The sequence below is a fragment of the Nelumbo lutea genome, chromosome 8, assembly GCF_056320005.1.
Source record: "Nelumbo lutea isolate HS-2025 chromosome 8, American lotus-T2T, whole genome shotgun sequence".
Taxonomy (NCBI): domain Eukaryota; kingdom Viridiplantae; phylum Streptophyta; class Magnoliopsida; order Proteales; family Nelumbonaceae; genus Nelumbo; species Nelumbo lutea.
In genome coordinates this window covers 4,874,908-4,936,670 of record NC_142691.1, presented here as the reverse complement: position 1 = coordinate 4,936,670, position 61,763 = coordinate 4,874,908, and the positions used below count along the sequence as shown (strand labels likewise).

At 40.9% G+C, this 61,763-nt stretch overlaps 3 protein-coding genes and 1 long non-coding RNA gene across 6 annotated transcripts; 2 read left to right on the top strand and 2 right to left on the bottom strand.

Moving 5' to 3' along the window:
- Nucleotides 1–2,407: 2,407 nt before the first annotated feature.
- On the bottom strand, nucleotides 2,408–5,965 carry LOC148842307 (uncharacterized). The gene is made up of 2 exons (XR_016103419.1): nucleotides 5,381–5,965; nucleotides 2,408–2,662 (listed from the first exon to the last, which is right to left on the bottom strand). It is a non-coding gene; the product is annotated as an uncharacterized LOC148842307 (long non-coding RNA).
- An 11,201-nt stretch (nucleotides 5,966–17,166) lies between these two features.
- LOC148842306 (uncharacterized) lies at nucleotides 17,167–24,010 on the top strand. Its single transcript, XM_088958267.1, has 10 exons — nucleotides 17,167–17,893; nucleotides 17,989–18,083; nucleotides 18,338–18,405; nucleotides 18,506–18,549; nucleotides 18,794–18,871; nucleotides 18,960–19,113; nucleotides 22,939–23,091; nucleotides 23,192–23,302; nucleotides 23,476–23,541; nucleotides 23,647–24,010. The coding sequence occupies exons 1-10, from the start codon at nucleotides 17,577–17,579 to the stop codon at nucleotides 23,743–23,745; spliced, it is 1,185 nt and encodes a 394-aa protein (XP_088814393.1). The 5' UTR covers nucleotides 17,167–17,576; the 3' UTR covers nucleotides 23,746–24,010.
- A 22,073-nt stretch (nucleotides 24,011–46,083) lies between these two features.
- On the top strand, nucleotides 46,084–48,517 carry HSFA2 (heat shock transcription factor A2). Of its 3 annotated transcripts, none has more exons than XR_016103473.1 (3): nucleotides 46,084–46,647; nucleotides 46,831–47,775; nucleotides 48,034–48,517. XR_016103473.1 is itself a non-coding variant. In XM_088958713.1 (3 exons), the coding sequence occupies exons 1-2, from the start codon at nucleotides 46,354–46,356 to the stop codon at nucleotides 47,686–47,688; spliced, it is 1,152 nt and encodes a 383-aa protein (XP_088814839.1). In that variant the 5' UTR covers nucleotides 46,166–46,353; the 3' UTR covers nucleotides 47,689–47,726; nucleotides 48,034–48,517. The 3 variants fall into 3 exon arrangements, 2 of the variants coding, with proteins under 2 accessions (XP_088814839.1, XP_088814838.1); XM_088958713.1 differs by having other exon boundaries at nucleotides 46,166–46,647; nucleotides 46,831–47,726; XM_088958712.1 differs by having other exon boundaries at nucleotides 46,172–46,647; nucleotides 46,831–48,092.
- Nucleotides 48,518–48,541: 24 nt separating this feature from the next.
- LOC148842304 (BTB/POZ domain and ankyrin repeat-containing protein NPR1-like) lies at nucleotides 48,542–60,440 on the bottom strand. The gene is made up of 4 exons (XM_088958711.1): nucleotides 59,413–60,440; nucleotides 57,716–58,463; nucleotides 49,259–49,456; nucleotides 48,542–49,004 (listed from the first exon to the last, which is right to left on the bottom strand). Exons 1-4 carry the CDS (start codon nucleotides 59,944–59,946, stop codon nucleotides 48,733–48,735), a joined length of 1,752 nt encoding a protein of 583 aa, XP_088814837.1. The 5' UTR covers nucleotides 59,947–60,440; the 3' UTR covers nucleotides 48,542–48,732.
- Nucleotides 60,441–61,763: the final 1,323 nt, after the last annotated feature.

Here is a 61,763-nt window from a genome sequence, read left to right as displayed (position 1 = left end):
CATCTCCTTCCCAGGCAAGGCAACCCTATATGGATAGACTAGAGTAGGGAGTAGGGATCCGATCAGATTCTTCAGAACTGTCAAAAAGCTTATGCTTATACTTTTCCTTTTCCGTCCTTGTCAAAAAGTTGGGCTGATTCTTTCCCCAAAGCCTCATCTCAACAGTCTGTCTCAGGCTCCGTTCTCTGCCTTCCCCACTATTAGCCCTCTCCCTTTTTCTACTTCTCAAAGGAATTAAAAATCTCTCTCTCTCTCTCTCTCGCCCCCCCTCTTCCCCCCTTATCATGTCTTATTCTATATCCAACACTTTTAGCTTCACGAGAAAATGATAGTCATTGATCACCTTTTTCCACCTCACGCTTGAATGGGAGTTGCTTATCAGCTCGCACTCTCTACAGCATTCAACTAGCACCGAATCAATTATCTCTGGTGGGATCATCTTAACTCTAATTGAACATCCTCAAGATACTGTAATGGAGTAGAACTTTTACAAACAATATGAAAGTGGCCACCACTTTTACTGTTCAAATATTTCAACTCACTCAATTTCGATGTGTTTACATCTCCTTGACTATAACCAAAAATTTGTTTGCTATGTTCAATCAACTCTTGAATCCTAAATTATTTACTAGCTATTTGTTTTTTGAAGTTTTTTTGAGAAAAGGCAAATTATTTACTAGCTATAGTGGACAAGGATGTCACCTCTATCACTTAGTTTAGTTTTGTCATGCTCAGTCATTTACTTGTGCTTGGGACTAGCTAGAGCTTCTGCATTCTAGAATTCCCTATCATTTGCCTCAGTACTCCTTAAACCAAACAACATCTATCATGGCATATATATTGACACCAACTAGACCAGAAAATGCACTTCAACAGCCAGTAAAGGGGGCCATCGGAACAGAAATGCACAAGAATGGAATCTTGGCCTGGATGTCATTTTTCTATTTGGTTTTAAAACCATCTTTAGGTTGTTTCTTTCAGCTAGTATTGCATTTCACACTTGGTTGCAGAATTGTAAACCTATACATGTTATGTGGACTTGAAAGGATGTTCATCTGATGATACACTGAAAATCAAGTAGGCAGATTTTTGCTGAATTGCTTGGGTGGAACTTAAGAAACAGAGCAATGAGATCATAGAACAAGTCTTCAAGTTACTAGAACATGTCACCGATTGTTCTAGATCAATTTAATGCATCTAATGTTTTTACGATCATTACTGCAAGTGAATACCCCATTCAAATGAGTTCAAGGTTTAGCTATCCTTTTTGCTGATTGTCTAGCTAGAGTGAGGAAATCGCTTTTCTTCTTCTTTCTTTCTTTTGGTCCAAAGGAAGGGATGTATTAGATGCTAGTATGCCACCCAAAGTGGGCTAGTCATTGAGTGTTTCTAAAAGTGATTGGTCTCTAAACAGGTATTAATAACTAAAGCCTAGGTTTTAGGATAGCCCACCCAAAAGGCCAAAAGGTTCTCCAGATTAAAAAGGGAAAGATATGACCAACTCAAATCTATGTACACTGGTTATCTTCCAGTTGCAGGTTAGTACCAATTATGTACCTCTATGGATGTCTTACAGTTGATAGCAGCACCAAATCAATGGCTTCCAAGGTTTAAATCAACATCACCCAAGCAAGGAATTGTTTATCATACATTATTCACATCAATTGGATATGAAAATGGAATAATTTATACAACTATATCAAATAATAGGCATGTGGAAATGTGCGTGGAGTAAAGGTCTAAGTTTTTATTTTTAAATGATTTAGGACCACTCAACACTCTCTTTTTAATTCTCTTAAATACTTCCTAAGCTAAAAAGCTTCCTAAGTAAATCAATAGAGGAATCGAGAATTGTAAGATAACCATTAAAACTAAAGCTCAGAAGCCAAGTACAACTAAACTATGCAAAATGTACTAAGAATTTAAGAGGTCAGCTTGAACAGTGAGCCCTTGGAATTTGAAATGCACATAGAAAAGATTCATCACCAATTTGTAAGTTGACCGTAATTTAACATAATATAATTTTACAATCATGTGCTTGTTTCATCGCTAACAGAATCATCTCTAGAAAGACTATAGCACTCTAGCAGCATGTGTAAGTGAATTTGGCTTTGTAGCTGTAAATGAAATATATAATTTGGATATGAGGGTCTGTGTCAGTGTTTGACCCATATAGGAAGTCTGAGACACATAGATCTCAACAATGTTTATGTTGCATGTATTGCTGAGACCAATATAATTATAAAGGCCATTATTCAATGTTAGTGTCACAATCCAGGGTCTTGGGTGGGTGGACACGACGTGGGCCTAACTTATAGCACTTTTAGCATAAAGTGCCCACTCTAACTTATAGTTTGTATAATTTTGTAATACAAAAATGAAAAGAATGTCCTTAAGCTGGATTTAGAAAAAAGAAAACATAAATTTTTACATCATAAGCTAAAACTTGTTTTGAGTATCTTAGAGAGAATAATAGAGGGGTTATTACAATCCAACTCATTAAAGTTTTTAGTAGTAGTGGTACCCTCAAATTTAATTTGTTTATGTGTGAGACACCACTTTGAAATGGGGCCATGTAATGTCTGGCACATTCAGACAAGAGGAATATCCTTCACATTTCAAGGGAAGGGGACCATTAGAGCATAAAGTGATGCTATACAATCTGCAATCACATGCAAGGTTCAAAGTATCAATAAGTGCAAGATGCAAAAATGCATTTAAACTGTACAATGCTCCTTTTTATTAACTTTTTCGGTACAAGATTCCGGGATTAGGTAAATAGGGAAGGATTCTAATCATTAAACATAGAATCCCCCCCCCCCAAAAAAAAAACCTCCATATTTGTTGTACCAATGGATTTAAAAACTGGTATGTATCATAAAATACACACCGATACATTGTGATTTTGAGCCTTGATCACATTTCAGATACCATCTCTATCAACAGACAATACCTGATGCCTATGGAGAATTGGTTTCTATTTTCTACTCATAAACAATTACCTTGTTATGTAGCAAAGATGCCGAGTATCAGGGAATGCAAATTGCTACAGTTCTATATATAAACCAAAGCACATCAACTCCATACATGTTGGTCTCACATATCAGGCTGACAACTGACATGTCATATCAATATTGGCCCAGAATCTTCTGGTTCTCATTTGGGTAAGGTTTTGAAACTTTGAGGCGTCCATAGGTGTTTGACAAGTAAACCTCTAGAAGCCATGGCACTAGGACAAGGGCAAAAATAAATACTGATACACCTAAAAATATAATAGAAATAGAACTATAAAGTATTAACTGTTGGCACCTTATTAGATAATGATGCATTGTCTGAGATTGGTATGAATCAACAATAGTTTTACTATAAAAAGTTCTCCTTGGAGCCGCATCAGCATGTTGTAATAAGTGTCAATCTAAGTGCCTAATGTCGCCATGGCTAGACCCATTAGTTTTGACTATTGAGTTGTCTAGGCAATACCTCTCATAAATATGGTTGTCTTAACTTCTAGTAGATGGTCTGGAATTTCTAAAAGGAAATGGACATGAAGACTATTTTTCAATCTAAAATCTAAATAAGCATTGTTTTGCAGAAAGGCCCGTGAGGCAATTTTGATGCAAGTAAAAGACATGGTCACATGTCAGATACCTATACCAGCACATTGCAGGTCGCAGGAGCTTTTGTAGAACCTTGATGGAAAACTTGTCCATACTATATTGCTTTCATGTGCTTTTTTGAGTATCAGAAACTGTGTTAGGAACTGATTAAGACCCTTTTAGTGAAAGCATATCAGGTAAAATTTCCAAAATCACATCTATATGGAATACCCACATCCACATTCAACATAATAAAGATCAAAACAAATAGCTCTGATTATTTTAGCCAGAAAAGGGTGCATTGAAAATATGGGAACAATACCACCCTATGGAAGAGATGAGTTAAGATGAAAATGGCATATATTACAAGATTGTTCGACCCATACTATCATACAAGGTTTAGTTCATGATGAAAATGTTTACTCTCTGCATCTTATGCATTAGTTTCAAAACTCTATCTCCTTCTTCATCACCAATCACCAAAACCCTAAAGCTATTTATAAAGATTTGTGGCCTACAAAATATTGTAGGTGAGTATTTACCCTATCTAATGTATTAGCTTCACTACTATCTCTAATTCTCTATTCCTCACAATCGTCATCATTTGAATCTTCTTCCAGTTCATCATCAACAATGAAGTAATCCAGGGTATCATCATTTTGATATTTTATTCTTCCTTAACAAAGGATTTTTTTTTCTTGTTACCCAACCTTTACTAGTCACCACATATGTAGAGGGTTGTTAATTTTCCTTTTTCAACTAGCATTGCTCATCTTCACTTTCACCAATCCAGTCTTCATTAGCATTCTCCTGATCTTTCTTCTTCTTTCTTCATAGTGCTATTCCTCCTCAACCTGTCTCTCTCTCTCTCTCTCTCTCTCTCTCTGAAGGATCACCTCATCCTGACTCTTCTTTTCTTCCCTTAAGGAAAAAGGAACGGGTCCTAGTTATTGTTATTTGGTAAACCAGTCCTAAACCTTGATATCACAGATCCTTTGCTTTGGGTAACATTCAAAAAACAAATTCTCTGTTACACAGAACATTTAGGGTTGCATTGTTGCATATAGACTGACGCACTAAAACTGCTAATTCAGTCCTACAGTGTAACATGCATGTACTTGTATATATGTGCATGCATTATGTATGTGTGCATGTCTCTTTGATATTTAAACTTCTAACTAGTACATTTTAGCAGCTAATAGCTTGTTGGCTCTGTCAGAACAATACTAAAAAGGTCTTGGTAGAGTTAGATATACGATCTTAACTCTTGGCATATTTTTGCACAAAGTGGCTGCTCTCAGACTCAAACCTGCGTTCTCAGGTTTGCCAGCTTGAGATTTTACCATTAAAGTAATGAATCCTCTCTATCAGAACAATACTGAAACCGATGTTTAAGAAATACACCAAATGTGAATCTACCTACCACTCGGTCGGAAGTCCTATTAACTTTCTGGCTTGGACCTAATCTGCATTTTATGTAAATTATTGATCAAATAAGAATCGTTTAATTTCCTCTAATAGAAAGGTCCTGACTGAGCTTCACCGTTTTTAAGTCGAGGGAGTAACTAACTATGCCATGGGAAATGATCACACTTGAGCGAGCATGGCCAAATTGGCCGAATTTGAGAATGGCTGGAGTTTAACTGCTTACTTTTAACAAGGTCATTCACCTTTTTTTTCTAATCTAAGTCAGCTTTAATAGCCGCCATAGATAGCGCATATGATAGTGGAAAATCAAGTGACGGGTTGATTAAAGAAATGGGAAAATAATCCAGAAAGCAAACCTTTAACTGGTCGATCTATATCTGCAACATCAAGATGCTAGAGCCGAAATTTTCTCTGGAATTCAATTTCCCGCTCGACCGATATTGAAACCCTCTTCGGCTCTTCTCTTTTCTGTCTTTCCTTCTTTGAACGTCCTGCAAACCCACTTCTCTTAAAAGTGAATACAATGGGTTTCTTTGCAGAAACGCAAAAACCACCAACTCTCGTGTTCCCTTTGTCGAACCTCCTAAAAGGCCCAACTTTCCGTCTACTATGGCTGAACACGCAAATGGGATTCTTCCCACAAATTCCGTACGAAACCCTAGATTTAGAATTTTGGCTGACATCCTTTTCAGCAGTGCTGGCAAATTGAAATGAATTATGGCGATGAGCAACAGTTCTAACGTCGGAAGAAAACATAAAACCTCTTCCAAACTCTTCCTTGAGAGTTGAGATCATTTCTAACTAGAAGTTTGGAACCCTCCTCCCCTTCGATCCTCATTGGCCTTCCTGTAAGTGTAAGAGACTAAGACCACCCAATCTCCAAACTTTTATCAGAAATTGAGACATGGATGGAGTACTTTCGTTTTTTGGTCGAGAAACATGGATGAAGTTAGAATGCGGCGGGTATATATTTGAATGTGGGTTCAAAATGACTAAAATACCCTTAATTTGGCGGAAATGTATTTGAAGTGATGTTTGGCGGTTCAAGGTTTTCCATGGCGCGAAAAGATGAAGGGAGAACGACAGATCAGCCCAAAGTCATAATTTATAGGCTCAAAGTATTATCGGGATAGGTGTCATTTCGGAATTGATGCCAATTCATAGGCGGGCATTAGAGCGTGGGTTGTGGTCCTTTTGAATGTTTATAGCTTTTTCTCCGAATAATGAATATAGTGGTAGCTGATGAGGTTTGCGAAGTTAGGGTTTCAAAACCCTGAGCATGAAATGCAACAGAAATAGGCAGAATTATGTAGTAGTAGGTGTATGACTTTCTCATAAAAATGGTGCTGGCATGTTTGGTTTATAAGCACCATTTTTTTTTGTAAAAACGGTGCTTATTTTTTTATTGGAATTGGTGCTGCATTATAGGCTATTTTATGAGAAAACAATACTGGTTTTATTTGATAGCGGTGCTATAGAACCGTTTTCAGCATTGGTCATATTACCCAACGTCCGAGGTGATGCCACATCATTGCACCACTGGCATCAACCGACTGCTTTACGAGAAAACATTGAATTTGACATTGCTTCAGACCATATTTTCCCAACTATCAAGGCACGGGGCAACATTTTTTATGGGAAAGCGATGCTAAATAAAATGTCATTTTCTAAAAGCATCACTTTTTTTATGTGATGCCTACATTGCACCGTTTTCCCATAAGAGAAATTGAAGATGGGGAAATACTTAATGTTTTAGAAGTTTATGATCAATGATTTATTCATTTTTTAAGATAATAAGCGTGTAAAAGCAATGATAGATGATGGTAATGACAATAATAATGTATCAAAAAAATTCATATTTTTTTTTGTTTTTTATTATTAATTGGATGCAAATTATAAAATTCAAATCCGATTGCATAGACACCTCATCCAAATATGTAATAATTGTATCGAGTTGTGAAGTTTCAAGTATCATTGACAAGTCTACTTGCTTGACTAGATTCTTCTTTTTGTAATGTTTTATCTTTTTTGTTCATTTATCAAAAAATAAGATTTAAATTGAGGGAATTAAATGGGATGAAAAGTAGTAATTAGTTTACAATTTAAAAGTTGCAATTAAATATGGATTAAATTCATAATTGAATATTTTAGTCAAAAGAAAGATCCACAATCTTATCCATATTTTTAATACTAGTGTAAATATAAAATTATAGATGTATTCAAATTTTTATATATTTTTTTTTGTATTTCTATGTATAAAAATAATTCTAATATGCCATAGTTAATTTTTGTTTAATATGATAGTTACATGATATTATACACATGCCTTAATGTTTTTTGGAAAAAAATATGTATTTTTTTATGTTTTAATTTGTATATTTTATTAATTTTTATCATTTATCTATGACATTAAATGTTAATACAATTGACCCAAAAGTTGAACTATTGATATCTACCAAATAATAAAATAATTTCATTTTTTGTTGGTTCTAAATTATGTAATTTATTTTTATTATCAATAAAAATAATTATTGTTTATTATACTTATTTTTTAATTTGATTAATAAAAATATCATAAATGCGTATACTTTTTCTATATTTTTGTAAATTTTTAATTTATTTCTAATTTAAATTTTTTATTAGCTAACTATGACTTCATAGGTTGATCGATTTCATTTGGATGGTTAAGCCACCACTTGGATAAAGAATGATTTTATTTTTGAGTTATTTTTTAAATATATGGGTTTATATTAATAAAAATATTGACATAAATCTAATTATTATCATTTATTAGTGGAAAAAAAGTTAAATACAGGATTTAATAAAGAAAATGGGGGTTAATACATTAAACGAGGTGGAAAGTAATAATTTATGTTACAATTTCAATCCTTAAAATTATTGATGGACTAAATACACAAATATGGCCATTTTAATAGTCATTAAAACTGTAATAAAATGATTTTTATACCCTTTATCAAACAAAGAAATAAGATGATAATTTTAGTCTAAAAAAACTTCCAATCTAAATCTACACTTTTATATATAGTATAAATTTTGTGTTGGAGTGCAGGGGAAAAGAAATTCTGCATATGGCAAACCCAAATAGGTGATTGTAAACGAAGTTGTCTTGATTTGATGGAGGTAAAAAACATGTTACATTCAAGCTCAGTCCTAAAGAAGACCGATACAACATTCTCATCATCCATCTGTACGGTGCCTATGATAATTGATAATTAACCCTACTTATAAAACATTTTCAAGAAGGTTGACTCTCAGAAATTTTGATTATCAAATCTCATAAGAACAGCACCCTCATTGTCATTTGCATTCTTTGAACCTATAGCCCTCTTCTTGATTATTACTCTTATTGGAGGGGGTACTGGAACCAATTTTATTCTGTATTTCTATTACATTTGATTTATTGCAGTAATGCTGTTATTCTGCACCCACTCATTCTTGAAAGGGGATTTCTGTCCTTATCATAATCTCTTCAAGTATCGTTATGGCAATTGGGCCCTATTTGCTTCGCATCGCATGAATAGGGGTCCAGAATTAGAATTGGAATGGGCTATTCTGATTCTAACTGTTTGGTTATACGGACTCGGAATCCCATTTGAGCCCTGCCCCTCCTTGGGAATGAAATCTCATTCCAATTCTGTGGAACCAAACAGACTATGGGAATAGACCATTCCGATTCTGATTCCGAAGGTTCTTGCATCAATGGAGATAAATGCATGTTTTCAGATGAGGTGCCTGCTGTACTGAATAAATCATTACCAGTTTTGTATAGATAGTTGTTATCCTTAAGCAACTTCACAGCTGTCTTCCTCCTCCAACTGAACTTCCTCTCAACAAAAAACACTGCAAAAACATAGTGGATATGAATCCAAAACCACATACATTGAATAAGCTTTTTATCAATTGGAAAAACAGAGAAATGATTCCATTAAGCAGCAAGAAGGTGGTTCACATTCGAGAGAGAGGATGATGGTGTGGAAATATCAAATACAGAATCAGGAGAACCATGTTCACAGAAGCAACAAAGCTTGAACAAGATGCATAGGAGGGAAATGAAACCACTTGCAGTGACACCAAAAGGAATAGGCTTTCTGTCAATTGGAATTGCGGCATCAAGTGATTCTAGTAAGGAGTCAGAATTTTCCATTGGGAGATTTGAAGTGCATCAGACAAGCTTCCAAGCTCTAATGGCATTCTGATTAAGGCAGCAGCAACGCTATTTTCTGTATTCCAATCATGGAACTCCTTAGCAAGTGGGAATAATAAGAATCTTCAGTTCAGACTCTGCTCCAAAAAGCATTTGCAGTAAAATATGAGTCTGAAATGCTGACCCCACTACTTTGAGTGCTGAGACTGATAAGACATCAAATCGCTTAGTAATTTCAACAGTGGAAGTTCTCATGGTGAGCCAATGAAAGCTTTAAAGATTTTGGAGGAATGGTGGTGTTAATGGTGTATGAATGCCTTAAATATAGGAATTAATGACCTGCAGAGGATGAGAGACCTCAACAACTCTGCCTTCATATGAAAGAAAAGCATTAGAACCTGCCGTTCAGTTTATATATGCCACTGAAAGCATGGGTATCCTCCTTAGCTGGATCACCTCCACGGATAAATGGATTGATAGCCATTACTTAATTACATGTCTAGACATTTTCATATTGAAATAGTATTCACTCCTAATAAGTTTATAGATTTCCTATTTAACTGTCAACCTCCAGACTAAAAGATTCAATGATTCTACCTCAAGCAAGATGGATCTTGATGCCGACTTAACAAGGAAAACAGCTATCTCATTAGTCTGGGTGTACCACAGATCAGCTTGAGTGGATGAACACAGCAACCATGGTTAGTTACATATACCTGAATACTAGTGCCTGCTTCAAAGAAAGTGCCATGAAAAACATGGAATTTATTAATTTGTTATAAATGTATAATATGAGACCAATACAAGTTTTTAGAGATATGGGGTACTTAAAGATGTAGAATATTTTGTTTTTCAGCCTAAAAAACTATAATTTCTCTGTGCAAATGCATACATCTATCTATTAAAGAAACTATCTACCCACCCCCTCTCAAACTTTACTGGTAATGTCTAAAACTTTCCCCAAGTTTTAGATCCCTTAAAAGATAACCCTGTCATAAGGTTTTATGAATCACATTTCTCTCTTCCGTTAAGCCTTTGATCTCATTATAGAAGCATTTTAGCTTACCTTGAAATATTTTGCAAATAACAAAAATGACCTTGACATGCAGATTAGTATGGTTGCCGACTCCATATATAGTTGGGATAAGGTTTGGATGGTGATGATAGGTAAGTATGGTAGCTTAGTTTTGTGTCTCACAGGTCGCTTTTGAGTTTTGATGTATGTGTCCAAATATCCAAAACTCGGAAATTTAAACATTGTACGAAGTCAAAGGAGTTTTTATGACCTATAGAACCCAAGGCAAATATCCTCCTTAATATAGATATATTAAAAATTTACATTAGTTGATTTATATTTTTACCTATTTACAGTGAAAACTATGTATACATCAAAAAAAAAGAAAAAGAAAGGTGCAGAACACAGATTTTGATGTAAAATGTGCAGAACTTACAGCAGAAATATTTCACTTGAAAAGTTTGTTTCCGATTTAAAAACCTACTAAAACACCCAAGAGAGAGGAATGTTGGAGTTGATAGTTATTTAAAAGAACTTGATAGGGAGTGATCCCAACAAAATGGGAAGTGGCGGTAACTGCTTCATAAATATAATCATCTTTAGTCAATATTACCATAGCTAACGTTATGTCCGATACATCGGTAGGGGTGTATTGAGCAGCATTGATATTTTTTTTTTTCAAATCCGATTTAGAGGGGCTGGTCTAAGATTCATTCACTCCCTAAACTGGTCAAAACTCTGATACACCCTCTGTAGGGGCATATCGAGATGCTCCTGATACGAAAGTACTTTGAACCTTAACCATAGCACATATATTCAAATGGTGTCTTTAAGCATCCAAAAATGGTATGTAAATGAGGGTGAACATTCAGATTCTTTGATCAAAGGCAGATTCTTCAGTGGAAAACAGTGGTGCATGTGAATCCATGAGTGTGTCTTGAGGTGATACCCTAGAGCCTGAAATAAGTCAAATGGGAGACAACAATTTGGACAAAGCATGTTCATTATAAAGACATGCATCATGATTCCTCCTTTGATTGAGGAGATGTAAAATAAATAAATAAATAAATAAATAGATAATGGAGGGATGATTAAAGGGACCTACAACCCAATTTGATCCGACTGTAAAGAACTGGTTTGACTTATCTCCTTTTGATTCCACTAGAAATAGATGGGCCCCGCATATGCAGGGCATGTGCAGAGAACAATTGCTTTAGCTTTATGATTACAAAAGATGAAATTCAAATGCACTAAATTGATTTGTTGTGTTTGATAGCCTAGCACCATAGTATGTTGTTGTAATTAAGTAAACATCAAATATGTAAAACGTTTGAAGACTGAATGTGATATGAAAGGAACATAATAAAGAATGAGGCCGAGGAAAATGATTTTTTTATTGATTTTTGGTTCCTATTATAGAGGGGTTACAGTTAATATTAAGGGGGCATTTTTTTTTTTTTCCGGATTTTGAGAGGGGGAAAGTTGGTCAATGGGATTTTGGTTTTCATTAGTCAAAACCCCATGTTCTTTTTTCAGATTTATGTGGGGAATATGGAAAGCTTATTTTTCTGGGTACCATTTACCCGGGTAAGTGATACCCACCTCCTAGATGGATAAATAACATTTTCACGTAGGGGAAAGTTGACAACACTTGAATGGAACAAAAATGCCCCTTTTAATAATGAATTTTTATGGCTAAAATGGTCATTGTCTTATATACATGAGAAATAAAAGAACATGGGTAAATATACTTGCTAGGGTAAGTGTTTCCCAAGAAAAATTTACCCAAATAAATACATTTACCCGAATAAATAACTTACCGAAAAGCAAATAGGGCCTAAATGAATTCATTAGACAAAAAAGGCCATACAATTTAACAAAAAAGGGTTAAAAACATGAATTTGTTATTCATTCTTTCTTTGCATATGGACAATGGACAATGAAAAATTGCACCTTTTTTTGGATAAAGCCTTTGCCTATAGCCCTTTTAAAACCATAATAATGGGAGATTGGACTTTGATCTAATGAGGGCCTAGGGTCACCTTTTAGGATGTTAGGTTGGAACCTACTTTACACATCACAGGCCATCTTCCTCTCTATCCCATTATCCATTCCAATTGTGAATTCATTAAGCCTTGCTTGAAGATTTTACACTCCGAAAATCAGTTGAACCCATTCATCCGCAGTGGTCATCTGACAGATCCCATTTTCAATCATCACTTTCAAAATCAGAACCACCCTTTTACAAATTTTTTTGGCATTTTCCAATCAAGAAATCGATTCCACTCTCTTTATTGGCCATACTGTCACTATCTTTTTACTAACCTTTTGCTCATTTAATTACGTTGGACCCACTTGAGATGATAAATTGAGAGTTGGTAAGCATTGAAGAGTTCATAACTGATTTCATCTTTTCTTGGAAATCATTGAAATCAAAATCACTTATGTGGGGCCTAGATTTATGGGAATCATATTGAAAATTTGGTACAGTGAATGAACGCCCACTTAGTAGTTAGTGGGGGTCTAACAACCAGTCCTTTGAGAATTGTTTACTAGACTTGAATGTTCATCCAATACCATCCCGGACGAGGTCCGGTATGTGTATAATTTCCCCATCAAAATTGCTTTAGATAACCACAATTTTATGATTTCTGTTTTTCTCTTATAAAAAAATAAACACTTATATCACAGGTTATACATTTATCAGGCATACAAGAAAATACATGTGCTCTTAGCATTTTTCCCGGGAAAAAGCAAAGGAGGAAAAAAAAAAAGAGAGTAAAGAATGAGCGATTGCTTTTTTAAGATATTGAATTATATCCTTCTCTTTGCCCCAAGGAATCTATTATGATGAGATTGTGGTAATCAACTACTGTTTGCTTTGAAACTTTCATTTCCAAGTATTTCTTTTAGGAGATTGTTTGGCCATATGGAGCTTAACATGGAAGATCCAGGCAATATAAGCTGTATTGTCAATAATCATGTGCTAAAACTACTCATGGCTCGTTTGCAAGCTGAACTGAAATCAATGTTTTGAATAACCACCCAGGACTGGAACCGGAATCATTCTGGTCACCAGTTTCTGGGTCAATGGTTTGACCAAACAGCCTGTTTTGATAAAAAATAAAAAACGTCCAAAACCATTGAACGGATTGAACGGGTCAATGATTTGCTCGCTCGGGTTAATGGGTCATTGACCAATTCAATAATTTTTGGTCAGGGGCAGAGTTTGAGGTAAAATGGAATCGGTTGCCTGAACGATTTTCAGGCCGAACAGTCCAACCATCAAAGTCAACAGCGATTCAAAAACCATGGCTGAAATACTGCATGAAAAATGGTTTACTTGTAAAGCAACAAAAAACCCATTTTAGGGTTTGTGGATTGTGGGCCTAGCATATATATATATATATGTGTATAATTTAGCTTGTAAATAAAATGTACTGATAGATTCTCATTTTCTGGAATAGAAGAACATGGGTGTTCTAAAATTTAACAAGTACTAAATCTCTTATGTAAGATATATTATATCCCTTTCATGGTTTTTAAAATCGGACCAGACTGGATGATTGGATTGGAAAAACCGGGAACCAGTGAGTTGACTGGTTCTGTTTTACCCTATAACTGTTATTTCACAAAAAACCATTGTTCTGATCAACAAACCATTTACAAAAAAACCCCAAAATGGGGGGTCAAACCATTCAAACTGTTCAGGTTTTGGCCAATTTTTATTTTTATCAAAACGGGCCATCAATTCGGTTCAAACGGTCACACCATTTGACCTGGGAACTGGACCTGACCGATTCATTGTCCGCTTAGATTTTAAAAACCTTGTCCCTTTTATATTGTCCTTCACCTTTAATTTTTATTTATGTTTAATTTTAATACGCAGTTCATGATTTTCATTAGAAATAAACAAATATTTATTTATAAAAAGACTAATCTATGTAGAGATGCCTTCCATTGTCAAATTGCATGTGATAAAAGGGATATTTTCCTGTTCTTTTACGTCTCTGAAGTCTGAATCAACAACATTGAAGGAAGGAACCATTTGGGGAATTCATGAAAATGACTGTGAAAGCATTGACTCCCCCACCCCACCTCCACACACAGATTAAAAAAAATAAAAAATAAAAAAAAAAGGTCTTTGCATATATGCACTTGAAAATATTTTTAAGTTGTGTCCCAAATTAATTGACATGATGGGTGAGTGATGACAGCATAGGGAGACATGAAAACTTCCCTAATATTATTCATTTTTGCTGGTCATTTGCAGTTTTACAACTTACATGGATCTCCATTTGTGTCCTCAACCTCAAGCCTCTTTCTCTCTCTCTCTCTTATATATATAAGACTATTCCACAAGGTTCGAACTTGATTCGAGCTAGAACCTTGAATTTAAGTTCGAGTTTGATTTTGAGAAAAAATGTTTTATAAAAATAAAAATTATATATAAAAATATTTTTTATTTGATATTTAAAAATTAAGAATTATAATATTTTTATTATATATATATACTCGAGCCAGCTCGTGAGTCTCATGAGCCATTTTCTATTAGGCTCGAGCTCGGCTTGAAGCTCGGTTGAAACCAAATTGAGCCGAGCTTAAGTGGCTTACGAAGAACTCAGCTCGTTGTCACCCTTAGTAGTTCATCCCACAAACTCCCCAATGCAAGTACAGAGAGGATTTGATCCCAAGTCTCTGCTACAATTAGCAAGAGATCTTACCAGTTGCCGAGTTCGCACCTTGCTGTTTTTACTCTTATTTTCCACAAGATATACGCCACATAACGTTACACTCCTCATGTTCACGAGAAAATAAAATCATAAATTATTTGTTATTTGTTTTTGTGATGCTTGGGGACTTACCATCCCCCGACTTGTGGAGTCCCTTTCGATCTATCAAAAAAAAAAAAAAGAAATGATAATATCTGCTTCCGTTCACATAAAAAAAAACAAAACAAATTAGTTTACATTCTTCCCCTCTTTCAATTAGAGGACATATACGATTTTCAAGTCGTTCAATCTTCTTGGATAGAAACTAGACTGAGGGGGAGATAGTGACAACACTTGATATTGATTCTTGAGGTGGATTTTGTTCACATAATACTACCAGACATGTATGCCTACATATCCAATCTTGATCGATCCAACAATTCACATCCCCTTTCTCTCCTCTTCAACCATATACCATATGGATTATTATTATTGTTCTGATTTTGTTTTTTCTTTATTTTGAGATATTTATTTATACTTTATGGTAACCACTAAAACTTATCCTGTTAACCACTATAGAGCTTCACCCAAAACAAGTAATGATAATAATAATAAAAAAGAATGGTAGTTTGGAATCACCAGATGGGTTAATTAGCAATTCTAACTTTTAATATTATTTATTGGTAGATGATGAGTTGGTTGAACAAAAATAAAAAAAAAAAAAGAAGAAGAAAAGAAAAAAGTCCATAATAGAGGGTGACCCGATTTGGGAATCACTTGTTAATATTTAATTAGTAGTTTAAAGGATAAAGGAAAATAAAGGAAAGGGCTCACAATAACAAATATGAATCTGATGTGAACTTAAAGACAAATTGACAGAAATTGAATGCATTGCCTGCCACGAGCTTAACTTGGGTAATGTTGGTGGTAGAAGGTATGGTTCAATGTAAATCCCATAATGGTCAAAGTGGTGGACAACACTACTACTGAGTACTGATTGCCCCCTAACCAAAATACAATTACAATTACTCTCACTCTCTCAGTGACAGTGACAGTGGTAGTGGTGCTTTTGAAATTTCAATTGCCAACCCATCTATTCTAATCTATTATCATTTATGCACTCTCTAAGCTTCTCTATCTTTTCATTTCCCCTAGTCCCTACCACTGTTCACAACAAACAAAACATACTACCCATTGCCATTAGTAATGTCAGAGGCCATACCCTCTTTCTCTTTCCTTTTTCTCTCTGAGCCCATTAATTTCCCATATTCATGATTCACCAGCAGAGCAGAGTATAGTAGTTATATGGATCATACTATTTTCTTTATTATTATTTAGAGTCAGTATTTCCAAACCATTGTTGACTTGGACGGTTGGATCATTCAGTTTAAGAATTGTTTAAGCAATCGGTTCTATTTTACTTTTAATCTATTTTTTAACTAAAAAATCGTTGATTTGGTCAATGGCCAATTGATCTGAGGCTCTGAATGGTTCAACTGATGACCTATTTGATCCGAACAATAATTTTTTATCTTCTGTTTTTTTTTTTTTAATTTAAAACTGGGCCCATCTATTCAAACTGGACGATCGAACTGCTGGCGAGTGGCCAAAGAGGTTCCGGTTCCTAATCAGTTTTTAAAACATTGCTCAGAATCAGAGATGGATACCAATTTCCATAATATTTTTTACCACTACTGCTCTATCCTCCCTCTATGTTTTGTTTTTTAGGGGGGGGTTTATTATTCAGTCTACCATAGAAATCCCGACTCTACTGTACAGTTGAGGATAAGTGCTAGAAATTGATGCCAATTTACAGGTGGATATAAGTATTATCGGTGGTGGAGGTATTTATAATTTTAAATTATTATACATGTGCAATTCAAACCAGAATTATGAGATGGAATGCAGTCAAAAAATATTATTTTTTTCTTTTTTTTATTTACTTCTCCCCAGGTTCAAAAATATGATACATCTAATGTGCCTCAACATGCATATCGGGTGTTTTTAGGTGAGTATTACACCGTTTTTTTTTTTAAATTTTTTTTCGTTTCACATTTTTCAAAGGGGAGCATAATTGTATTATTAAAAATAAAAATTCCCTGCAACCTTTAAAACAGGCGTTTCGGGAACTTACAAATACCGTGTATGTATTGTATCAAAGTTTTGAATCTCGAACCCAAACACCGTTTAACTTAATCTAATCTGGTGATTTATATTATAACTTTTTCTAAAATGAAATTATCTGGGCCTAATTTGGCGAAATTAAAATTAATCTAATCAAGTAATGAACTTTTCCCCTTTCAAGTTTCAACTGGAACAACTGAACAAGCAATTGAATTCCTTCCCCTATTTTCTATCTACCAGTAGTATCTCTACTCTCTGTAAGTCTCAAATTGCTTCATAAATCTCTAAATAACGCCATTAGACCCGGTCTGTCCCGGGCAGGACGCCCTTTGTATCCCCGCTTTATTACCATCCTTTACGGAACTATCTTTTCTTTTCTGCGTTCTAGGGTTTTTCATTCTCTTCTTGCCTTCCCAACACAAAACCAACCTTCACTTCCTTCGTCTTCTTCTCTCATCATCAGTTTTATCACATCCCCTTCTCTGCCCATCTGTTTCTGTGATAGAATTTCTGATAACAAAAGAATTTGCTCTTCGATGACGACTTCTGTTAAGAACAACTTCTTACCCCCTTCTCTAGTCTCTAATCTACAAGAGGTTCTAATTAGCAGGAAAGGTGGCGAAGACGAGCAGTCCAAGAAGACGGATGAATCCTCCGAACCTTCTTCTTCTTCTTCTTCTCCTCCTCCTCCTTCCTCTTCGGCTGCTGTTGGCGTAAATTCCGACCAAGATTGCTCAAAACCTGTTGTATTAATCACTAATGCGGACGGAATCGAGGCACCGGGCCTTACTTTCCTGGTCGACGCTCTGGTCCGAGAAGGTCGATGCAATGTTCATGTCTGCGCTCCCCAATCGTGGGTGCTCTCTCTGATTTTATTGTCTTTTCCTTTCCATTTGGGTGTATTGGGATTTTATCCAATTTCATTCCTTTGATTGCTGGGTGGCATAGGGATAAATCTGTTTCGGGTCACTCGGTGACTCTTCGTGAGACACTTGCTGTGACTTCTGCTCAAATTCCCGGGGCTACAGCTTATGAAGTTTGTGGTAATGCCATATTTTCTGCTTTCTCCCTTTGGAGTTTATTTTAGCATATTGTTTACTTGAATTGGGGGTTTGGGAATTTCGTTTTAAAATTACAGTGTTATGATAAAATTGAACCACTTTCTGGATACTGTCTTTAGGACTTCTGAACCTCATGTGGTTATTGCTTTGTTTATGCTCGTAAACTTTTGGTGACTTTTATGTTGTTTCACTACCTCTTTTATCTACTAACCTCTTGTTGTCGTTTATTTAATCAGGAACACCTGCAGATTGTGTCTCCTTAGCCCTGTCAGGGGTATTATTTTCGTGGTCTAAGCCTGCTTTGGTATGGGTTTACATGTTCTTGCCGTAGAGATTTTATATATTTTGCAATCCATCTAGTCTTAATGTTAAGGCCATATGTAAGTTTCTGATTTGATGTTCAGGTGATCAGCGGAATCAACAGAGGATCAAGTTGTGGGCATCAAATGTATGTACTGTGCCGGTACCTTTGCATTATCATTATTTAGTTTTTCTACATCTTACCTTCCTTACGGTATTGCCAATTGAAAGTGGGAAAAGTCTATGAACGCTGCTGATTTATTTATATCTAACTTCTGGATGCCATTATATGGTAATATATTATATGGGTTGTTTTTTTTTATATTTAGTGTGTATGATATCTTCTTCTTATTCATTGAAAGAAATGATTCTCTTATTTGGAGATCCTACAGATACTACTCGGGTGCTGTTGCTGGGGCTAGAGAAGCTTTACTCTGCGGCATACCATCTCTATCAATATCACTAAACTGGTCAGTCGAAGCTCTTTTTCTTGTTATGATGTGTGCTTGTTCTCACTGAACACATCTATAATGTGGTTTCCTTATACTCTCTTGGTAGGAAGAAGAACGAAAACCGTGAAGGTGATTTTAAAGATGCAGTAGAGGTCTGTTTGCCCTTAATACATGCTGCCATAAGAGATACTGAGAAGGGACTTTTCCCCAAAAGTTGTTCACTGAATATAGAAATTCCTACTTCTCCTTTGACAAATAAGGTTAGTCTCTCTCAAGCATGGTGTAAACTTTGCTGGAAGTATTGCAAATCATGTCATATCATCATCATCTCCATCTAAGCCTTGTCCCAACCATATGAGGTTAATCCAGCTCTGCCGTCCCATCCTGTTCAGTACCATATCCATTGTTAAATTGCAGGCCTTGATTAATTTCCCATTGCTTCAACCTATGTCCCATTTTGCCTGCCCTTGGCTCTTCTAGCCCCTTCCACTTATAACAGATAACTTCTTACTAGCTTGTGGATGGCCTTCTCTGCACATGTCCAAACCATCTATTAAAACCGTTGTTCATGGGGAGCTGATCTTTCTTAGATAGGGATATGATGCTCTGTTAATTTAACCATCTCTTTTATATAAAAGCCTATTGGATTTAGCCTTCTTAAACTGTGATTGTATTGATATTTATCTCTGGGTTACAAAGATTATGTGTAATAAGGTGGTTGACTGAATTAATAGTAGACCCTTGAGTTCTTAATTTCTTATGTTGTCTGACTTCTGGCATCTAGAGAGTTCAATGTTGAGTTCAACACATTGACCTTGGGCCAGGATCTATCGTAAAGTTCGTGAGATTCTTCTGGAGCTTACAGGAAGCTGCTTTTAACTTGTATGTCTTTAACCTCAGAAATGGTTGAAACCCTAAAGTTTTAGGCATAGAAGGATAGTGTACTTGTATTTCTCCAGGACTCCATTGCAACCACTTCCCAGCCCTCCTTTTATGTATGATGTTAATTTCTTCAGTCAGTGCATGATCTTATTCTTTGATGCCAAAGGATGAAGCTTTAGGTTTGATTTTCTAGCAAGCTTTTCCTTCATTTTTCTTCAAAAAGAGTAGCAGATTTAGGGGGCATTTGGCAACAGATGAACTGGCTGAATCAAAAGGCATATTGCTTTGTCTTTTAGTGAATAAGTTTTTAGGGAGGTTGTGGGCTCCTTAATGGCTGAGGCTGTTTTGACTAAAAGAGTAGCAGATTTTTGGCCCTTAAATATTTTATTATTTTTTTGATCAAAAAGTGGCTAAGATTTTATTAAAAAAAGAGAGGTACATGAGAAGATGTACACCAGAGAGAGAAAAAAAGAAAGGACTACAAAGGAAGAGCACTATCACATAACTTGAGCTGTTATCAAACAAACCCTTAGACATACTTTATTTTTTTTTTCTGATTTTTTTTCATTTAGATTTTATTCAATGATTAAGTGTCAACTTGACATTGCAACCTCATGAGCTTTCCTCTGTACCTACTGTATTGGAGCAAATCCATTGAGAGACCTTAATGATCGTTGAATAGTACTATGTACTGTATCTAGTCTCAAACCTTGGTATCAGATTATTAGATTATTAAACCATGGTTCTCTTTTATTTTCAGTATTGTTGTTGATAGTGCCCAGACAATATTGCTTTTTTGAACTGTATTTAATCTTTTTTGGTCCCTATAGCCCTATGGAGATGAGAAATTGTTCTCAATGATTGTTAAGGAAAGTAAGAAGTTGATGAAATGGTCATCTCTTCACAGTCCTGAAGTTTCTTTTTATATTGGAATTACACTGCTACTCCCTGAAAAATGAACTAAAAGAATTTTGATTGTTGAGTTTCAACTTTGGGTTTTGTTAATGAGAACCCTTTTCTATAAACAGATTGAGTTCTGGCTATAATTTTCTTGGTCAGTTTCAACTCTGGGGAGCCTGTTATCCCTTTAACATTGTGATGTGGCTTGGGACATCTTATCCTGCTATTTTTTCACCTGCTAGAGATGGCATGAGTTTTTCCCTCCTTTCAAATCAGTTTTTTAAATCCTTTATATAATTGGTCAACTGAAAGTTGTTTAATAGAATGTGGAACACTGGTCTTGATGCTATTTGTATGGAGCATTGACCAGAGAGAGGTACTCAGATCTTCAAGGATTAGCATCCTGAAATCAACATCATTGTGGAAATCATAAACTTCAGCACTGACCACTGTGTCCTGGCTACAAGGAACTGGGACTTTTGATTGGATAACACTGTAAGGAACTAGAGAAAGTTTTATTTTTTATTTATTTTTCATAGTCACCTGTTTAAAGGTTTTTATCTGTTGGAATTCCTCATCAAGGTAAGCTCAAAGCTCATTTTGATTGCTACTTCTTGGATAAGGTTGTATGGGATTGAATACTCTCTGTTGCTCACCTTTTCAGTTCCTTTCCCTAGGGTTTTATGCTCCAATGTACACTGAAACTTGACCTCTTCTTGATTGGTTGAGGGATTAAAACTAGTTATGCCAGGGGCATGATGGTGATAGGTGAACCTCAGATGTATTTCACTAGTATCTTGCACTGAATGAAAGTCGTTGTTGGTTGGTGGTTTTGTTAGATCTTAGAAAAATCTGATTTTAGGCATCTAGGATAGATATCATTGAGCAGAGTGCGGAATTCCTAGATCAGCTAATGAGTTGGCCAAAGGTGGGGCAGTTCTATTATGTCTTTGAAAAATTTGATTCTGCATTTGTGTTGTTGAGGTTATGATTCATAGGGCATAACATCAAGGGCAAACAAATGATGGATATTGCCTCTGGTCACCGTAACCTTGTGGTTGGAGTAAACATGCAACCTTCTAGTGGTCAACTTGGAGTTAAATTGTCTGTTGGAAATTATTATTATGAATTTATGATCTAATGATGGTTCTGTGTTTGTCTTTAATTTGTACAAGGGTTTGCACGATGGGTGCAGAAACATTATGCATTTCTCTCCATTGAGGTCATCGTGTTCACCTTTTGATTGGAGTTAAGTTTTTCCCCCAGTGATAAAGCTTACTGGAGTGTTTCTTCTTTGCTCTGATTGACCACTGAAAATGGTAGATAATTTAAGTCCAATCAGGTGGCCCTTGTGATTTGTGAAGGTTTTTCCTTCCCAATAGCAAGTTGTGTATGAAGAAGTTTCCTTGTAAATTTAGAAAAACAAGGGAGAGGGAGTAGGCACCAAAGTATCAGAGCAAAGAAGACTTTGAATAAGTGATAATAACTTATGTAGAAACCACAATGCTCTCCTACATGGTATGAATCTCAAGTGATAATGACTTTGAATAAGTGTGAAAATGCAATTTTGAGTCTGAAAGCAGCCAGTTAGTGCCCAAAAAAAATGCCAGAGGTTAGGTCCATATCCAACCTACCTCTCTCAAGGCCCCAGGTATCTGGAACCAAAACTGGTTAATGGCCCTAATGTTTTGGGACGATTAACTTAAATAATCTCACTTGCAACTGAGACAGTGAGAAAAACCCAAGGACAGAACAATCTTATCTACTTTTTTGGCTTTATCTTTCCATGTCATAAGATATCCTCAAGGAATTGAATACTATCTGTGCTTCATCGGATATTATTCCTTTGGAACTCTCATGAACTTGTTCCATGGGATTGACACGGATAGGGCTTGAAAATTAGATTTTCTGTAATTGATCAGGATGAGAAAAAGGAGATCTGTAATAGTTTCCCAGGTGATGCTATTTATTGGATTTATCATCAAATGGGGAGGAAATTTGATCTTCCTGGCAATCTAGGTGCCTTTTTGTACTAATGTTACTCTTTGTCAATTATTAGAAAGATTCTTATACTTTCAATATTGTAGTTACTTTCTCTTCTCTGTTTTTTTTGTTCTCTTTCCTTGCTTCTTATTCAATTTTCTTCTACAATTTATTTTGGACATTGAAACCTTGTCGGGAATTGCTTTCTTCACTCTGGACTTAGCAGTTAGCTACATGATAACTTTAGTATAATTTTTTTTGCAATTGTTGGTCCGTTGCTATCACTGTTTTATATTTATGTTATGCTTGTATTTTCGTAGGGTTTTAAAGTCACGAGACAGAGTTTGTGGAGGTCTGTCCTAAGCTGGCAAGCTGTCTCATCAAACAGGCACCCTTCTGCTGGGCATTTCATGTCCAACCAACAAAGCCTTGGCTTGCAGCTGGCACAGCTCGGCCGAGATGCATCTGCAGCTGTGAGTGTATTTTGTTGAGTAATCTATGGGTCATGGTGCCTTTGCACGAATGAGATGCATTCTTCTTTTCGAAGCTCATCCTTGTTTCTTGTTTTCATAGGGAGCGGCACGTCGTCTTAACACGCAAAGGAAGAATGTGGAGATAGAATCAGTTGGGGTTGCAGGAAAGCCTGATTCACAGCGAGCAGTGAAGAAGTATTTCCGCCTAGAGGTATGTGATGGTACCTTGAACATGATAGAATGTGGGCTACAGTAATGGTTTATGCTGTTTGCTGTTGGCATGGATTAAAATATTCGTACTGTTCATTTGCTTGATTTTTGTTTTTTGTTGAGAGTAACTAGTATTTGAGTGGAGTTGCTAAGTCGGTCTTTTTGCAAGTGTAGTTTTTAGACAAGGAGCCTGAAGATAAGGATGAAGATCTTGATTTCAGAGCACTTGAAAATGGATTCGTGAGTAAAAACATTCGTTCTCGTTGAACATGATTGTTACTTTGTTTCTGAACTTTCCATCTCGTGGCTAATTGTTTACTTTTTGTTCATTTTGTGGTATGATAGATTGCAATTACGCCCCTAACTTTATCTTCACAAGTGGAGTTGGAGACTCAAACATCTGCGTCTGAATGGATTGCTGCTGCTCTTGTGGGAGAACAATGAAACATCCTGGGACCAACGTTGTCAGTAATTTGTGTACATTTCGAGGCCAATGATACGGTTATTCTGTTGCCAGTTCAAAGTGTCGAGTTGATTCTGGTTTTTTTGTGCTTCCTTGTTTCCTTTTTTGTATCTTATAAAGCGGAAGCTTCCCCTTTTTAACTTATGTTGGCATGCTATGATATGCCTGGTCAGTCGTCCTGTTTACTGAGATGCTGACATATTTGTGGTTCAGTTTCAAAGAAATGTCTATCCTTTTTATTTTTTAGGGTTCTTTTTTGGGTGTGTTTGGGTGGGAATTTTGATTTTCTTGTTATACTTGATGCATGGTGTAATTAAAAGATGACCGGGTCAGTGTTTTTTTTTTTTATGAAGATTTGAGCTTTGCCAGAAGTCTCTGTCTGCTTTGCGCTTTGCGCGTTGGCTTGCTTGTTTATCGCACCCTCCTTCCCTTCTGCAAGTGTTGTCGGAACATGCAAATATTTTGATAGCCTGACGTAGGCTTGGGTATGCATGCATCATTGCATCTGCCACTGACAAAACGATATGAACTCCAGATTATGGGAATTGGGAACTATCCAACAAAAAGGCGTTTGGTAGATTCTAATTTCGACTGCATCTCTCTTATAATTATTACTTCGCGGAATCCTCCAATTTGTTTTTGTTGATCATCAAACCAAAAAATAAAAATAAACAAGTTTCAAAGCAATGATATGCCCAATAGTCAAAAGAAAGGCGATTATAGGATATATGCTTAGGAAATGCTTGTTGGATAGGAAGTGTAGTAATTTCGTTGCAGGGGAAACTTGCGCTGTATTTGGATGCGATGTAAATGTAAAATGTACTGTGTTTAGTAAAAAAGTGTAATCATTATCAACGTGAAACTATATTCGAATTCAGTCCTGTGTACGTTTGGATGGAGTTTAGTTTGTAAAATCTCATCACATTTAAAGTTTAAAATCGATAATTGATATAAAAACTACATTGATTTTATTGATGTAAAATTTAAACAACTTTTTACATCGATTTTAAAATATAATGGTCATGCATATTTAAGGCTCAGTGTATTTTTACACTGATGACGTTTTACACCTCTTCCATGAAATGCATCTTAAGCTATTGGATGCATTAAAACATCTTTAAAAAATGGCGAAAAAATCACCATATGAATTTATGTATGGATAAATTTAAATCGGGTTTATACATGAAGGCAAAATTTCATTCATTAATTCAGAAGATTACATCTTACGTCTGATCCATGCCATGTGTTGGTTGTTTGAAACTCTAATTTGATGCATTTTTGAACCTCAAATACATTGATTCATAAAGCTGTAAAGGGAAGGCATTCGGATGAAGAGTGGATCGGTCTGATAAGTGATAAAGTGAGAGAAAGTAGACTAGGAAGGTTTGGTGTGGTCATATACTCGTATGCATAGATGATATGGTATAAAGAAATAATCGTATATGGGTTTCAACAGGGGGGCAACCTATTTAATTACAGAGAAGTGCAAAATCCAAACCTACAGCTTTGAATCTGTTAGCATTGAAGTCAATATAAACCATCTGGCTATAAATTTTCTTCGTAAAAGTCTGAATATGAGACCGATTTTTACCAGCTCCCCTCCATCAGGATTCAGGAAGGACTGGTAATAAAGGATATTTTTCCATAAGAAGGCCGCTACTGGGTTGGGCATAATAACGTCTGGACTGGAAAATAAAGCCCAAGCCCGTTCCTTATACAAATTGCACCCAGGTCCATTGTCCTCACCGAGTTTTGTGAACCTAGGAGTCTAGGACCCAGCCATGACCCATCTCTTGCTCTTGTCTCGGGGTCGGGGGAAACCGAAACAACCCAATCAAGCATTTATGTACGGTTCAAAGTATCGATATAATAAGTATTGGGCGTATATTTCTGATTTATTTCAATAAAAAAATTATTAAAAAACGTCTTTAAAAACCAAAATTTGAAAAACAATAAAAAAATAAAAACAACCCTGTTTCCGTGTTAATCTAAGTACCGATACTTTGAACCTGTTACCAGTGTGGGCAGAGAGGCGGCCGAAGGTGCTGCCGATACCCATACGGGATACGGCCATGTGGAGCAAAACCCTAGCGCGGACTGGCACTTCTCTCGTTGGTCGGTTGTTCAGTCAAGTGCTTCATGGGAAACCAAGTTAAACTCAAAGCCTCTTCTTGCAGAGCTTTCAAATACCTCCCCAGCTTTGTCCTTCGTCTTCCAACTTCGATACCTCTTTCCATTTGCTGGAATGCAGTGGTGGGGCCTCAAGTAGCTTCTGAGGCTTTTCTGTATCTGATAAAAGAAGATTTGGCCTGACCTCGTAACCATTCAACACGTGGAAAGGCAGCAACTTGGCATGACAGTACGCTTGGGGCGCAAGCTCCGAAAGGAGGAACCTGCAGTCCGAACTCCCCACAAGGAGCCCGAGCTCTTCCTTGGACCCCGACCCTTACAAACACAAAGGGCAACAACCTGAACTGGTCCGCCCCATGGCAGTTCGGGCCACACCTCTATCCAAACTCAAGACCTCACCTCGCACACCACTCCAGCACTTCGCCTTCAGGACACCAAATTGAACAACCGCACCGTACCTGACACCGAAGGAGTCCGTATCCAGGGGCGACACACCTAACTGACTTGAGATCTAACGCTTGACAGCTGCACTTCAACGACCACCTGCCACCGCCATCTCCAGTTACAAAGACGGCTCCGGCAAAGAGACCACCTGCCCCAACAGAGGTGATGACACCCGAACTGGCAGAAGCGCAGAGGTAATCATACCCGACCTGGCAGATGCTTAGGAGTGAGTGCGCGAAGTGGTTATAAAAGGCTCTCTACCCCCCAAGAACGAGGTATGTGATAACTTTGCGCCATCTGATTTTATCTTGCCTTTGAGGAAATACTAATTTAAGCTTCAGAGCATTCTCACCGGGTTCTTCCCCGGAGATTATTCGCTTCCTTCCCCGTTTCAGGCACCTTTTGCTCCAGTCAGAGGCAAGATCGTTGACAGATAGGACCGACCGGATTGCGTACATCATTTGGCGCCGTCTGTGGGAAAACACTTCTAAAAGCCTCCCTCTAAAACTCTCATAACCCCCTTTTTTCCAAGAAACCCCAACACCCATGGCTTCTTCCAGCAATGTCGGACGTAGCACGAAGATGAACGCCACCGGGGAACAACTTCAAGTCCCTGTGGTGTGCATCAAACAGTTCACCATCCCCCTTCCGGTGGATGGGATCCCCAGCCTGAGTATGCCACGAATGGTGGCGCCTATGAATCTTCCCTCCGTGAACGTTCCCTTTCCTCCTGTTGGAATCACCTTTGCTGAACCTACTATTGTTCCCCCGACAACTAGCTAGAACCAATTCGATGACATGATGCATGGCATGCGGGTCATCCAAGCCCAGGTGCAGCAGCTTCAACAATAGAAAATCCACCATCAGCAGATGCTGCACCATGTCTCCCAGTACCACTACCAGCAGCAGTTCCCCCAACTACTTCAAAGTCAGCCGCAACTTCCACCTCGGCACCCCACCGTTAGGCGAGCCAAGCCCTCCCCTCAAGGCGGGTGCCCCCACCAGGAGGCTTCCCAAGCTCGGGCCTCCCAGCCTCGGAGCCCCTCTAGGAGCCAGGCCTCATCCCCTGGCAGGAGAGAGAGAGCTGCGGCCCCCACCTCGCCACGCGCCAACAGGTCAGGATTCCGATATGTCAAAACAGCATCGCCTCAGCACCCCCAGGATGGGCTCCTTCACACCGAGAACCGGTTCAGTGCCTTAGCCGCAGACTACCCCCAATAGTCCAGGCCCATCGAGCTCGAGAACACCGAGGCAAGCAGTGCCAGTGCTGGGCCTTCCAAGCAGCAGAGGTGTCGCCGGTGAGGTTGCCGAACTGCAACCCGCGTCCTACTCGGGCTCCGAGGCAAAAGCAAGCTCGGACGAGGTAAAAGCTACCTCTGTCCTCTTAGTCCCTTCCCCCCTGTCATCAAGAATCCTTGCAGTCCCCATGCCCAGAGACTTCAAACTCCCCCCACTTGACAAGTATGATGGGTCCTTTGACCCCAGCGACCATGTTGATGCCTTCCAGTCCCAGATGCACTTGGTGAGAGCCAGCGAGTCCTGTATGTGCGTAGCCTTCACCACCACCTTCAGAGGAGTGGCTCGCACTTGGTACAGGAACCTAGCCCCCGGGTCAATAAGGAGCTGGGCCCAGTTCGTACAAGTCTTCACCACGCACTTCATAACCAGCAAGCGGTGCCCCCGAATCGAGGAGAGCCTCCTCGGCGTAGTCCAGAAGGAAGGGGAACCCATTCGCAACTACATCAAGCGGTTTAACGACGCATGCCTACATATCCCACGCCTGGACCCCGCAGTTCAGCTCGCGGTGGCCAAGATGGGAGTGACGCACAAGGAGTTCAAATGGCACATAGTGGCCAACCAGCCCACGACCATCGCCAAATTCCTTGATCTCGTGGACAAGTTCATGTGGACGAAGGAGGAGATCCATCAAAGGACTGAGGGTGGGTTTGAAAAAAGAAAGAGAGAAGAACTCCCTAGCCAAGGAGACAGCCAGAAGGATCCAGCTCGGGCGCCGAAATTGAGCTAGCCGTTCCGAGCTCTCGTAGCAGGTCGGACAGACTATACACCCTTGAACACAAAGCGGGCTGAGATCTTAATGACGATCAAGGATGCCCCGTACATAAAGTGGCCACCTCGTCTAAAGGGGAACCCAAACGAGAGGAACAAAAACCTGTACTGCAGTTTCCATAGAGATCACGGTCATAGTACCGAAAATTGTAATAATCTCCGCGATGAGATAGAGAAACTCATCCACCGCGGGTACTTAATCTACCAGCAGGCCGACCGAACAGCCATAGAATCAGCCTCCGGAAGAGAGGCCAGTTCGGGGGACCATCCACGTGATAGTGGAAGGTTCGGTTGTAGCAAGGTGCACTTCGGCAGTGGCCCGGATGTCAGTTCGCAAAGCTGCCCGAGAAGACCAAAATCCTCCAAAGATGCCTAAGACGGAAGAGCCAATTCTTTTCACAAAAGACGATGCACGAGGGGTCCACTACCCCCACGATGATGCACTTGTGATAAAGCTAAGGATCAACGACTTTGAAGTTAGGCGTGTGCTTGTTGACTCAGGCAGCTCGACAGACATTCTATTCAAATAAGCGTTTGACCAGCTCCAGCTGCGGGAAAGTGACTTGAAGCCCGCAAACACTCCTTTGGTGGGCTTCAGTGGGAAAGAAGTCAGGCCCCTTGGGAAAGTAACAGTACCGTCGAGGTCGGCACGTGGCTCTGTGCGGTAGGACTCAACCATGACTTCCTGGTGGTCGCGACCCCCTCCCCATACAATGCCATAGTAGGGCGGCCAATCACCCATGTCTTACAGGCGGTGGTCTCCACCTACTATTTGGCGATGAAGTTCCCCACAGACTTCGGTCTTGGAATAGCACGGGGCGATCAGCTCGAGTCCCGCAAATGCTATGTGGCCACTTTAAAGGGAAAAACCAAGGTGGCCGGCGAACTCGAATTGGAACACCCTATGGAGCAAGGCGAAGAGCGAGCTGCGCCCATGGAAGAAACGGTCACGGTCCCGACTTCGATGATAGACCCAGCTCGGACGCTACAGATTGGTGCTTCTATCTAAGAACCTCTACAATCCGAATTGGTAAGTTTCTTACTTCAAAATTTAGATGTTTTTGCTTGGTCCATGGCAGAAATGTCCGGCATAGACCCTGTGCTCATAACTCGCAAGCTCAATACTGACCCCGTAGTCAGAAATGTCCGGCATAGACCCTGTGCTCATAGGTCCTCGAAGCAGACTTCATCAAGGAAGCTCATTACCCGAGCTGGGTAGCCAACCTAGTATTGGTAAAAAAGGCAAACGGCAAATGGCGCATGTGCGTCGACTATACCAACCTGAACTGAGCTTGCCCAAAAGATTGCTTCCCCCTCCCCAGGATTGACCGCCTAGTACCTAGGATTGATCGCCTAGTAGATGCGACATCGGGACACGAGTTGCTAAGCTTCCTAGATGCCTACTCGGGCTACAACCAAATCAGGATGGACCCAACCGACGAGGAAAAAACAACCTTCATAACCGAGTTCGGCCTGTATTGCTACAGGGTCATGCCCTTCGGACTGAAGAATGCTGAGGCGACTTTCCAAAGACTTGTGAATAAGTTGTTTCAACCCTTAATTGGCACAAAGATATAATGTTATGTAGACGACATGGTCGTCAAGACGCAGTTTTTGCATTAATTAATACAAGACTTACATTTTGTCTTCCAAATTCTGCGTCAATTTAGCATGAAACTGAACCCAAACAAGTGTGTCTTTGGTGTCACCTCGGGTAAGTTCCTAAGGTATATCGTCAACCGGCGTGGTTTTGAGGCCAACCCGGACAAGATAAAGCCCATCCTAGATATGAGACCACCCCGAAAAGTAAAAGAGGTTCAGAGGCTAAACGACTGCATAGCCGCTCTGAACCGCTTCATGTCCAAGTCGGCAGACCGCTATCTGCCTTTCTTTAAAGCAATCAAAGGCAAAGGGTTTGAATGGACCCGAGACTGCCAACTCGCGTTTGACGAGGTAAAAAACTACCTCGCTAGTGTGCCAATCTTAACCATGCCCAAGGAGGGCGAAGTCTTAGAACTGTACCTCTCGATAAGCGACGATGTGGTCAGTTCGGTGCTAATAAAAGAAGTAGATCGGGTCCAACGACCCATCTATTATGTTAGTAAAATTCTGCAGGGAACAGAGATGAGATACCCACAGATAGAAAAGCTGGCATATGCACTGATAATTGCAGCTTGGAAACTCCGCCCATATTTCCAGGCTCACACTGTCATTGTCTTGACTGACAAACCTTTGAGACAAGTCTTACTCAAGCCCGAGGTTTTTGGTCGACTAACGAAGTGGGCCATCGAGCTCAGCGAGTACGACCTCCAGTATAAGCCACAAATTGCTATTAAGGCCCAAGCCTTAGCAGATTTCATCACCAAGTGCACGTTCAACCTCGAAGTCCCTAGGCCGGTTGAGCCCGAGATCCCCAGTTCGGGTGAGCCCGGAGCTCCCAAGCCAATAGAGTCCGAACCCCATGAAGTAGTAGCCAGGATGACATCTCTCCTAGTTAGGCCAAACACGAACTGGGATGAGGAGCCCTAGATCCTTCCGTAGATGGCTCCTCGAACCAATAGGGCATCGGGGCTGGATTAGTCCTACGCAGCCCGGGTGGCACAAAATTGGAATACGCACTATGCTTTGAGTTCGTGGCATCCAGCAATGAGGCGGAGTATGAGGCATTGATATCCGGGCTGAACCTAGCGCAAAAGGTAAGAGAAAAACACATAGTTATCTGCAACGATTCCCAGCTTGTGGTCAACCAGGTTACGGGCGAATACGAAGCACGCAAGCTAACTATGATCGCCTACTTGGCAAAAGTAAAGGAGGCTCTGCTCAACTTCCAGTCACACTTCATCAGGAAAATCTCGAGGTCAGAGAACACTGAGGCCGACGCCCTGTCCCGGTTAGCCAACATCAGTCACAACGCCATGAGAACCGTATACATAGCGGACTTACCTCGGCCTAGCATTCTCGGTGGGGCAGAGGAGGTTGCTCCCGTCCTTGAAGCAAAGCCGAGCTGGATCGACCCACTCACGAGCTTCTTGCTAGATGGAACCCTCCCTACGGACCGCAATGCAACTAGGAGGGTGCAGCGCCAGGCAGCCAAATATGTCATAATAGATGAACGATTGTACCGACGGTCCTACACGCTCCCCTACTTGCGTTGCTTGCGACCTGCCGAAGTTGAGCTCGTACTCTATGACACTCATGAAGGGATGTGCGGCGGACACTTGGGGGGGCAGAGCCCTCGCCCAAAAGGCACTTTGACAAGGGTTCTATTGGCCAACGATGAAGGCAAAGACTGTTGAGCTCGTCAGAAAATGGGACAAATGTCAGATGCATGCCAATATCCACCATCAGCCTGCTGCCGACCTCAAGTATCTCACCAGCCCATGGCCCTTTGCGCAATGGGGCATCGACCTCTTGGGGCCATTCCCGCCAGCAACAGTTGGGAGGAAGTTCCTTGTGGTGGCGGTAGATTACTTCACAAAGTGGATAGAAGCTGAACCTCTTGCAACAGTTACAACTCGAAATGTACAGAACTTCTTTTAGAAGAACATAGTATGTCGCTTCGGGTTATCTCGGGTATTGATCTCCGACAATGGCAAGCAGTTCGAGAATAACAAGTTTCAGGAATGGTGCCAAGATATGGGGATTCGACAAAACTTCACATCGGTCGCACACCCATAGGCAAACGGTCAGTCAGAAGTAATGAACAGAGCTATCTTCCACGGACTGAAAGCGCGACTAGACCGAGCTAAAGGGTTGTGGGCGGATGAGCTACCAAGTGTTCTATGGGCTCACCGAACCACGAAAAAAACCGCCACAAGAGAAACCCCCTTTAACCTCATCTACGGCACTGAAGTGGTAATCCTAGCGGAGATCAAAATACCTACACTACGAATAGAAGCATATAACAATCAGACAAACGGAGAGACCTACTGAACGAGGTAAGAGACCTCGCGTACATCCGGACCGCAGCCTACCAACAAAGAGTAGCTCGGTACTATAATGCTAGAGTAAAGAAGCGAAACTTCCATGTCGACGACTTGGTTCTCCGTAAGATCATGGCACCCGAGCCCGGCATAGGCAAACTTGGACCGAATTAGGAAGGGCCCTACCGAGTAAAGAGAGCGCTTGGGGGGGCATACGAGCTCGAAACATTAGAGGGCAAACAAGTACCCCAAGCGTGGAACGTCATTAACTTGAGCCGATACTATCTATAGATCACCAAGCGAAGTGGACTAAGTCACTACCAAAGCCGTAAGGCTAGAATGCCGAGCTAACAATGACCAACACTTAACCAAAAGAAAGTCATTCCATTACAAAATAAGGGAGTGTAGATTTTCAAAAAAAAAAAAAAAAAAAAAAAAAAAATATATATATATATATATATATATATATATATATATATATATATATATATATATATATATATATATATACACATATAATATCGAGCTCACAGGCTCGGAGGTACTTCTTCACCATCAGAAGGCACTTCAATGATACCCGTAGGTCCTGCCTCATCCTCAGAGTCCAGTTCACTGTCTGCAGCGTTGGCCATCTCCTGAGTAATGCGCGAAGTGGTTATAGCGCTAATATCGAGCTCGGGGTACGTATTCTGAATCATTCACTGGCTTAGTTTAAAGCCCCTTCTATACGAGCCCACCATCAAGTCATCAAAACGCGATGAGGCGATGTATTCATCGACGGCCTTCTTCCTGGCATCCTCGATGCCTTGAGAAAAGATCTATGTCATCTCTCTAATATCCTCTTGAAGGTATTCAACCTGATGTTGCAAATCCAGCTTCAGGTCCACCATATGCTTCACCACAACTCCCATGGTCTCGGTATCTCTCTAAGACCTCGCTAGCCTGGCCTGTGCAGCGTGAGAAGTTGCCTCAACAGCTCAAGAAGATGCCTCGGTAGCACGGGAAGCCTCTTCGGCAGCTCGCGCCTGCCTCGAGCTCCTTTCCACTTGGGCTGCCAATGCATGGATTGAAGAATTCACCTACCAAGAGGAAAAATAACAAATGATCAAAAGAACGATAGCAAGAAAGATAAAAGCAAAGAGCCCGACAAGAAATCACTGACTTACCACCATGGCATGAATGGCAGCACGACAAGCTACCTGGTTCAAAGGGAGCTCGGTCCATGCTGCGACCTCCTCAGGATAAATGGCCTCCCTACTCTTCTGAAGAGCATGGTTCGGCAACAATACGCTCCTGAACTCGCCTTGGGCTCTCGAGCCTGAAGGGCCAGCTCGCGTATAAGCAGACTCAGAGTAAGCGGGAGCCCCCGTGTAAGTAGCCTCGGCATAAGGGGCCCCTGCCGCTTCTTGCACTAGAGGGGCCATCTCGGGCTCCCTGGGCAGATCCACTGATAGGTAGTCTGGTACCTCAGGCTCCGCATCTTGGGGCAGCTCGACATGAGTTCGTTTGGTGACTCGCTTCCTCCTCTTCATGGCGTGGAACAGATTCCCACCACGAGTCTTCTCTGAGTCCATTAGACCTGCAAAAAGAGCTCAGCATCAGGAAAATGAAAGAACAGAGCAAAACAAAAGGCAAGCCTCTGAGTAAGGAACCTACCCGAACTCAGACCGACCTCGATAAGCTTGGCCTCCGTCAGATAATGGTTTTAGCCCAAGCTGTGCCCATTCCTGGAGGCCCTTCGCCGTCTCCCTATCAAGCGTAACACCGGCATCAGGGGCAGCCATCCCCCACCCGGTTTAGAACGGCCACCCCAATGCACTTCGCACCCCGAAGTAGTCTCGTTTCCATGCTGGGACCTTGTTGGGAAGATCGTGTAAAAGCTTAAAACCCGGGCAAGGAGACAGGTAATACGCCCGCCTACGCTCGGGAAGGGGACCCGCTTGCTTCTTAAGCGTTAGAATGGAAGAGAAGATCTCCAAGTCTAAAGGCAAGATCTGTTCGCAAAATAGGGAGATTGTCCCCACCAAGTTACGAATAGAATTCGGGTGAAGCTGACCGATAGTAACGCCGAAGTGGTTCATAACCTCGACAATGAGGGGGTTGAAAGGCAGGCGCAACCCAGCAATGAGCTGCTCCCGGAATACCACGATCTCATCAGGACCGTGTTCCCAAGGGAAACTGCCCGAGGGTATAAAATAGGTGTATTCCCTAGGCAAGTTGAACTGGGTAATAAGGGAGTGAAGCCCCTTAGGCATCATGGTCGAGGGCCCAAACTTGTCTAACGTCCGACCTCGACGGGAGGAGGACGCCAAACTACCCGAGGCGACTCGGCCTATGGGTTCGAACTCTTCCTCGAGCTCTACCTCAGGTTCACTAGGGTTGTCGGGGGATGCAGCTCAGTTCGTAGAACCTGCATCTGACCCCCCTTGAAGAGCTGTTTGAGCTATCCGAGCTAGACATCGGGAGGAGAAGGATTCTAGGAAAGTACTCACCTGGAAAAAGCAAACGGACTACGGGAACTTGAACGTGAGCTAAAGACTTGGACGCGAGCTGAAACTTGGGCGCGAGCTCAAGAAGCAAAATGCAGGAGAATGATAGCGACTGGGGTTCCCCACTATTTATACCCACAATAACCGAAAATCAACGGTTGTGATCAAAGCAAATCCAATGGCCCGCAGTCACATTGACTGCACGTCTCCTGAGACCGAGACGTGACTGGCCGCACGTCTTTTGAAACTGAAAGAGCGCCAGCGCATGTCTCATCGCATTAAAGGCGGCAACGACACATTTTTTTCAAATTTGAAAAGACGTCCACTGTCACGTCTCCCAACGGCACACTTTTTAAATTTTGAAATAAACGCGCGTTGTCACGTCTGTTAGCATTTATAGACGGAATGGTGCGTTTCCCGACTTTTGGGGGCTCTAGGAACCCAGAAAAATCCTGGCGAACGCGCACATCGCGCTATCAGTCAAACCAATTAGAAGTACGGGTCAAATCCGCCCGCCACCTCGCGAACTCCCTGCACCAGGGCAGGTCCCTTTGCGTGAGGAGTGGGGGGCAATTGATGAAGGAAGATTTGACCCGACCCTGTAACCACTCAACACGGGGAAAGGCAGCAGCTCGGCACGACAGTACGCCCGGGGCGCGAGCTCCAAAAGGAGGAACCCGTGGTCCGAACTCCCCACAAGGAGCCCAAGCTCTCCCTTGGACCCCGAGCCTTACAAACACAAAGAGCAACAACCCGAACTGGTCCGCCCCATGGCAGTTCGAGCCACACCTCTATCCGAACTCAAGACCTCACCTCACACCCCACTCCAGCACTTCACCTTCAGGACACCAAACTGAACAACCGCACCGTACTTGACACCGAAGGAGTCCGTATCCAGGGACGGCGCACCTGACTGACTTGAGATCTGATGCTTGACAGTCGCACTTCAATGGCCACCTGTCACCGCCATCTCTAGTTACAAAGACGACTCCGACAAAGAGAGCAGTGGCGATTCTTCCCCGGAGATTATTCGCTTCCTTCCTCGTTTCAGGCACCTTTTGCTCCAATCAGAGGTAAAATCGTTGACAAATAGGGCCGACCGGATTGCGCTAGATCAGTATCGATGCGGGATTCCCTCTCTTCGGTTCTTCTTACCAGATGGTAATCTTATATGCTCTTTATCGCTTTTTATTTCCCGTCGCGGAACCTTTTGTTGCAAGGAGATCGCGTGAAGCATTGTTCTAATCCATTTTATTTGCTTGATGAATTTTGTGATCCTCACGATTTCGGGTTTGTGCTTGAATAATTTTAAGTTTTGTGAAGACGATTTTGTAAAGAAAAGTAAAACACTTTACTTTGTTCTAATCCATTTTAATTTGTTGGGTTTGTAGCCTATTTGGACCATGCTAGAGGTGCTGCTGAAGATGTATGTTGTTGTTGTCTTATCCTAGTCAGAGGCCAGCGAAATTTTGATAAGGGAAAATAACAATTGGGAAAGTCTCCTGCATTGTCAGTGCATGGAAGATGATGATGTGATGCCAAGATTTTGGGATCACCAAATGAGGTGTGGTCAGAAGGAGGCATACAATAGGGCAGATGCTACCTAGCCATAAAAAAAATACATGACTTGACCGGTTGGCCCATTGAAACATGGGGAGTTATAGTGTGCAGAAGTTCTTTGCTAAGAAAAATGCCTAGAATTGTATGGGGTGTTAGAATTCAGGTACTGGTGCTATTTGGAAAAAAAAAAAAATTGTTGAGCAACTTTTTTCGGGCATAGGAAGGAAGAAAGATATCATTATAAGTTAGATTGTAAAGATAATCTGCAGTCTGATTTGGTCCATAGATAAAAGACGTAATAGCATCGTGGGCCTTGTCCGCGGAAATATCAAATAATAAAAGGATGAAATTTTAACAGAGATGATGATTGGTTGGAGGAATCGATTTGCTGATTACGACAGATGAATGTTTTAACATCACCTTATCAGCATTATTTCTATCAAACTCGTATTCTTAGAGAAGTCAGTAATTCCCCAAACTACCGTCACTGGGTCTTATGATTTTGGTAAACTAATTCCTCCAATCAAATACCTACATAGATTTTTGTGCAAATGCTTGGGGTTTAGAGTGTTCTTGTCTTTTTGTGATTTAACCATGGTGAAGAGAATACATGCCAGACAATGCAGAGAATTTGAAGGGTAATGGAGTCATATACTGATGGCTTTCCAAAAACAATTCTTTTAGAGGGAATTTTACCACACGGAAGATCTTTTTGACTTATTAGCAACACACAAAAGCTTTTAAAAAGGAAATTGCAGGTGGCATTAGGATCCTTGAATATCAAGAGGCTAAAGGAGAAGATGAAATCTTTGGGTTGAGAGAGGTTTGTACCTTTAACAAAACAATTTTGCATAAATGACTGAAGGTAAACCAAGATGGTTTACTGAAAATGACAGGTCACAATTTACTATTAGTAATGAGTGTAGAATTATCAGAAAAAAAAAAAAAGATTGCAGGGGAATTTCTATCAATACTGAATATAAGAGTTAATAAAACTAGTAACTGTGAAATATATACTAAAACAGAATTCCTATGAGAAAAGATAAAATTCCAATGCAAAGAAAGAAGGGAACTTATTTACGAAATCCTCAGAGGAGCATAGGGAACTGGGGAATTGATTTCGTCCTGAATGAAACGACTGCAGGAGGAAGGAACGAGAGGAACTGGGGAATTGTGGCTTCCTCCTACCGTCTAATTTGATACCAGTGACAATCAATTAATTTAAGGAACCTAGTTCCGCAGTCTGTTGGAGTATCATAAGTTGGGCTTTCTTGAATTTTTTGTTCCCCTATATGTATAGGATAGGTAGATCCTATGACATGTATAAGCTTTACAGTGCATCCTTGGGGTGTGATTGACAGAAAATACCATTAGTACCTTATTCCTACTAACCAAGTAACCAGATGAGAAAAAAACTACTTCTCAGCCTAAATTTGGTTTGCTTGTGTTGATTCACAATGGTTTTATGAGCCAAGAAGACATAATAGTTGCCTGAAAAGTTGGCAGATAATGGGGTCTGCCTTTTGATGGACACATTACATGAAGAGGCACAGCAAGAACAAAGAACCGAAAGAAGGAAATGATTTTTAACACTTGGTTGATATCAAGGCAGTATATTTGAAGTTGTTTTTTCTTGCTTTATCTAGGATTAAGTTAAAAGAAGCTCTAGCTAGTTTATTCATTTATTTCAATACTAAGAATAGCACCATGGCTTTAGTTTTAGTGCTCATTCACTATATGGAGGTTCTAGAAGAACTAGATCTCGTGGCCAACACTTCCCGAAAAGTATGTTAGTTTATGCTTTTAAAGGAACCCTTGAATTTGTTTTCCCAATATTTAGTTATTCTACTAGTTGTAAATGGGTTTAACTGGTCTACAATCTATTAGATGAGGTAGAGAAATCATTTGGCATACACTAGTGCTTTGCTGTTCTGTTTATTGCTTAGGCAGCGTAGGTGACATCTCAGAATCAGAATCTTGTGCCTTGGGCTCCAAATGCTTAGGCATGCCATGGCTAGGTGTCTCTAGACAAACTGTTTTCCTTGGCAATGTTCTTGATGACGTTGCTCTATCCCTTTTTTAATGATGTAATAAGGGATATGCATATGACAAATACTGGTAGAAATTGAAGAATGCAAAAGAGGTATTAGATGTTATAAACTAACATTATTTGATTTTTTTAGTTATTTATCTGGTATGTCATTTGTACATGTGGCATGCCAATTTTCAAATATTTTCAAAGTCATAAGAATTAAGAAAAAATGTATTTGTTAAAAGAACAAATGAATAAAAATGAAGCCAAGAAGTAGTAGTGATTCTTTGATAAATCCATTGGTGAACATGGAGTTACTTTTCTGCTTTTTATGTGCTTGAAAAAATTAAAATGTCTGTTTTAAAATCATTCAAAGAAAAAGAAATGAAGTGAAATATCAACTTATATGGAATTTAGATTTGAATTTTCGTTTGTTCTGAAGTTTTTATCCTAAAATCTGGATACACATCATATGAATAGCAACAGACATGATTGTCTGAATCATGTTTATACTTAGATGCCTTTGACCTTATGGTTCTTAGTTTTTGTGTCCTATTAATATCTTAAACTTGTGCGAACTTTTGTTATTTAGGAGAAGGCTCTTCCAGTGCAATAATGCTCTTGCTTCCCAAAAGAACATACCGACCCAGCCACATCAAGCGTAAGAGAACCCATCGATTCTTTGCTTGGTAAGCCCATCCCTTCTCATCTATGATATCATGGTGCAAACAAATGACAAATTGTTGAACTTTTATTATTTTAATCGATGTTCTTATTGGGTATAAACAGCAAGGAGACGAAGGGTGGATGAAAAGTGATTGCTCGAAGAATTGCAAAAGGACGAGCAAGAATCACTCCATGAGAAAATTTGTTTGTTTGTTTTTTCTTTTTTTTTTTTTTGGGGGGGGGGGGGTGGACAACCATCTCATAATTTGTTCATGACGAGAAGTATGTGCTTTACAATTACATAGCCCTGTTCTTTTCCTGGGCTTTTATTTGACAATGCAGGAATTCTTTTCTACCGAAATGTAGCCGAAGATTAGTCCTTCTTTGACATTCTCTTGCCTTTGGGATTCGACGATTCGTCCAACCGACGAGGATAGGGCATGATCCTCCGAATCAGTTATTTGGATGTTAGAGGAGAGTGATTGGATCACGATTACGTTATGGGGTTGAGTTTTGATTCGGTCCGGGATCAGAATTCTCTACTCGATGGAACTGATCAAAATCTCTAGATGCGTCAGGACGAGTAACAGAAGAAGCCAAGGGTTTTTGGTCGACCCTTATCTGCTCGGTGCGGTGCGATCAAGGGGATGGACCCACAATCGTCTGTCGGGGATCGGATCTGGACTCTGAAGTGACTGAATTGTCTGGTGTAGCTGACTTTTTTTTTTTTGTTTAACAAGTTAATAACCAATAGATCGGATCAATCAATTAAACGATAAAGGCTGATACAAATACAACACGATATGGACTGGTACACGTAGAATTGTACAGTTACTACACCTATACCACATATCGGACGGCCCTTTGAACTTTGATAATCCGATACGACACGGACTGTCATTCTCGAGGCGATATGACAGCAAAAACCCTGGATGATGGCTCGTTTATGTTTGACTGCTTGGACATTACGTCATGGATGGACACGTGGCTAGTTAAGAGTTATGACAGAGAAGAGTCCACGTATTGTGTAACAACAGACTATACAGACTGAATTCCCTCCCTAGTCCCTACGGCTATACCACGCCCTCTCTTTCTCTCACCGCGTAACCGGTGGTGGGTGGCGACGTTCAGAAGTTTCTAGAAAATGTACAAAAGGAGATGAGGTGGGGCCAGAACATTCGGAGACAGTGAATCAGGGTGACAAGTGGCACAAACTTTTGAGAAATGCATCCCAGACCCTGTATTTATTTTTCGGCAAAGACCTTCTAAACTTTGGCCGTTAAGCAAAGGCATCCTCAGCCGTTAAGTCAGATGATAGAAGGTGTCAAATTATCAAAAAACCTCACTAAACTTTCTTTTTTTTCATTCTCTCTAAAAACGTAGGGGATGTTTGGAACCGTGGCCGTTTTTCAGAAAATGGTGTCACACCGGATCCACAAATGCATTTTAACAAATGCCCATGTATCTCATTGTTTGGTTCAACCGATTATTAAAAAATCGGGCATGTCTCGAAAATCAAGACCCCATCGATAATTTGGCATTTCATGCATCGATGAACCGTTTCCCCCAATGGTTGACTGATGTGTCCTATGTGGTGTTTACCTGTCAGCACATACATGAAAAATGGTGGTGAAAACCATCTTACCAAACAACATAGTGTTGCTCACTGCCTACATGGTAGAAGTGTTTTTTTTTTTTTTTTGCGAAAAATAGGTCTTGGAAGCATGGACGTTTTTTCTTGAAAATCGGTCTCAAAAAGCACCCACGCTTCCAATCACCGAAAAACGAAATAAAAAACCTCTGGCAAGGGAAAAAAATCTTTAATGGTGTGTTACTAGGAGCAAGGTTTTTAAAATCGAACCAACAAATCGGTCAGGGATTCGGTCCAACCATTCAACCAAGCGGACGACCTGTTCTGACAAAAAAATAAAAAAAAAGGTCAAACCGTTGGACGGTTCGATCGGTTTGAAGGATTTAATTGCCCGAATCAATAGTTTATTGACCAAATTAACAATTTTTTGGCGAAATAGTGGTTCTGGGTAAAACGGAACCGGTCACCCTAATTTTCCGGTTTGACCATTCGATTTGGTCCGATTTTGAAAACCATGGCTAGGAGTGTCGCTTTTCTCCAAACATCTCAACGGAGAAATGCCTGCATCACTTGAAAATATGCAATATACTCAGCTTTACAATAATCGATTTTTTGGCGAATTGGGTTTTATGAATGTGGTTTAGGGCTCCTCCCTCACGTATTTTCTCGATGACCAGAGTTTTATCCAACAATCCCACCAAGATTAGATTCATTATTTGTAAATGCGGTGGTTTTCGTGGAACATGTGTTAGTTTTTTCTCCATCTGGGTCTGGAGTGTATGTAGACATCAAGATTGGGCACTCAAGGTGAGTGCTCCTGTGAGTGTCGTGTTTATTGATGAGAATAGAGGATAAGAGAAGATTAATGGCGCTAATGGGGTTGAAGTTTGATGAATTTGATCCCAGTGCCCCTCTTCCGTTTTGATTGGCTGACGTCTGAGCCGCCATTCCCGAACACTGTTGGGTCAAGGATCCATGGTAGACTATGAGCTTCGTCGTTAGGAATGCTGCTGTTATCTTTGGATTGGGGATTGGCGGCAGCTGCAGGTTACATCAACAATTGGGGGCTGTTTTAGGGAATCATGTTCTTCATCTTCCTTCTCTTTGTACTTGGCCATGATTGGGGAGGTCCCTGCTTCTATTCTTTTTAGTATTATAGGATGGATTTTTTTTTTCCAGTATTATAGAATGGTTTTTTTTTTTTTTTTTTTTTTTTTTTCAGTATTATAGAATGAGTTTTGGATTGCCCAGTGGCCATGGGATCCTCTCAAATAACCAAAAGCTAAATAGTGTGGTTGGGAGCTTCTCCAAAAAACCAAAGCTAAATAGTGTGGTCTGGTATTATTTTGATAGCTCTATTTCTTATTTGAGAGATTTCATGAACTTAGAGTCTGTTTGGTTCGCAGTCGAATTTGGATCGAAATCAGAATCAAAATCCTCTGGAATTGGAATGGTCCATTCTCATAATTTGTTTGATTTAGACAGGAATGAGAATGAGAATTAAAATCAGTAGAAATGAGATTTCATCCCCAAGGGAGGGTTAAGGAATGGTTTATTCCTTCAAATGGGGAATGTCATTCCAACAGGAATAGGAATGGGGTTCTGATTCTGCCTAACCAAACAATTAGACCCATTTCGATTCCAATTCCAGACCCCTATTCATGTGAACCAAACGGGGCCTTAAATATCAATTTTAGGAATTCTGGGATTCAACGAATTGCGTTGTGATGACATTGCAAGAGAATTAGCAACAGGACTCACCATTAAAACCACGGGCATGTTGAGAATGACGAATCATGGCATCCCGTCAATTTTCTGTATTGGCCTCTTGTTCTCTTTCTTTCTTTAAATTCATCTCTGCTCTTGTTTTCAATTAATTTTTTATTTATATTTGATTATCTCCTTCTTTACAATTGTAGAAGAAGATTTATAAGAGTTTGGACATTACCCAGCGTTGCATTTCATGGTGCCTTTTCTCATGCTTGCATTTCCTTCTATATGTTGGTAAAAGTTAGCTATTTCATGATTGCTTGAGAACCCATTAGATATGTGATTCTTATTATTTCTCTGTTTGCAATTTAATTTTGTATCTTACTTGCAGCACCATGGTCATGGAGATTGATGAGGGCGGATTTGGCCCTTCAGTCATGTCATGACACATTGCATCTCAGAACGGCTAGATAACACCTAGACACCACCTAAGTAATGATTTAGAGTCCCAGATCGTGGCTGGTCTTTAGCCTGACTTGGCGACTTACCTTTACCGTCGACTTGGCGACCTGCCTTCACCGCCGACTTGGCGACTTGCCTTTACGCCGACCTAACGACCTCGACCACAACTTAGGTCGACTAGAAGCACCTCGTCCAGGGCTGATCTATAGCACCTTGTCACTGGCCGAAGTGACATTGACACAAGAAGTGACCTCCCTCGAGGGCATGCCATCCTGACTGAAGTCCAGGTAGTGACCTGTGAGACATGCTTGCTGATAAATTCTACAGACATATCCCGACACTCCCACGTTTCTTGGAAGTTGGCCCATGTACTGAACGTTTCGGAGGGTGGTCAACATGCATGGTGGTTACCTTCGGGGATCTCGGATCGGTTAGGCGACCTCCCGGAAATCTCGGAGGCGGTGTGTGAAGCCCACACCAAACAATGCCTATAAAGACACCAACCCCAATGACACAGGGGAGAGAGGCGAGTAAGCACATTCAAGCTCTCATGTTTTATTATTTTTTAGCTCGTGATCTACTACGAGAATACTAACTTAATCATCAGAGTAACCTCATCGGGTTAGCCACCCTAGGTCCTCTAACATTGATTCCTTGCAGATTTCTCTAAAGAGCTACCCAATTCAGCAATCAACCTAGCTCAGCACCCAATCTACCCCCAGCTCAGCCTAGTCATCTCGGCATCCAAGTCTTCATCTAGCAGAAATACTCCAACTCAACATTTGAGTCATCGGCCACCTGGAAGTAGTCTGAACAATAGGGTGCTGCCAAAAAACCCTTCATCAATTGGCGTCGTCTGTGGGAAACACTACAAAGTGCTAAGTTCTCACCTCTAAAAAGCTAAGTCCTTATCTTCCAGAAAGCTAAGACCGATTAATGGGGGGCAAAAACATCTATGATGAACCTGGAGAACTCCCCTATGACATTCAGACAAATTTAGGTCGAACTCAGCATCCCCAGTACCCCAGATAAATACCCCACTACCGCATGTGAATGCCCCTCTCCCCGCGGTAGAGCCATCAGGAGTTCTTGCCGAGATCGAAGCGCGATAGTTCCATGAGAAGAAGCATGAATTTTCAAATGTAAGAATGGGAGCAGCTCGACATATTCATGTTGATGCAGAATAGGCAACAACAGAACAACCTTAACAACCAGTAGTTTGGTGATAGGTACCTCGAAGTAAGGCTGTCCTTGTAGGTCGAGCCAGTCATGGTTTCCATAGGAAGTTGATGGCCAACAGACTAAGCAGCTCTGTTGACTTTATTTCGGCCCAAATAAGCCTCATCAGTCCTCTTCGCTAGGTCTCCCCTATAGATTAAACCCTTCACGGCTCCTATGGGAGTTAGCGGCCTACGAACTATGTGAACGCCCTTGCGGGTCGAGCCCCTATGGCTTCTTGTAGGAGTGGACAACCAATGTCATTACGAGCCTAATGTAGTGCAGCTGTGGCCCTGAACTGCTGACTCACACCGACAACAACATTATGCCCTCGCAAGGGGGTGTAGAACACGTACACAACAGTCTCGCAAGCACTCATCCAAAAAGATAATCCCATGGAATGACGTAGAAGCAACCATATGAGAAGTTATTACAGAATGACCACCCGCTTAGGCGAAAAGGTTAGGCCGCACGTCGGTTAAATAATGTTAGGGAGAGTGGACCCCGAGTTGCTCCTAGAGCCTAAGGGCTAAGGTGCCGAGCTAATAAAAGACCTCGGCACCACATAAGACCCAGTCGCCTCTTCAGCATGGGCAAGATCAAGGATAGGGAGAGTGGACTACGAGTCACTGTCAGAGCCTAAGAGCTAAGGTGCCTAGTGGATAAAAGACCTCGGCACCACATAAGACCCAGTCACCTCTTTTGCATGGGCGAAATAAAAAGCAATTCACATTCAACACGAGAAAGAGAACAAAGGAAAGACTAGTTCGCTCTCAGCACCATGTTACGTCATGACACATGGCATCTCGGAACAGCTAGATGACACCTAGACAACACCTAAGTGATGATTTGGAGTCCCAGATCGCGACTCATCTTTACTCTGAACTCTCTGACCTGGCGACCTGCCTTTACCACTGACCTGGCGACCTGCCTTCACTGCCAACCTGGCGACTTGCCTTTACGTCGACCTAGTGACCTTGACCACAACTTAGATTGGCTAGAAGCACCTCGTCACTAACCGAAGTGACCTCGACGCGAGGAGTGACCTCCCTCGAGGGCGTGCCAGCCCGACTGAGGTCCAAGTGGCGACTTACGAGACGTACTCGTCGACAAATTCGGCATGCATATCCCGACACTCCCATGTTTCTCAAAAATTGGCCCACGTACCGAACGTTCCAGAGGGTGGTCAACGTGCATGGTGGTTACCTCCGGGGATCTCAGACTAGTTAGGTGACCTCCCGGAAATCTCGGAGGCGGTGAATAAAGCCCACACCAAACAATGCCTATATAAAGGCACCGTCCCCAATGACACAGGGGAGAGAGGCGAGTAAGCACACTCGAGCTCTCATATTTTTTTGATTTTTTAGCTCGCGATCTACTGCGAGAGTACTTACTTAATCATCGGAGTGATTTCGTCGGGTTAGACACTCTGGGTCCTCTAACATTTATTCCTTGTAGGTTTGTCTGAAGAACTACCCAGCTCAGCAATCAACCTAGCTCGACACCCAATCTACCCCCAGCTCAGCCTAGTTAGCTTGACATCCAAGTCTTCATCTAGCAAAAATACTCCAACTCGACCTCTGAATCATCAGCTACCTAGAAATAGTCTGAACAACAAGGTCCTTCCAAAAAACCCTTCATCAGAGATAAACTTCCTTTGTACCGTGGTGAAGGTATGCTTTATGCTCACCGCTGCTGTTAGTAGTTGCAGCGGCAACATCCCCCTCTCTCTCTACCTCTCGGTCTCTTCTTACTTCCTTTCTTTTGTTCTTCTAATCTCATTCCTTGCAACTGCGTCAACTGGCATCGTTATTTTGGTGATGATTTTATAAAGTAAAGAAAAGGTATTTGTTGAATTTTTTCGAAATTAACTGACAGAATATTAACGGAGGAGGTATTTGTTGGACAGGGTCTTCGTCGCAAAAAAAACAAGTATAGAGATTTTTATCACTGACCCTAGTAAGGGGGGCCTTTGTAATTTACCTTAAAAACAAACAAAAACCTGGTAGGGCAGATATTTGGAGAGTAGAGAGGGTAGAGACAGCAGTTCCTCTCTCCAGAACTTTCGATTCCACTCCCCATAAAACGCCATCCCCCTTGTCCGAAACCGCCGTTTTCGAAATCCCCGGTAGTAGCAGACCAGCAAATTTCTATTCTGTTCACATTTCACTCTCCACCAGCATTCCGATTTCGTTTGGAGCTTTTCTCAAATGGACTGAATATCATTCTTTCCGTCTCTTTGTGCTCTTACTGCTCTCCACTTTGCTTATTCATCAAGAAAGAGAAGATAGACGGCCATGGAAGGAGTGACTGTTAAGGAAGAGGAAGTAACGGTGGTCGGCACTGCTCCATCGTCGTCGTCGGCTTTGCTGCCGCAACCCATGGAGGGTTTGCACGACGCGGGTCCTCCTCCATTCTTGACGAAGACCTACGATATGGTCGAGGACCCGGCAACCGACTCAATTGTCTCCTGGAGCAAAGCCCGCAATAGCTTCATTGTTTGGGATTCCCACAAATTCTCGACCAATCTCCTTCCCAGATATTTCAAGCACAGTAACTTCTCGAGCTTCATTCGTCAGCTCAACACATATGTGAGTATTCTACTCTCTCGTTTCCCTTCCTCTGTAATTTCTTTCTTTCTTTCTTTTTCTTTTTTAATTTTATGATACTCGTAATCTTTTGTTGTTATCGAGCTAATCTGTGAAAGATTAATTAATTGGACATATGCCAACAATTTTGATTATTGATGAGTTTCAATGCTATAATTGCTACAGGGTTTCAGAAAAGTTGATCCGGATCGATGGGAGTTTGCAAATGAAGGGTTTCTGGGAGGGCAGAGGCATTTGTTAAAGAACATCAAGAGAAGAAGACACGCCTCCCAGGCCCAGCACATGCAACAACAAGGAGCAGCAGCTTGGGTCGAGTTGGGGTGCTATGGTTTGGAAGACGAAATCGACAGGCTGAAGAGGGATCGACACCTTTTAATGGTGGAAATTATCAAACTGAGACAGCAGCAGCAAGCATCCAGAGATCAACTCATTGGGATGGAGGAACGGCTGCAAGGTACAGAGAGGAAGCAGCAGCAAATGATGGCTTTCCTTGCTAGAGCTCTGAGGAACCCTGCTTTCCTGCAACAACTCATCCAGAGGAACGAGCTAAAGAAAGAACTCGGAAGCGGCGAAATTGGGCGGAAACGGAGATTGCCCCCCAGTCGGAGCATAGATAATTTGCCGGCGGAGGAGATTGCAGCGTCACCCGTAGAGACGGCCCAGTTCGTGGGGTACCGGAACCAAGCGCAGGAGGAAGTGCCAACAATAGATTCAGATATAGAGACATTGTTCTCTGTTGCCGTAGACAACGAAACGACGAATAGTCCTGTTCAGCACCAGAAAGCTGATGTGATCCCCTCCACAAGTGAACCAGATTTGACAACTGTTGTCGGTGACATAGCCTGGGAGGAATTACTGAACGATGACCTCATTACGGGTGATGGGGATGAAGAAGTTCAAATGGGGGATCAGTCGGAAATTGATATCCAGGTGGAGGATTTGATCATGAAACCACCCGATTGGGGAGAAAATGTACAGGACCTGGTTGAGCAAATGGGTTATCTGGGGTCCAACAAACCGTAATTGGAAGGAAAATGGCATCATTGATACAGGATCGGCTGGTTGGTTGAATCTGCAATTCTGCATCCACTGTATTGCTTATTGTTATGGGTATGGTAGTAATGCGCAGTTCACCTTAGTGTTTTTAAGCGTCTGTGCTTGTGCTGCGTATCCTCCGTCCTGTAACAGTACTACTACTAACCACGTACACAGGTCTTATGTATAGCAGGGAAGGGTCTGAAGATGCAGAGATGCTGACAAGAAAGACGATTATCTGTTTTTGTTTTTGTTTTTGTATAAATACTTTATTGTTTATATATACTTTCTGGGTCATTTCATTCATTCATTCGTTTTGCTTTCCCTTTGTAGGCCTTACAAGCAGTTGAAAATTGAAATAGAGTGTAAAGGAGCATTTTTCCTTCTGCCAATCCCTATGTTACGTGGTTATTTATGGAGTGCAACTCGTCCTTGACTTGAAAGAGAGAAGAGAAGTGAAGGGAAGTTTTGGATAATAACCCAAGAAAGAAAGGAAGAAAGAAACAACTGCTTGACCCATTTCCACTCCATGGAATGGTCACGGTTATCCAACTAAGAATTTTCACTCGACCCAACTCAGAACCACAACAAGCTTGCGTATCTGCAAGTCTATTATTGGGGAATAGTTTGTTTTAAAAATCATTGATCTTTGGACCTGGAACAATTTCAGTGAAAGTTATTATTATTATTTTTTTTTGCAAAATAAGCAGCAGATTCATTACTTGTAATAGAATTTTACACAAGGTTGTGAGGTCGAAATGTAGCTGCTGATTGTCACTTGACAATTTCATTCAATTATAGTTATGACAAGTTTGTATGATCTTTCCAAGAATAAACAAGATGAACAAAAAGAAAAAAAAACATTTATAAATAAGGTGAACAGGGGAAAACAAAACTCCTTTCGTTAAACATGGTGATGTCCAAAAGGTATGTTAAAATATGTTACAGAGAAAGCGTGTGTGCAAGACAGGGAGAAAGCAAAAGAATGATTACAGGGAACAAAAAAAGATGGATGGGCGTTTTCTCTTTAACTTATTTCTTTGTGGCGTGCCTGTTGTTGGACCTCCCCATTCCTATAGAAGTGGATGAGCATGAAGATGATACGGTGGACCTATTGAACGCCTCTTTGTCTTCATCGAATGCTTTACTTAGTGTCTCCTGGAGCTCCGTGTACCTCCTCTTCTTCTGTTGACGCTCTTCTGGCGTGTCATTTCCAAGGTATGCGAGCTCCGATAAATCATCAGCATCCATAATGTTGTTGAGCACCTCTGAGCAACGAGGAAAGAAACGTTTCCCGAGCTCCACTGCAATACCAGAAAGAAGATTCACGGCTTGATTAACATTTCCGCCATATAATCTGAATTGATACATGTCGGGTTGTGGGAAGTGGGAACACTTATGATTCAAGATCACATAACATTAGAGTCACACATAAGGTGATCAGGATTGCCCAATCGGTTCAGCAATTGGCATGTCTAAGGAGGTGTAGTAAGCCTACATTAATGAACCATATGGCCACTTCCAGAGCAAGGACTGGGACAAACACGGAATGACTTACCAGTCTTAGAGAGTGCTCTCAGCCTATTTAGATGCTCCTCTTCAATCTTGAAAGGTGCTTCATTCAAGTCCATCGCCCTCTGGCCAGCAGGTGAGTTTCTGGAATTGATAGTTAATGGGAACTCCGTAGTGCCATCCACATGTGCAATGTCCATGGCAACTTGTGCTTCCATGGGAAATAAAAGCTTTGCCAGAGCAACTGAATGAGGGAACAGAAAAAGAGAAATGCAATCATCAGTGCAATGTAGTCTAAACCGCAAAAATCATAATACAAATATTTTGGGCAACGTTCCATGATTAGGCCTAAGAACTAGTGGAAAATCATAACACTGGATGTACAATACATTGCAGTTGTCTCAAGATTGTTGGCCTTGATGAACTATTCACACCTTTCCTTGCCAATATACATACTAATTGACCTACTAGGGTCACATTTGAAACTCTGCATACTTGATTGCTCATTAAATCAAATCAGGCCTCTGGTGCTGGCAGTTCATGGTCTAGAGGTTCAACATGCAATGCCAATGTCACATCCATAACTGAATTATATCATTGGACAATAAAGTAGGAGCATGTACCACCAAATAGTTCTCATATTCGATGATTACACCTTTCTAGGATTGACGGTCCAGGTTTTTTTTTTTTAATAAATAGATTGACAGTTCAGGTTTAACTAAACCATAGTGACGAACATTTAAAGTCCAAATATTTGATCATCATTTCCTGTCCTTTTAACACAACTTTCAAAATGAAACAATGGACTTGTCAATTTTCCAGAATGGCACTGACTCTTAAACAAGAAACAGAATAATGGTAGAAATTGTCAAAAGCATTCTAAAAAAAATTTTCTGCTGGAAAAGCCGTAGGTCAATTTATAACCTAAAAATGAATTCCTCTTAAACAAGAATAAACCTAGTGCAATCCACAAAAAAGGTTTTGCCATAGAAGAAATGCCTCTTTTATCAGTTTAATTTTTTTTTTGATCAATAACATCAATTTCATTAAATTAAGAGAATAGAGGGAAAGGAATGCAAAGGGAGATAAAATAACTTAGCTCCCCAAAAATCAAAAAACTCGGGGAAAGCAAAGAAAATTAAAAACTAGCCCAGAAAACAGCCTCCCTATTCACTACTTGCTTGGCCAACCCATCCGCAAATGAGTTGGCACTCCTCTTCACCCAGCTGTACTGAATCTCTATGTCCCTACCCAGCCAATAAGAACTGTTTTTTCTCATTGCTAAAGTTCCACAAACCACTGTCCTCTGTCTTCAACCAATTAACCACCACCTTCGAGTCACCTTCCAGAATCAAACGGCTAATATTTAGATCTTTTGCTCTTCAAATTCCTTCAAGCGCTGCAAGGATCTCAGCCCTAAGAGAGTCACTTTCTCCAATAGGGCTAGAGAATAAAGCAGTAACAATCCCTTCCTCATTCCTGAAGACTCATCCAATCCCAGAGGGCCCTAGATTCCTTACACTGCTGCCATCAAAATTCAGCTTTAAAAAGCCCGAGGGGGGAGGGGACCAGAACGGACAAAGAGTCCTCTTGCATCTTGCAATGAAAGCAATCTCTTTCCAGTTTCTTAGCAAGTCATCCATAGGACAATCTGAAAACAACTCCAAAGATTTTAGCCAGTGGAGCGCTCTTATAAGGATTCGATCTAACAAATCTTCCAAAGTTTTTTCGTTGTCAGAAAATATGTGTGAGTTTCTTTCTTCCCACAAAAACCAGCAAACCGCTGCCCTAATACACCTCCACATAGTCTTCCCTCACTTCTTAGGCACCCTAAAAAAAGATGGGGAAAACAAACCTTGGACAGTCTCCGGAAGATATCAAGAACACCCAAAACGGGAGAAAACCCACTCCCAAACAGATTTAGCAACCTTACAAGAGACCATGAGGTGGTAGCTAGATTCCCCATCAGCTTTACAAAGAGCACATCTATTAGGAAGCAGACAATAATTGGGTCTCTTTCTTTGGAGTAAGTCTAAAGTGTTGATTCTTTCCAGGAAAATTTCCCAACGAAAAAACCCCAACCGAGGAGGAATAGGTCTGCTCCAAATTTCCTTAACTGGAAAGGACAACCCCAAGGGGGTAGGAGGCTGAGTTAAAGTTTCAAAGAAAGAAGCACAAGAAAAGGTACCAGAGCTAGAAAGGGTCCAAAATCTGGTGTCTTCCTTAGCGGGGTTTAGGAAGACACCCTCAAGGGAGGCTAGCAGAGCTACTAGGCTATCCAAGTCCGTATCCCTAATTGCCCTACGCAGGCCAAGGTTCCAACCAAAGCCCGAAGTGGAAGTTGAAGGGACTAAGAAAGAAGAAATGGGTTCATTTTTCAAGTCTGAAAGAGCATACAAGGAAGGAAACTTGTCTTTCAGAGGAAAATCCCCAACCCAAAGATGTTCCCAGAAAATTATTCGGTTACCAAAGTTTAGACCATACCTGATCCAAGGGGAGAAAACTGGAAGCAGATTGTGGATGGATTTCCAACGAGAAGCAGCTGAAGCCTTTGCCAAGATTCCAGGATCCTAACCATTATCTTCTAGCCCATGAATGCTAGCCACAATCTTAGTCCACAATTTATCCCTTTCCAAAGAGAACCTCCACAACCACTTCCCCAGAAGAGCCATGTTCCTTTTCTTGAAATTACCAATCCCTAGACCTCCTATTGTTTTACACCTAGAGACCACCTCCCAACTCACCCTATGATCTCTCTTCTCCTCTCCAGGCTCCCAGAGAAAGTTCCTTATTAATTTTTCCAAAAGATTTGAAACCTTTAGCTAGGGTAGATCTAATGAGAGAGACTCTTCCACCTAAAGAAAGATAACTCCTCTTTCAGGCCGCTAGCCTCTTCTCAAACCTCTCCACTACCGGAGCCCAAAAGCTGACACTCTTAGGATTATCTCCTAAAGGGAGGCCCAAGTAAGTCAGGGGCCAATCCGTAATAGCACAACCTAGCTCATCTGCAAATTCCCTTAGGTCTCTTCCGTTCACATTCACTCCCGCCACACAACTCTTGTCGAAGTTTACCTTGAGGTTAGATATCTGCTCAAAAAGTTGTATTGTCAACTTTAGATTCCGGATCCAACTGAGGTTCCCTCCTTCACAGAAAAGGATAGTATCATCTACAAACTGTAGAAGAGTTAAGGAAACCTCCCTTCCTACTCTCCACCCTCTTATCAGATTCCTCGAGTCTGCTCTATGGATCAAACGCCCAAACACATCAATAATAAGGGTGAAAAGAAAAGGGGAAAGAGGATCTTGTCTTAGACCTCTCAATGTCGGAAAGAAGTCAACCACAGTCCCGTTCACCAAGATAGAATAATGGCAAGTCCTAACACAGCCCCAGATCCACTTGCACCACCTATTCCCAAAACTAAAACTCCTCAACAACACCACCAAGAATGATCAATCAACCAAGTCGAAAGCCTTCTCCAGATCCAATTTGCAGACCACTCCCTTCTTCTTTGACTTTCTAAAGCTCTCCAAGCTCTCATTTGCAATGAGGATCTGATCGGTGATCTGTCTTCCCTCCACAAAAGCACTTTGGTTGGGTGCAATAATAGAGGGGAGCACCTTCTTTATCCTGAGAGACAGCACCTTAGCAATGATTTTGTACAAGCTAGTCATCAAACTAATAGGTCTAAAATCTTTTGGTTGAGAGGCATCTTTCTTCTTTGGGACTAAGGCAATGAAAGTTGAGTTCAATCCCGAGTTTATTACACCCCTCCTGTGGAACTCCTCAAAGACCAAAGCAAGATCATCCTCCAAGATATCCCAGCAATCCTGGTAAAAGGCCATTGTGAACCCATCTGGACCCGAAGCTTTTGTCCTATCCATAGAGAAAACTGCTTCCTTTACCTCCTCCATATCGAATCTTTTTTCTAGCCACTCTCTTCTCTACACTTTGAGTCGGCCAATCCAAACCCTCCAACCACACTCTCTCATTCATAGGCCTTCTAAAAATAGATTTGAAGTGATTTACTAGGGCCTCTGCAATTTCAGCCGGGTGAGACAAAACTGTTCCATCAACTTCCAAGTTAGAGATGTAATTCTTCTTTCTCCTTCCATTTGCCAAAAACCTTGTGTTTCTGTCTCCCTCCCTTAGCCACTTACACTTAGATTTTTGCCTCCAACTGATTTCCTCCTTGATCAGGATGTCCTCCAACTTCCTCCTTAAAACCAATCTCAACTTCCTTTCTTCCTCTCCAAATGAGCCTCTCTCTTCCTTCAGGTCCAAATCCTCAATTTGCTCCACCAGAACTTGCTTTGTCTCTTCTAATCTTCCAAATTCTAGCCTATTCCACTCCTTTAATTGAGATTTTAGGTATTGGAGTTTCTTGTGGAACCTCATTCCCTCCCAATCAACTACCGGTTCGCTTGCTCCCACCACTCTCTGATTTTCTCAGTGAAACCCAGATGAGACAACCACATATTTTCAAACTTGAAAGGGGTAGGCCCTGCTCCTCTTAATTCCTCCTTGACCAAAACTATTGGCCAGTGGTCTGAAGTGAGTCTAGGGAGAGCCCTAGAAGTAAGGTTGCCCCAATGATCCTCCCAATCTGTTGAGAACAAAAATCTGTACAACTTAGAGCAAATTGGCTGAGATTGAAGGTTGGACCAAGTGAAGTTATTATTTAGGAAATGAAGTTCTTTGAGATTAAAAGAGTCCACAAATTGGTTGAACTTCCTCATACTTGTTGTCACTCTCTGTCTGGGATTGTTGGTTTCCTCCATAAATCTCGCTACATTAAAGTCCCCTCCAGCACACCAGGGTCCATCCCAAAGGCCTCTAATGCCACCCAATTCTTCCCATCGGCCACCTGTTTGATCTTCAGGGAGACAGAGTGATCTCCAATTAGCTCCTCCACACCTAAGAGAATCTCTTCTTTCCACAGGGTCACAATCCCTCCCGAGGAACCCCACAAAGGAGCAGCCACCCACTTAATACCTCTAGAACTCCACACACTCCTTGCCCAGCCGCAATCAAAATCCATTCTTTTGGACTCCTGAAGCATAACCACATCCGGGTTGAACTTCTTAATTACCTCTTTGATTGTTGCTCTCTTCCTAAAGCTGCCCAACTCCTTGCCCAGCCGCAATCAAAATCCATTCTTTTGGACTCCTAAAGCATAACCACATCCGGGTTGAACTTCTTAATTACCTCTTTGATTGTTGCTCTCTTCCTAAAGCTGCCCAACCCCCTCACATTCCAACTTAGGATTCTCATTAAAAATTAAAGGCTTTAACCCTAAGTCCTCCAAGAACTATTTAGACCCTTTTCTTCTAACCCCTTTCACTTTGAACTTCTTGTCCCCCTCAATATCTTTTTTTAATCTCTCCACTACACTCAGCCTTCTAAACTTCATCTTGCTGTCCTCTTTATTTTGCATGTAGGCTTTTAGGTCATTCGAGTTCTTCAGCTTGCACCCCAACTTTTTCACAAACTCTGCAATTGACTCTTCCACAAAAGTTTCCTCTTTCCCTAAAGAAGCACTCTCCTCACTCCTAGGAAGTTTCTTGTTCCTTCTCACTTTACCTTCAACCACAACCCTGTCTGTCCCCTCCAGGCTCCCTCTCTGCAAATCCTTCATTTCCACTTCACCCAAGAGGCTTTCTAAGATTTCCCTAATTATTGTCTCTCTGCAAGATTCCTCACCCACTTCCCCCCCTTGTAGACTCATTGTGGCTTTTAGACCAAGGGCTTCCGACTCTTGGTTGGGAAGAGAATCTGGTACAAGAGATACAGAGCGCTCATCAGTATCCAAAACTGAATTGACAGAGTTGAGGGATTTACCTGAGGTAGAGAAGTGAGGAGAGAGCAAAGGTAAAGGATAGGTAGTCACTTTCTTTTTTGGGAAAACAGAGCACTCTGTCTCCCAGAGATGGGGGAGGGAAATCCCTGTCGTTGTATCAACACAAAGACCCCTTTCTGTAACCAAGTATGTACCTCTCTGTGAAGTACCCTTGTTCTGCTCTGAGAAAACCCGAGCAACCTCCTTTTCGGCCTCTTGCAAAGCACTAGAACTGAGGGGGGGCTCAGCCAGTAATGGGTTAAATTCAAACACCCGCTCCTCCCCCTCCACCTTTCCTTCCCCCACCGAATTCCCTAAGAACAAACAGTCCAGGCTAAATGAATCGTTGTTCTGACCTTTAGATAGAGTTTCAACTGCCGCACTGCCTAAACTCCCACAATCATCTGAACTATCAACATGATTAGAATCTGAACCGTAGCTCAACCAGCCTTGATTAGCCTCTTCTATCATCGTCCCATGCCTGCCCCGCCCCACGTGATGACTTAAGTTGTCACGTGGGCTTTTAAAACTGATAGGAAGTTCACCCACTAGCCTGACCGGCTCGACCATTCTTAAAGCCGGTTCGAAGAGAGACTTAGCGCGCGAACCGTTCTTTCCCAACTTAGCCACGTCAGCATAGGACGGGCCACCATCTTTACACAACCCTTCTTCAAAAAAAATTGAAAAAGAAGCCAAAATAGGAAGGTTTCGAGACTTGGGACACCCCTGCCACTATTCCCCTTCCTCTGTAAAACGCCCACACTCAACAGACTTAACCGCCAGCCCCTGAAGGCCACGTGTACACCCCCCTGCGAGCTTGTAAGATTCTTCAACCTCTGGTTGTCTTCCCCAAAGCAAAGCTTCAACTTCTGAAACTAACCAGACCTTGTGCCAAGCTTCTTCTGAGAGAACTTCGAAGATCCACGACAAGTTCTCCGGATTGATCCCAGCAACCTTGAGTTCCTCCACTCTCAAGTCACTTAAGTTAGCCTCCAACAGAACTCCAGCCATCGCTCTAGTAATTTTCCCCAGAATAAGGTCATTCCAAGGGTTGAAGGGAAGACCGAGAAGTTTAATCCAAAAACTGTCGCCTCTGAGTTCAACTTTGTTGCAATCTGGAGCCCAATTTTGGACCTTCTACAAGGAAAGAATTGAAGAACAAAGTCTTATTTCCAATATCTAGTAAGGCTTTCTTTTTAGCAAAAGGTAGCAACAATACATCTTCCTCTGATCCCAACCTCTATGTTAAAACTTCTATAACTTTCGACCAATCTTCTATCACCCTTTCTGCCACTAAAACCACCCTCTTCTCCCATCTCCCTCTCCTTTCTTCGACTGCTACTCGTCGGAGGACAAACGAGCTGGACACCAAAACTTCAGGGTAAAGCTTTGAGCGGAGCACAAAACAATCCTTCGAGCCAGGGGCTTCTTCTACTCTACCTTCGACCTCCAAGAGAAAAGCCTGAAGATTAGAAGCGAAAGAAGCCCACCCTCTTCGCTTCATACCTTTTGGAATACACAACACTTGTTTTTTGTTAAAACCAAATAGTTCGGTGACCATAATGAACCACCCTTTTCCATTCCTTTTTAGCACAGCTTCGAACCTCTTGTTCTCACAGGTCAACGAGTTTCTCCTACCTTCTTCTCGAAAAGAATTTACAGCTCCATCTACAAAACCTTTCAGCCACACACAGGCCTCCTCTGGTAGGAGAATCGACGCCCTGCTCCCTTCTCTGATTTTCAATAGAGCCTTCCCCTTTGTCCTTCCCTGCTTAAAGAGGAAAGATTTTGCTTCAATGGACAAATCTAGTCTCCATTTCCCCGCCAGCTTGAACTTCCTCTCCTCTCCCATAATCTTTCTACATTTGACCTTTTTTGTCTTAAGTTTGGATTTTCATTTTTACAGCTCTTTTATCAGTTTAAATAGATCAGAGAATATAACATGTCAAGATGGATAACCATTGTGGGAAAAACATCATCATTGTAATCCAATACTTTTCCAAACTATATTTTTTAAAAATTATAAAATTACTATACTGTCTTAATCAAGAACCAAAATAGTCATTATATATATGTATATATTAAACTTAATTCATCTTTGGCAAAATACGCCAAAGCTTAAATCTGTGTCCAGTCCACGCCTCCCAAGACCCCAGATAGCTGAGATCAACATTGTGTAATTGGTAATTGCACATTGCAGCCAACTTCTTATACATTCTTAATTTATCTGGTGAAGAATATAAAGGTATATATCTACATCTTGCTGTGTTAGCATGCATAACAACTTTGTTGTGCATACTTGAAACGAATCAATTGAGGTAGAGTGACCTTTGATGCTCAAATCAATATTTTTGGAAAAAACAATGAACTTCCTCAAAGGCCAAACTGTTAAGAGTATGAATTTGTTAAGTCTAGTTCGAGTTCAGATCTGCTCCTCACAGAGCGTGCCTCACAGCACGTTTCAGCCGTGCATCTGGAACATCTCCATACTTGTAAATTTTCATTCATGGGAAGTTGTTCCCAATGCATGACTGAAACGTGCTATGAGGTTGGTGTGAGGCGCACTCTGTGAGGAGCAGATCCGAATTCGTCTAGTTCAAACCCATATAATAAGGGATTACATACTGAAATGAAAGATAAATTTGGGCTTTATCAGAATAACATACCTCTATTTTCAAGGTACAACAATCTCATCCGCAGATCATCACCTGCCTTTGCAAGCGAAACTGAAGCTTCCCCTAATAATGGATCTCTTCTCTCTGCTTGCTCCAGTATCTCTATGCATAACCTATCTTTAGGAGAGGCCCTTCCTTCTTCAGTGGGCTTTAAGTAATCCATAGATTTGGTGAGTCTTTTTGAGATTTGAAGTGCTTTTCTTCCATCTGGTGTGAGGTCAGATGGTCGGGCACCCTTTGTCAGGAGAGATACTATAATTTTAGGTTCCTTCCGCATTGCAGCAACATGGAGCACAGTGAATCCCCTTGGGTTCTTATGGTTAACATCAGCAAGTCCAAGATCCAGAAGGTCTGTGGTAGTTTTTGCATCACAATATCCCACGGCATAGTGTAGAGCATATGCATCATCAAGTGTAGTATGTCCCTCTTTCAGCAACATCCTTACTAATTCAACATCATCAGAATCTAGAGCTCTATGTATCCTTTTCACATGTTTATCCGGGAAAATGTTGCCACCATTGCCATCCAAACCTAGTTCAATACGTGAATCCATGATTTGCTTAACAACATCATGGGGCAAAGTCTTTTCAAGAGTTACAATATCAGTATCAGACTTGACTATAATCTCAATACACTTTGTCATCAATTTCTGACAAGCTCTATCACACATATATGCAACCGATAATACCACCAAGATGTCATCTGCTGCCACCTTGTCAAGAATGCCAAGTAGGTGCCGCTGCAATGAAAGAGAAGAATTCTACTTTCATTTATCCTCCAGAACAAGCTGACAATTAATTCTGAACTAACTACTTTCCTCAAAACTAATCCTTGCAAAAAGTAGGGAAATACACATAAATATTGTGTATCAGAATAACAGCACATGGTTGGTCAACCCTAGTCAACTAAACATTCCTAGAGTAAAGTCAACATTACATCTGCAACTAACTTCTCCATTAGATCAGGACGAACCTATATGGAAAATAATTACTTGAAATACAAGTTGCTATCAAGTAAACTATGAAAAAATTACCTGTTGCCTATTTCTCAGCTTCAATGTCTTTATACTTCCACGATCTAACTTTCATTTCAGATGATTACAGAAACAAATAATCCCTGACAGATAACGATTATCCCCATGTAGCTAGTATACAGGATTAGGGTAGTTTAAGCTTTCACCATTTCGTGTCTATGTGCAAGAGAGTTCCTAACCATATTGGATAATCATTTGTTCAATTTCAGCCACCAAATACCACCATTAATATCATGTTAGACACAAATAACTGCTCCACATGAAGATCGTGTGGATTAAGAAATTTTCACAACAAAATCTCTTAAGAGGTTGTTCGGTTTCATGAGTTAAAGTTAACCATGCTATAAGAATAAAAGAAACTATGTTAATTAGCTGAAGAAGATCAAATATATCATAGGGTGTCACTGTTTCTTGTGATCCAGAAAATACTAGCTTAAAGGGAACAATCCTTAGAAATTTAGAATGAATGCTGAAGCAACCTAACTGCTGTAATATGAATTCTAGCAACAGGACCACTTCTCACGATTAATTAGAAATTCAAGTAACAACCCATAAAAGACACCTGGAAGAATTAATTATTTAATGATTGGCAGTTATTAGAGCTTTAAATCAAAACTCAAGTAATGAACAAGAACACTAAGGGTCCCTCTCTTGCCTGATAAAGAGCCACCAGTTCAGAAATCTGAAAGGTGAAAGAGGCATAGAGTACTTCCACCATGAAATCCACAGCAGGTCGACATCCGATATGTGAGCAGTTGTCGTCGACGCAGACACAAACATCTTTAGGTGATGGCTTGATATTTCCACCGTACAAATAAGCTAAAACCGTGACAAAGGAGTTGAAGCCGACTTCGAAATCTTTGGTCAATTCCTTCAGTTCGAACTTGGTACCACCGTCTTTGCCCGCAGAACGAGAGAAAATGGTCTTAAAGAAAGGACTTCGAGCGGAGAGAATGCAGCGGTGAACAGGAACTTCGCGGCCAGCGTCAACTACGATCGTGGCGTCGCTGCAGAAATCGAAATCACGGGATTCAAATATGGATTCTAGGTTTTCAGAAAGACGTCTAAGGGCCGTGACGTCAGGGGCAGAGATTTCCGGGGACAAGGTCTCGGTGTTGGAGACGAAGCAGATACTGCTACTCCCACTGTTGTTATCATTGGAGTCTGAGAAAGTTGTTCGAGAATCCATGGAAGGGGTACAGAGAGAGAAGGAAACGACTGAGATTACTTGAGAGAAAACAACGTGGATTGGGATCGGCAGAGACAGAGAGAAGAGAAGAACAAAGAGGAAGAGGAGGAAGCCATGGGGGCAGGCACAGAAGAGAACGGACAAGGAGAAATCAAAAGAGGGAAACGGCCACGAATGAGGACCGACGAACGAAATTGGGGAGAGAGAGAGAGAGAGAGAGAGAGAGTCAGAGAGGTATGATACTGTGATGAGCTACGGGAGTGTGCGACGACTGAAACACCAAAAACCAGAAGATGGATGTTGATGGAATGGTGATTGTCGCATTACGCTGACCTCGGCTACATCGCAGGCAAAAATGGGTGCTGCACTTGATCAATCACCACCGTCGATTTGGTGAATCGTTGATCACGTCGTCTCTCTTCAACCTTCCCCGCCAACGGGACGCGGTTGTCGTTTCGTTCGTCAGAGGTTTAGGATGGATGTCATTGTGTTATGTGATCCCTTTTCTTTTTCGTGTATTTGTCGGTGCTATTTTATTATTTAGTTTAATTAATTGTATATACTATTACTATACATAGCGTATGTATACAGAGTTATGACCAAACAAACTCTAACTAACACAAGATGAAGATGATCGTCACAGTTGCCCATGGCTATGCACACATGCAGGAGCATGTTATTAAAAACATAATCTTAACACGTGGCTATCAGAGTCATGGTTACGTTATTGTGACCGAATTACCTGTCAGTTGGAGGTGGCCACATCATCCAAAATCTGTTTTAAAGAATGGGCATAAATGGTTAGGTCATAGGTGGCACCGTGGCAGTGGCTAACCGGAGTTCATTATTTAGAGTCTGGATCTGTTCCTCGCAGCCTGAGAGACCGGACAAGCGCCTCACACACACATCCTATCATTCATTAGGTACATCTCTTGTAGTTATTTATTATCATTCACGGGAGGTGTTCTCAATGCACGGTGGATGTGTATGTGAGGCGCCTATTTGTGAGGAGCAGATCCCACCACGCAGCCTGACGCCTCGAAACATCCTCACAAAACGTAAGGATGCCATGTGTCCCTAAGCCCATGTGAACACTCTATACACAAGCGGAGGAGCCTCCATTTCCGTTAGCCCCCTCCCCCCACCCCCAAGCCTTATTCGGCACTTTCTAATTTTCAATTCTATTCTCGCTCAAAGCCCTTGCCTCTCCTCTTTTCTCTACGGCAAGCGGCAACGAAAGAATGAAACCCTAGCGCCCTCCGTCGTTTGTAGTGCTCTCCCCCAAAGCCAGCGATCTCATCGGCCAGAATAGATTCCGGCGATAGTACGAGGGATTCCTCCATTGGGGTTTTTTATTTTTTTTCACATGCAGGCTATGACATCGATGATCATTACCAAGTTCAGGATTTTTCCCGTTTCATTTTTTTCCCTTTCAAAAAATTCGAATTCTTATTGGATTGATTTTTACTTGATTCATGAAGCCAAAACTTCTAATTCGAGTGATTATAATCTCTCGTAGTTCGAATGACTATTTTAACGTTATGAACAATTAGTTTGCTTATAGATTGTATTTTTTACTAGTTCATGAACAACTGCTAAGCATTTGTTCATCTTCTTAGTATTGCATAATTACTAGTTCATGAACAACTGCTCTTGAGTTATCAGCTTTCTCTTGGGTTATTTTCTATTAGTTTGATGAAAAGCTAGAAGTGACTCAACAACAAAATCTTTTCTAATGTATAACTGTTATTGCGTTAACCAGAGACTTAATTGAGAGGCATAGTGTTTGATTAGAAGTTTTGTATCTCATAGTCAAT

What these genes read in the sequence shown, in the direction of transcription:
- HSFA2 (XM_088958713.1), top strand. Translation starts at nt 46,354, where the DNA reads ATGGAAGGAGTGACTGTTAAGGAAGAGGAAGTAACGGTGGTCGGCACT. An exon ending in TTCGTCAGCTCAACACATAT is followed by an intron (nt 46,648 to 46,830) that starts GTGAGTATTCTA and finishes TAATTGCTACAG; the next exon opens with GGTTTCAGAAAAGTTGATCC.
- LOC148842304 (XM_088958711.1), bottom strand. Translation starts at nt 59,946, where the DNA reads ATGGATTCTCGAACAACTTTCTCAGACTCCAATGATAACAACAGTGGG. An exon ending in GTTGTACCTTGAAAATAGAG is followed by an intron (nt 49,457 to 57,715) that starts GTATGTTATTCT and finishes TCCCTCATTCAG; the next exon opens with TTGCTCTGGCAAAGCTTTTA. An exon ending in GAGAGCACTCTCTAAGACTG is followed by an intron (nt 49,005 to 49,258) that starts GTAAGTCATTCC and finishes CTGGTATTGCAG; the next exon opens with TGGAGCTCGGGAAACGTTTC.
- LOC148842306 (XM_088958267.1), top strand. Translation starts at nt 17,577, where the DNA reads ATGACGACTTCTGTTAAGAACAACTTCTTACCCCCTTCTCTAGTCTCT. An exon ending in CTTCTCCTTTGACAAATAAG is followed by an intron (nt 19,114 to 22,938) that starts GTTAGTCTCTCT and finishes GTATTTTCGTAG; the next exon opens with GGTTTTAAAGTCACGAGACA. An exon ending in AGAAGTATTTCCGCCTAGAG is followed by an intron (nt 23,303 to 23,475) that starts GTATGTGATGGT and finishes TTGCAAGTGTAG; the next exon opens with TTTTTAGACAAGGAGCCTGA.